Source organism: Emydura macquarii, unplaced genomic scaffold (assembly GCF_026122565.2).
Source record: "Emydura macquarii macquarii isolate MOO-44397 ecotype Brisbane River unplaced genomic scaffold, CSIRO-AGI_Emac_v2 contig_1045, whole genome shotgun sequence".
Taxonomy (NCBI): Eukaryota; Metazoa; Chordata; order Testudines; family Chelidae; genus Emydura; species Emydura macquarii.
This window is the reverse complement of record NW_027131182.1, coordinates 20331196-20403284: the sequence shown is the minus strand read 5'-3', so window position 1 is coordinate 20403284 and position 72089 is coordinate 20331196.

Here is a 72089-nt window from a genome sequence, read left to right as displayed (position 1 = left end):
CACATTTAGTTTTTCTGACAACGACATCCTCCAGGCTTTGAGCTCCGTGTCAGCAGCCGCGGAGGCATTCATTAGTTTGTTGAACATGTCATCCAGAGTTTGGTTTTTTCCCGCTTTCTAATCTGGGAAAGCCACTCTGCAGGAGTAGAAGTTGGGGGGGGGGGGGAAGCCAAGGTATCCACTGTAAGGCAAGCAAAGCACAAAGTTGCCATTGTTATCTGGCCCCATGGACTAAAAGAAATGTTACAATGTAAAAAGAACTGCCTTTCATATTCACATGGCAAGGCAGACCCACATACTAGTCAGTACTTATTGCATGGGTCAGATTGGCATTCCAGCCATGGTAAGTAAGGGGCCCTTGCATCCATTATAGGGAAGTCTCTGTAGCACTAAATTCCCCAATCCCCACTTAACCAAGGAGCAGAATCATTGGGCCCCACTTTACCATCCCAAAGACCAGTTTGGGAGGAGGTTGTCAAAAGGGATTGGAGGAGGGTGTTGGTGAAGTGTTGCTGGAGAAAACATAAGGGCATCCGTTCCCGGACCCTAACACCTATGCCAACAATATCATGGCTAGGAATTGTCTGTGTTGGGGCCCAGGATACCTTTCATGGCAGAGGAATAACACACAGTGACTATTGGTCAGGTGATCATCATCTTCCCTAGTGATGTGTGATATCAGTCAGATAGGGAACACAGGCAGAAAGGGAAGATGTGCTGCAAACATTGGGATACAGGCCTAGCCCTTATACCGCTATGCTGTATTCCGCAATGATGCCTGCTCATTTAATAGCAAAGTGGAGGGGAAAAGTGTCCTACTGAAGTAGAAGAAATATTTTGGAAATGCAACTCTGTCACTGTCCTCAAGAAATATTCTGTGTCCCATCTACTAATGATAAAAATCAGCTATTTTTGTCTTAAGAGGATAAAGCCATTCAAGTATAAAACTTTATTAATCTTCATCTAAATAGATAAGAAGTTGAATAGTAAAGCCTTGTTTCAACTAGTATGGGAACAAGATAAAAGGAGAAGAAATCAGATAATGAACTGTCAAAAGACAAGTAGAACAGGGCTTTAAAGCTACAAGGCTGCACTAAATGTTGTACAAATTAACCAGATCTGGAATTAGTCCAGTAAGACATACGCTGGAGATGTGAAAGGGGGAGAGGAAGATGCAAATGTATAATGAGGGACTGCCTAGTTATCAAATAGATTGAAATCACACTGCTTTAAAATCTATAATAAACTACAGTATTTACTTAGACCTATCTCTACTCCTGCTAAATGTCCTCACAAATCTTCAAAGTTGAACAAATTAATATTAAAAAATGGGTCTTATTAGTATTAATCAGAGCAGAGATTAACTATAATGCTATCACCTACAATGTACAATCAGAGAACTGAAAAACATGGTGCAAAGCACTTAATTCTAACATGCCACTGCTACATCATTTAATAAGTTATTGACAGCTATTATTCTAAAATTAAAGGGCTAGATCTTCAGCTGGTGTAAACTGTGAAGCGCCATTGACACCAGTGGAACTACTGTGATATATTCTAGGTGAAGCGCTGAGTCATTGCTAGCATCACCACATACCATATACCAGACCAAAAAAAGCAAATAAAGTTGAGTGTGACTTTCAAAAAGTCAGATCCATTTTTCCAATACACACTGCTAAAAACAAAACAGACAAAAACCAGCTAAAAATAAATGTTATTGAAATTTAGACATACACAGGTCACACATACATTCACAGTCTATTATGCAGCTAACCACATTTCAGTTTGATGGTTGAGCTTTGAATGATAGATCCAAAACGTTTACAAACAACAAAGTAGATAGGGCTGGGAGAAGTAAAAGTGAGGGGAAGAAGACAGTGAGGGAGGGCACTAGACTGTGCAGGAGACTTCAGTAATTGTTAATAAAAGATTTGCTTGGGGGTCAAGTGGCCTGAAGTGCCAAGGAGTAAGAAGCTTTCTGCTCCCATCTGTTGGTGAACAGGGGAAGAATGGCCACAGAGATGCTTCATCTGCATGAACTATGTACTCAGAACTCCAGATGGACAGATGCTCCAAAGGGAAAAGAGCTTTCTGTCCCCATCCCTTGGTGAATAGAGGGGGAAAGAATGGTTACAAACAGCGCTTCAGTTGTATGACCTTTCTTCCAAGAATTCCTCCAGTGACACTCTGGGAACCATCACAGTACACAAACTCAGAGACAGGGGGAAAAAGGGCTCCTATCTTGTCGTATGAAATGGCTCTCCAGAGGCAAGGACTGTGCTCAAGGGTCCTACATACCACTGGTTCCCCTCTCCTGAGGATCTTGTGCTGTTGAGAGGCCTTGGAGAAGAGAGATGACACAGACTGAGGACTTCAGGATAAGAGAGATGATGCAGAGGTGGTTTCTCAACAGGTGCGGTGCAGGGACAGTTCTTCACTGAAGCCACAGAAGACAGCAGCAGAGCTGTATGACCTTTGGTGAGGTGTCTCTTACAGCCACTAAATAAAACTGAAATCACTCTAGGTGTCAGAGCCATAGGACAGGACCAGGCAGCACTTTCTAGAGGTCTGGAGACAGGCCTGCCCAAGTGCACTTCAGGAATCTGGTATTATTCTACCTACTGATACCAAACAATAAGTGAGAGAGTGGGGAAGTGATATCGCAAAGGAAAATATTTGCCTATTGGGCATTCACACTGGTGTGTGGAGAACCAAGTTAATGGGTTAATGCTAAAGTTACCATGGGGATGTATTTTACTTTTCATTTATTTAGATATATTGTTGCTATATTCCCTTTGTCCTTTGTGTTCTCCTTATTTCATATACAGAGTGACTACTTGTGGATGGGGATATATAATCTATTAAGAGCACCCAGGGAAGGTAGTTAATAATCCCAGAAATTCTGGGTGGGGTTTGAGTCAGTGGGATTTGTTAGTTTTTAGAGGGGTCCCTAGCTATTTGAACCGGGCTCTTGTTGCGCCAACAACAGCGGGCACAGGGGTTACATACATTTGCCAACAGTCACTGCACAGTGGTATCTAAGATTATACAGATTATATTCCAATTTCAGTTCATTACAAAATGAGACTCAAATTGAAAAAAAAAAAAAAAAAGATTACTGGGGGATCAGGAAATCTGTCAGGCTAAGAGATCTTGCTGGTGTCCACAGAAGAATGTTGGTGGGAGGGGAGGGGAGTGGGGAAGGAGGAATGATCTATCCATGGCCTCTGAAGATTATTCCTTCTCTCTTTCCTCTTTCCTGCAAAAACACTTGGAAGAAGAGACACTGATGGTCACTGTGTGATAACCACTGGCAAACGTTGTTTTAATGGCTTTTAGTATGACTTGGTATCACAAACTGATATTCTGTTCTTGGCAATGTTCTGTAATATTAGAGGTGAATGATCTTCAGGATGGATTATTTTGAACATTGAAATATGCATCTACAGTTAGTCAAAGACAGCTGGAATCAGCTGGGTTCTTCGTACACTTGTCAGCTTGGAATTTGTCCTTGTAAGAAGGGTTCTTTATTTTTGTCTCTCGCCTTGAAATGAAGTCAAGAAATCTAAAAAATTACTTCTAGGATCAAAATTTATCACTACGTAATTACAGCATTTCTTTTTAATGGAGAAGTAGAAAGAAAAAACAAAAATGTGAGATACTTTGTGTTCTATTTACGTCGCCTCAGTGCTTCACCCACTCTTAAATACAATCTTCACCTAAAATTTCAGAGCAATGTGAAACTCTCATGGGGTTCATGCAGATAAAATTTTGCACAACACTTAAAGAACAAACAAAACAGACAACAAAACGTTTATGTGCAATATGCAGAAATACTCTCTATTCTATGTAAAACAATGCATATGTTTTCTTGAGCAGCAATGGTGGTTGGTTAATAGGACTCATTAGATAAATATAGAAGGGTGTTTATATATATATATATATTTCCCCCTTCTGAAAAATTGCTATGAGCGGAGTTGTCAGCTCACATACTTCTAGTTTTCTTTTTGGGACTACAGGCTCTGCTGTGCAAGAGCAACTCTTGTCTTTGTTGTGCCAGCAGCAGAGCTATTTATATTTTATGACAGTTTCCTGTGTTAGGAGAAAAATTTAGCCCCTTTTCTGTGTTTGCACAAAGCCAGGCCTGTAGCAGAACCAGTGTGGCACTGTTGTACTTAGTGGGTAGGAGTTGGGGATCTTGTGTGAAAGGGTTGGCTTCAATGAACTTTATTTTACAAGATTTTGTAAAAAGTTTTTAATGATTGAAATGTTTATTTTGACTTTTTTTAAATGAAAATCTTTAGTTGTTCAGGTTAAAATGACTTTTTGTTTAGCAATTTAAGGATAGTAAATTGAAATCTAAAGGAAACATCTAAAAATATTGAAATGAAATGTTTTAATTGACCCAAACAGATTTTTTTTTTTGATTTTCAATTCACAAATATTTTTGAGATTTTGACTTTTCTTCCTGATGTGGGATGGAAAGTTTTTTCAAAATCTCAAAAATGTATGTGGGAAAGGAAGACTGTTTCCCACCCTTATTATGGAGTTCAATTCCATGGAGGTTAGCTCTACATTCCCACACTGATGTATTTTGGAGAAGGCTGAGAGAGGAGCAGGGGTAGGCAGGCTGATCCACTGCTATATGGAGTTCAAACAGGGACTGCTGCACATTCAGATCTGCAAGAATAGTCACCTAGAATGTGGTAAGTGTTATCCTCTACAGTCCATTTGCCAACTTCTCTTTCAAATTTGCACAAAAGAGGTTCTGGAGAACTATTTTCCCCCCTACCAGCCATATTGCCTCCTATCTGGGATAAGACAGCTAAAAGCAATACAGCATCATTTGTGCAATTATGTAGGAAAGTGGGCCTAAATTATGTTTTTCTGCACTAATGGTGAACCCTCCAGGTTAAGGTGGTGGCACAATGGAAACAAAGTTTGGAGACATTTGCATGGAAGTTGTCTGTGCTGTACCTGTTGTTTTGGGGATAGAGGAATCAGGCCTAGATCTGTCACTTTTCACAAGCACTAAATTCATTGAAAAGTCCACACATCTTTCTTTTGGTATTGTCTTTGTACATTGCCCAAATGCCTTGGAACTGTTACTGTGCATCATTGCAATTAGCTATGTGATTTCACTGTACTTGAGTGCTTCTGTGACCGCTCAGAGTGCTAACGTGATTATTCTCTCACATATCCTTTGCTTCTGAACACAGTTCAGTTCTTGGAGCAGCCTCCAATAAAGAAGCCTAATGTGCCAATATTTCAGAGATGTAAGAGAAAGGCAGGGTTTGTACCTCTAGGTTCTGCTGGACTGTAGCCATGCTCGGAGGAGGAGCCATCAGTGAGGGTGCAATGATCCTGACCTTACCCTCTGCCCCTGGCTGCAGCAGCTAATTGAGGAAATCTGACCCCAGCAAAGGGCACCTATAAACAGCAACATTAGAAATAGTTTGAAAGCAGAGACACAAACATTTGAGATAATCTAAGAAAAGATGAATCTATCTATTATCAAACAACAACTCCCTTACTACCAACTAGGACCTGTATTGCATACGATTTCTTGGAGAAATCAGATAACTGTCTGGCATATGGAAATGTTTACCTAAGCCTTAATCTTGCTCAAATCTAATACCATAAGAATGGCACAGCTTTCCACATTCCACTTCTCTAGCATGATCATAATGGTCCCTTGGGAATATTTGTATTGCTTCTCTAAATCCGTAGCAGGAAGCTAGGCAGAAGGGAGGCTGAGGAAAGTTCTAGGCTGGAGTTCCAAGTGAAATAGACAGAGAGACACAGTAGAGAATCTAGCTTCTTTAATTCCAGTTAAGATACTTGATCAGTGTCAGAAAACATTGACTCATTCAGTGAGTCTCTACCACTGTCATGGGACACTTCCTAGTCACTATGACCTTACCACCAGTGTAACTCTTCAGAGCCATAGGTTGTCAGCATTTTCAGTTCCATCCAATTTTTTTCTGGGAGCTCTGGGCCATATTGTACATCAGGTTGTGTTCAAAGGATGAACAGTTAGTATTGTGGTCTCTGTTGACATGGTCCAAGACAACACACAATTCCCAGAGTTTGTCTGGATTGATCAATAATCTATTTTAGGCCATGCCCTGCTCAGCCTCCCATACCCTCAGCACCCACTCTAAATCTTATTAAAATAATCAAAGAGTATATTCACCATATTTTGATAAGCTTCTTCTGCTGTGACCATGTCATGCTAGCTGTCTAGCTGAGAAATGAGGGTTTTATTCATGGAAAAAATGCAAGGATTTGGGAAGGAGATATACTGTAAGTAGCCTGGCCCAGCCAGACCATTTATCTCTTGTATATGTCACAACTTGCAGCATTTGAACAGAATGCGACTAAAACTACTTTTACTATTCAACTGTTTTCTTCCACTTGTTCCTAGGTGGTGAGCTTCCCAGACCCCCATTCCTTTATGATGGCTGAAAAAGAGAAAATGAAGTGACTTTAAGTTGCAGTTGTCCTGTGAGAGTTATGAGGGAAACAAGTGGATAGTAAAACTATAATAGAGAGACAAGGTGGGTGAGGTAATATCTTTTATTGAACCAACTTCTGTGGGTGAGAGAGACAAGCTTTCTAACTTACACAGAGCTCAGCCATCACTCACAAAATTTCCTTATCCAAACTCTCAATTCTGTGCACATACACACAGCACCTAGACTTTGCTCACTCACTCTTCTGGCCTAATTTTTTTTAAAAAAACCTAGGCATCCACATATGTCTTTGAAAACAAATCCCATTCCCTGCATATAACTACAGGAGAGTGCTCAGATACAGCATAAGCTTTGCTGTATGTGTATATGCAAAGATTATTTGAAAATGTGGGTCTAAGACATGCACATTTAAAGTAAATTTTAATACAGTAAGAGAAAACTACCTATAAAGATAGTCAGACTGATTATCCTCTCCTTTACACTGGCTTTATACCAGTGTATTCTCGTTGACATCAAAAGGTTACTTCTGATTTACACCAGCAGACAGAAGGGGAGAATCAGATCCTGTATATCTCATTTTGTTTTTATCTTTCAAATTCTACTTATAAACCCCACATCTTTACGCATGTAGTTGTTAGTTTAGGTCATAGGTAGTGGCTGGCTATTCAAATCTGAAAGGCCTGGAGCCAGCTAGCAGTCTAGCTAGATTTTCAGGCAGCACTGCCATGTAAGAAAGTCTGATTTTAACTCCTTTTCATTCATATTCTGTTCACAGATATAATATATTCAGTAATCAAGGGCACCATTTCCTCTTGGAAATGTCAACCTAATAAATGACAGATTTGACTCAATTGTTTATTGGTCTTTCAACTTTGAATGGCTGTCTAACTGACTACCAGCTGGCAACTTGTACTGGAAAAGGGAACAAAATAAAGGACATCCTAACTCTAGCAGGGCTGTGGGCATTTGTGTTAACCACTCTCCATGTCAATATGTAGTATATATACACGACTTAGCGCAGTGGACTTACTGTTAACATTCTTAAAGCAGTCCTTACTCAAGCAAATGCCCCATTGACTTCAACTGACCTTTTGCTAGAGTAAAGAATGTAGAATCTAGTCCTAAAGGAATGAGCTGTGACTGTTATGGAACTTAGAAACCTTCAGTATTAAGAGTGGGGTTAGGTTTCTTATTTATTTGTGAATTTCAACCCAGGTTTCCTAATGGTTCACAAACCTCAACTGATGATGTTCCTCTGCCCTCTGTAAAGAAATCCTCTTAGGGAATAAATATTACACTGGTCCAACCTCAGGGATTTATGTTGTCTTCAGCCAGTGCAAAAAAATACCACTAGACAGAGACCAGTGACAGTTTTAAGGTTCAATGTCTGTACTAGAAACAAAACATACACCACGCATCAGTGGATTCTTAGTGTTCCAGGTGTGCATAGCATTCCTTTGTAGCCCTTGAAGAGTCCAAGACAGCGGACTTAGGAATTGTCACACGAGAACAAACCAGTGCTCCAGGTGGTCTGGTATGCTCCTTCCAACAGTAGCCAGTATCAGTTGTTTCAGACGAATGTACCAGGACTCTGCACTAGGCAGCTGCTAAATAATCTGCCCATACACCACCATCCTGACTACTATGCTGGCATCTTCCAGTTTAGTTCTGATAGTGTCTGCTATCTCATTAAGTGCTGGAACTAGTCATTTGTGCTTTATGTTTGAAAGCCAGAATTTCAAGCATTCACTATATATAAAGCACTAGTTTCTAGTTCTAGCTTTTCTTGAAGCAGTAGTGACTAAAATCATGTTAGAATTTCTGTGGTGTGGAAAACAGGATGGTAATCAGATTCTTGTGTTTTTAAAAGGTCCACTGTAATGGGATCTACCCTTAGGAATTCTTTAGTTAAAAAGCACAAGTATTTTCAGGACCAGAAAAACTTTCTAGATCCTGGTGTTGGACCAACAATCAGAAAAGAAAATAATAAATATTTTCAGAGAGTAGAGGATATTTCCGCCGCAGGTAAAATGCTGAGATCCAGCTGAAGTGGATCTGGGCTATATAGAGGCAGATACTGTAACTGGATTTAAATGCTTTTACTGGGTTAATGTAAGATACAGACTTCAAAGAAAATGTGTGAGGTTTGATTTGCTGCCAGTACATGAGTAGAAACTGCAGGATTCAGTTTGTGTGGCCCACACAAACTGCAGTGTTTGTACAGCCCTAACACTCATGTACAGGGCATGCCTTCATACATCAACACAAACACAATGCAAAATAATTTGTCCAGTAACATGGGAGGTAACATTTCTGGTTACCACAAGCTGGCACGCCAGTTCATGATAGCTCAGAAAATAATTGATATATCCACTGTAAAACCATCAGAAAACAAATGCAGATTGGATTTTTTCACAGATGTTAGGGTCAGTGTTATTTTTCTTCAAGAATAGAATGACAGTTCGGAAGAAAACTGCCATATCTCACCATCTCTGGGTTCTAGTTTCACTGTCCACCATTTTACACTGAACAAAAAAGTCTTAACTATATATATAAAATGTTAACTGTATATTTGCTTTTCTGTATAGAAAAGCAAATAATTAAAACATAACAAGAATAAAGGTGTTCCTTCAAAGACATTTTAGCCTCAGTGCCTCTCTGAAATATGTAATGTTTGATTATCATTTCTCTCTTTAAGAAAAAACAACCCACCAACCCTCAAGGTATTGATTGTTTCATTATATTGGCTATAGGCTTTTGTCACATTTAATTTTTAGATAAACTCTGTTATTAGTATCTGCAATGTTACCATGCTGGCCAATCAAATATCGTTTTGATCGTTCTTCTTACTTACATTATAGATTGCCAATGCTCCCTAGAAAGGACACAGTTTTGCATAGTTTGCCAAGGCTTTTTGAAACAGACTAATCTACAATTCCGTAAAGTCAAATAATCAAGCTGGAACGCTGCTTTCTAAAATGGTGAAATAATAATTGATGCAGTTTTTGACTGTATCGGTAGTGTTAAAAAAAAAAAAAGAGAGCGAAAGAAAAAAAGCTATTCCAAACATCAAACACTAATTACAGCAGAAGACAAGCACCTGAATTTCTGCCACAAAGGGAGAATAGTATTGCCAATAGTGTTGCAGATGGCCATTCAGAATTCCAGCTGTCGGCCTTGCAGCATATAATCACAGGGTATATTTAAGTTATACAGCAATTGCAACTCTACAAAAAATGTAGTATTCTGACATCCATCAAGATGAAGGAATGACAGGTAAAAAATACATATGAATATAAATTGCATTCTTCCTGAGGGTGCTTTTTGTATAAGAAATGACTGAATTCACTTTCAAATGAGCTTTTTATTTTTTCCTTGTACAATCCTAGAATTCACTTGGTAACAAAGGGTAATTGTTTTATAAGCTATTTTGAACATTTTGCCTCAGAACTACGTATATGGTAAGAAGAGGGGAACTTCTCATTCAGATTGTCATGTAAAAATAAGGCCTAATGAAAATATGAAGCCAGTTTATGGTGTTTAGCCACCAGCACATATTGGGTGTAGTGCAGAGCTGCTCCGCCTCAGCATAGTTCTGGGAGTGACTGTGCCTTTGGTTGGTACAGTCTGTCCCCCACAGCATACCCTATTAGTTGCAGGAACAGATATGAGGGATAGAGATGCCAGGACTCTGCTTCCATCCTTCCCCTTTTGGGGTGATTTGTGCCCTGAGAGTGCTAGGAGGGCACCATTGTATTAGGCTCTGTTCAAATGTAGCGAGAGTGTCCGAAAGAGCTTAGTGAAGAGGGATCAAGGCCAGTGAGAACTATCCCCAAATTGGCCAAGCTTATGGCTTAGTAAAAGTAGGGGGATCTCTGATTCTATGTATCACTTAGGCAGCCTCTAGCAGTATGTAGGGCTACTACAGAGTCCTTGGAGGAGACTGAAGCTGACCTTTCTGATAAATACCCCGAGGGAAGGCAGACAACAATACATTACAGATCAAGAGGCCATATACTATCCCTTGGGGCACAATGGGCCAGGTTCACACAGGAACCTGTGTAGTTTAACTATCCCTGCACCAGGAAAGGTGAAATTAATCCCTGGGCTCAAATTCTGTCACTCAATGATTTGAGCAAGTTCATTTCTCATCTTCAGTTGTTAGTTTCCAGATCTCAAATGGGCCTGTTTGGTATTTATACTTTCTCCTGGGAGAGAAGGGAAAAAACAATCTCCAACTTCCCACCCTTTGAAAGCCCAAAATATTAGCTGTAACAATGCATATTGGCTGACCTCAGCAGATGAGGACGTGCGTCTGACCAGCTCAGCTATATTCTCACTAGAGATGTCACTATGCAGTGCACATTCAACATTACTGGAGAAATCTTTAGGCACTTCTTGCTAATGATCCTAAACAAAGGCATATGCCGCATTACACCAAGTTTCCTTCCAGACTCCAGCTGGCAAATAAAGATTTCACATGAGTCTATACCATTCTGATTGTGTGACACTGCTGAACTTCACAAGTGCTTTTAGTTCATAAACTAAAACACATGTTTTATTGTAGTAATGGATCAAAGATGATCCCTCTGTGACAGCGATGTGGATAACCATTGCAGACACAATAAAATGATTACTTCAAAATATGAGCGCACAAGAAAAATTGCTCTTTGTAACTCATCCTGTATACTATATGACTAAGATGTTAGCTGCATGAAGTGCAGCCATTCTCCATGAACCATAGGCACTTGGGTGCCATGGCGATGAATGTGGTTTAAAAACTTAGATAGATTTTGTTGTGATATTAGAATAAATGGAACTCTGGCTGCCCTGAGAACACATCTCTCTTTGGTGACAAACGAGCTAATAATAAGGGCTGGGATTTAGCTGAATGAGACTGTACCATGAAAAGAGAAATAAAAGCATGACAATAAAACTGAAATTAATGTGGAAAGAAAAATGTGTCTGTCAGCCATAAATACTGTATGGGTTGGGCATTATAAAGCTATTTAGGAAAAGGAGGGGGAATGAAAAAAAAATCAAAGGGTTTCCCTTCCTTGTATTTTGCCAGAACAGAAGGACTTTATTTTACTTAGTAATTTAACAAGAAAAGAAAGCTCTAAAAGCCGAGTGGGGTAACTGAACTTATTATTTATTGGCTACACATGGAAAAACTGACTCATCTAGTACTAACTTAGGGCTAAGAATGGCTTGGATAGCATATGTGTGCAAGAAAGTAAGGGAGGAGTGATAAGAACTCCCTTTACACCTGTGTGTGGCATACCCAGACCTAGAATCCAGGTACACAGAAGAAAGGGGTAACATAGCGAGCAGCAGGTGGTCAAGGAATGAATGGGGATGGAAGCGAATGGAACTTTGGCTGTAACCCTCCTACTTGCTGGCCAGCAAGTGCCTGAGTGTTATGATTTGCAGCTAATATAGACCAGTAATAAGTTACCATTTGCTAGCTGCAAGGGGAAGTGGAAAAGGAATTGTGACTCTGAGATGTGAGTCTGAATCCCAGAACTTCTCTTGAGGAAGTTCGGCTTACACACTACCCTTTTATTACGGCTGTGCCTAATGTCACAATCTAGCCTTCAGACCCCAAATCTATGGGGTGTTGAGTGCCTCCCAAATGTACTGAGCACACTCAGCTGTAACTGAAAGCAACAAGAATTACGAGTGCTCAGCACCTTACAGGATCAATGGATCAAACCCTAAAAGGCACCAGTGGGGTCTGAACATCTTGTTGGAAAGCTGTTTTCTATAAATGGGCACACTGCACCTTGTACTATGCATACTGAAAAGATAAGTACTATTGGGCAGAAACTGATCTCACAGGCCAAAATAAACAAACAAGCAGCAAACAATCTCCACTCACAGAGCCATTTTATTAACTTTATGCTGTTTTTACAGATGGCTTGATTAAAAACAAGACATAGGCTTAGCACCCCACCTGTGGGATAACCTATGACCGGGGCTAGAGGGAAAGGAAAACGCTGCAAAAATGTATCTCTTCCTGGAGATTTCTGCCCAGTCATTCAACCCGGGGTGGGGTTTGCCCTCCCATGAACTGGCCACAGGATCGGTCCCAAGCCATGTGGATAGTGGCTTCAGGGCTGACTTCAAACCATGGGGATCCTGGGGAAACAGCTGGAGACCAGAGACATCTGCTCAAAGGACCTTTGATTCCAGGCCATGGAAGTGACTTGAGCAGCCTCTGCACATGAGAAGGGATAGAGGGTAGAGGAATGATCAGATGCAGAATCCCTAATACTATACATAAATGTATTGCTAGAGAGTCCCCTTGTTCATTAAAAGATTAAATTATATCAAAGCACATACACACACAAAAGAAAGGAAAAAATAGAAATTGTTTCTTACTGTTCGAAGATTTAGGGAAGCTGTAAGAATGTTGCAAGTTCAAACACTTCTTAAGGAGATTTGTCTGAGGAACTGTATAATTCAATTCAAACGAAACTGCTGTCAGAAACAGATCTAGCTGTCAACACTGAAAACCAGAGGGACCAGCACAATGCATAGGCATCAATTAAACCCGTGGGACTTCAGTAGGGCTTATGTTGCTGGCCTTCTGTACAGGGAAGAATTTTACACCCAAACTGAGTGTCAAGCATCCAGAATGTTTATATGGTGGCTAATAGCATTATTTGGTTGGGAAATACTATAGTATGTTGAGAGTGTCCCAGCACAGTGAGATTGGGCACCTTAAATTGCAAGGAAGAAAAAAATAGATTGTGACAGATCAAAAGAAAAGGATAAAAAATGTTCATAAAAATTCCTAAAAACAGATAGCCAGAGAACAACAAAAAAGATAGCTCACTAGTGAAAGGGAAGATAGTTCTACTAAAGGGAAGGGTTTATCTACTGGCTGCTGAATAGTCTATTCATAAAACGAAGACTACGTGAAGAGAGAACATCCAGCAATTATAACTGAGCTAGAGACTGGAAGCCTACAGTTTGTTCTGGTGAGCTGCACATTACAGTAATGACAAACCCAGTCATGCTTGCACTGGATGCTTCTGTCTTTTTGACGTGCACTGTAAACTCAGATTCTCCAAAGATGCTGCGTAGCCTTTGCTCCTGTTGATTTAAAATGATTGGAGTTCCACAAGCGCTCAGACCTTGCAGAAGGCACGTGGCACAGGAAGGACACGTGAAGGGACAATGGAATATCTAAATCATTACCTAAATACTGACTTAATTAACAAATGGTTGCCTCTGTGAGGAAAGGAAACAAGAGGCTTTGGAGTTTGATCAGAGGAGAATATGGGCTAGTCATCAGGCAAGCGGAGTTCTCATCTGCTGCTAGAATGGCAAAATAGGCAATACATAACTTGTTTATAGCATCTTAGTAGCAGTGAGTTGTGCTAAGTATAAGCCACTATGCATGTACAAGTATGACATCTGGCTAATAATGATGGGTATACATTTGGTAAGATATACAGTAAAAACAATTTGTGAACTTTTAAAAAGTTTCCATGAAATTCAGGAGCTTTCCAACATAGGCAGGGCAGGGGATGAGGAAGGATAGAATAGCTAAATTAATAATAAAATAATAATACCTAGATCTTATGTAATGCTTTTCATCAGTAGATCTCAAAGTACCTTACAAAATGTTTAATGTATTTATGCTCATGACACCCCTGTGAGGTAGAGAAATGCTATTATCCCCATATTATCCACATGGGAAACTGAGGCACAGAATGGCTAAATGACTTGTCTGGTTCACATAGGATGTCTGTGGTGAAGCAGGGAATTGAACCCATGTCACCTGTGTCCTGCAGAGTGGGGGCCCTAATCATCCTTCCTTCCTTGAAAGGATTTTGTATTATTTTCATGTAATTTTCATGAAATTCAGGAGGCCAACGGTTTAATTTAGGAGGTTAATTAAATTAAATGGGAGGCCATTGTAACAAATGAGAGACTGATGGGAGATGCACAGGTAGAGTTTATACTAGGGAATGGGAGAGGAAGGGAAAGACATATGGGGGTAAGCTATACAAAAATACCAACACAGGAAGGATAAAGTGGCTAAAGTAAGCAAATGGTTGACAGAAAGGAAACTATATTAAGTAGTCAAACTGACAGATAGACCTAGAAAGAAAAAAGGAATGTTGAGGGGGAAACAATCAGGAAATGGGAAGAGACCTTGGAATGCATTAAGAGAATCAATCATGGGCAATGTTTAAGGCGTCTGTCTTAAGAAATAGAATACCAAGTATATGGAACTGAAATTACATGAACTGAGCACAGAAGGTATTCCAGTGTCCAGGCCTTAGCAAAAAGTACACCATTGGTGCATGGTTAGGGAAACAGGTAGTTTTGAACAGAAAAGTGAGGAAGGAAGTTTGAAGTGAACGGAGACGAGCAACATTAAAGACGATACAAACAGGATCACATCAATATGGCGAGGAATAAAAATAACAATCATAAGGGGATTAAATTGACGTTGGTGTTCATCGTTGTAGTTTGAAGTAAAATGGAAGTGAGAAAAAAACAGAGCAAAGAGACATGTAGATGTGAACTACTAGCAGTGGTTGATATCTGTTGCCCAGATATCAACTATTACACACAAATGTGCTAAATCACATACCGTTTTGGGATGGGCATGTGTGAAAATGCAATTACTCTAAACAACTCATGCACTCTGTGCTGATCATACATTTCTGAATATTGACGTATCATATTGGGTGGCATGGAATGGTGGCAGAGCTTCTTGCCTTTCCTCAGATTCAATGGAGATCTCTCTGCAGGTTTGGGATGCTCGCAGGGAAGGGCTGGAGAATGAGTGGAGCTAGGGAGGATGCATGTTATCCCCCCCTACTACTCTCTAGAAAAATAATACAGACTCAGGCCCATCTGTTATCAGGAGCCACTGTTAAAAGTGAAGTCCTGGAGGCAGCTATCAAATCCAGGAAAGCAGTCAACCTAACTTCACTAGAGCTGTGTTGCCTGGGAGTTGTGTAGAGCTGGTGTGGAAGCACTGTGCTTCAGCATGGATGGCCATGGCCTCTCATTGATCCCCTCAGATCCATGCAAAACACAGGAAATCTGCAGAATTTGTTATGATAGCCTTATGACTTATTGTACAATGCCTACCCCTGCATCTCCAATGGAACAATTGTGGAGAATGCTTAACAAATAGAACCTCAGGAGTTTTGCTCCTCCTCTTTGGGTTTTCCCATGAGAAAGAACAAATGGGCCTTTCATTTTTACATAGTTTGTACTGTTTGCTTACAAACACACGAAAAAATGTGAGTTAGTTTTTAGCTGAAAATCCAATTTGCCCTCAGTTATATGACTGATACAACATCACTCAAGTCTACTCTGCATGGGAGCAACTGAGGGGAAAATTGACCTCAGTTCTGACTGGTACATACACTGAACTGCACTCCCTTCAGTAAGGGGTTCCCACTTACTGATGCATATCAGTTATGTATCCCTGGGGAGTCCCAATAGATTCCTATCCAACAGGCCCTCATCGATCTGGAAGCATCTGACAACTTCATAGATGCAGCGGCAGTCCAGTCTCTGCTGATTCCTTTGTGACACACAAGGCTACTCCAGACCTAATATAAACTATTAATAGTTCGTCTCTGCCTTCGGGTCTGGTAATCAAAGAGACAGTTCTCTTGGAAGTTATTATCCAGAGGCACCAAGAAATATTGCAATTTGGCATAATTCACTCTCTGTACTTTCCTCTGATTCTTGGCATCTCCTGGCTGATCCTTCATAATACCTTCATTCATTGGAAAGAGCAGGAGGTCAGTTTCTCTTCAGAATTCTGTTGTCAGGAGAAAATCAACATTTCCCCAGTGCCTGGGCCCCTGTGGGTTCAGGCAGAGATGATCATACAGGTAGGACACCTGCTAAACCTACACTGGAACGTCTTCTTTATTGTGATATTCCAACATGTTTGAAAAGAAGAATGTGGAAAACATCTCACCACACCAAGCCTATGACTACCCTTAAGATTGCATCAAGCAATGAAAATACTGTTTGGGTGGATTTATGCCATGTCAGAACCTGATCTGGCTCTGCTACATGAATATCTGCAGGAGAGCTCGACTAGAGCTCGACTAGAGCCTTCCAAACCCACTACAACCACTTTGAATATTTTGTGATGCCATTCAGGCTGACAAGTGCCCTGGTGACCTACCAACATTTTATGTGTTATAAGATATATTGGATCAGCATGTGGTGGTCTATCTGGATGATATATTGGTCTTTTTGGACAACGCTCAGTAGTACACTATTCATGTGCAAATGGTACTGGAAAGGCTACAGCAATATTGTCTCTATGCCAAGCTTGAGAAGTGTATGTTCAACTAGACCTCCACAGAGTTCATATGCTTTATCCAGTCCCCAGAGGGAATCAAGGTCCGCCAGCTCTCAGCAATATACATTACTTACAGTGCTTTTTGGATTTCCCAAATTTCTATCAACAGTTCATTCTAAATTTTTCAAAGCAAATAGTACCCCTCACTAGTCTACTTTGGAAAAATACTTAGTTCCACTGGTCTCCTGAGGCCCAGCATGCATTCAAATAGTTGAAGCTTACCTTCATCACTGCTCCCATCTTGGCCCATCCAGATGTCACAGGACCTTTTGTTATGGAGGCCAATGCATACAACACAATGATCGGGGCAATCCTCTCCCAAAAACATGGGCCTGAGCAATTATTGCACCCATGTTCTGCCTCTACCTCGGGGATTCTTGCCCAATGAAGTGGTCATCATAAACACAGAGCCACACAAAACTTGGGAAGGAATAATGTTTGTGAATGAACTTATTTACATTTCCCCAGGTCCCGCAAGAGTGGTAGTCCTACAGTTATGTCATGACTCTCCTCTTATGGGACACTGTGCACACAAAGACCCAATGGCTAGTGTCTTTTTTTTTCTGGGGGCCCGAGATGCACCCCACAACACAGGCTTTCATTGCTTGCTGTGAGGTATGTGCTTGTGTCAAAGCACTGCACTACAAACCTTGTGATCTTCTCCAGCCACTGGAAACTACGTCCTGATCCTGGGCAGCTCTCACATTGGATTCACAACAATTTTGACCATAGTAGATCACTTTACCAAAATGGCTTACTTCATTCCCTGCAATGGTTTAACTTCTGCTGAGGAAACTGCCCAGTTATGGATAAATCACATGGTCTCCATATCTTTCCAGATCACATTACCTCTAATTGAGGGCCACAATTCATTTCCTGGGTCTGGCATGAGACCCTATGCTTACTAGGGGTCCACACATTCCTTTCCTCTGCCTATCATCCCAAATCAAATGGTGAGATACAGAGGATGAATTAGATCCTTGAAAAGTACCAGTGATGCTATATCAATTATCACCAGGATTATTGGATCTCCGTTTGACCCTATATGGAGTTGCATATAATATAATGGAGTTGCATCCATGGGTCAAAACTCTTTTAGTTTTTGCCAACTATGGGTACCACTCCGAATTTCATCCAAAACTACCCATGACCTCCTCTCACCTGACTGCCTTGGATTAGGTACAACAGATCCATGAAATCTAGGAGAAAGTGAGGGGGCACCTTGAAAAAACAAAGACAGACTAGAAATGATATGCAGATCATCAGCAGTAGCATGGCCCCACCTATTCAATGGGATAAAAAGTATGGCTCTCAAAGGAGCACATTCACACAGACAGATCCTCTTGTAAGTTTGACTACCAATTTCTAGGCTTCTGTTGCATCTGGTGACAAATTAATCTAGTTACCTTTGAGCTCTGCATACCATGATACTGACTCAGCCTGATCTTGGTACCTGACTCAGGGTTCCTGATCACTGGCTCGTCTCCTGATCCTGACCTGATTTTTTTTTTTGACCCAATCTGTTACCTGGTATCTGACTCTTGGGTCCTGACCTTGGCTCCCGACCTTCCGGGTCTGAACCCTGACAGGCATGGGACTGCCCCCTTGCATATGCTAACCACTAGGCCTGGCCACCTACATCCTGACCCTGCCAATGGGCTTATAGTAATAAGAATATAGTTCAGAAGGTCCAAATTCCAGTCCTGGTTATGACACTAAATTGCTGTATGGCCACCTGCAAATCATTTCACCTTTAAATAGCCAACAGGATAACTGTTTTAGACTTGATTTTGACTAACAGGGACCAACTGGTTACAAATATGAATGGTTGAAGGCTATTTGGGTGAAAGTAATCATGAAATTAATTTATGCTTTTAAGGAAAGGAAGGAGTGAGAACAGCAGAATAAAGACAATAGACTTCAAAAAAGCAGATTTTAAAGAAATTCAGAGCACTGGTTAGTAAGGTCCTATGGGAAGAAAATCAAAGGGAAAAAAGAGTTCAGGAGAGTGGACAGTTTCTCAAAGAGATAATATTAAAGACACGATAGTAAACTATCTTCATGAGAAGAAAGATAGGAAGAATAGTAAGAGGTCAATAGGGCTCCATCATGAGCTCTTTAATTACTTGAAAATCAAAAAGGAATTCTACAAAAAGTGAAACATAGACAAATTGCTACAGATGGGCACAAAGAAGAGCATACACAACATCAGAAAGGCTAAGTCACAAAATAAGTTACACGTATCAAGGAACATAAAAGTCAATAAGAAGAGGTTCTATAAATATATTAGGATCAAGAGAAGGATGAAGGAAAGAGTAGATCCTCTGCTTAGTCTGGAAGGAGAACTGGTAATGGATGACATCAAGACAGATGTTTACTGCCAATTTCACTTCATTCTTAACACTTTTAGTGAAATATTTCCAGATGCTTAACACAATTAATATTAACAAGAAGGGGGAAAACACAAGCCAGAATAGGGAAATAACAGGTTAAAGAATATTTAGATAAGTAGTCAAATTGGTAGGGCCCGATAAAATTCATCTTAACATACTCAAGGAATTAGTGGAAGAAATCTCAGAACCATTAGCAATAACCTTTGAGAACTCATGGAGGACAGGTGAGGTCCCAGAAAACTAGGGAAGGGAAAACATAGTACCCATGTCTTAAAAGGGGAACAAAGAGGATCCAAAGAATTACAGACTTGTCAACTTAACTTCAATACTTCAGTATGTTTATACTGGAACAAATTATTAAACAATCAATTTGTAACCCCCCTGAAGATAACAAGGTTATCAATAATAGCCAACGTGGATTTGTCAAGAATAAATGATGCCAAACCCAACCTAATTTCCTTCTTTGACAGGATTACTGACCTAGTGGATCGGAAAGAAGTGGTAGGCATGATATATCTTGATTTTAATCAGGCTTTTGACACAACCCTACATGACATTTTCATCAACAAACTAGGAAAACATGGTCAATATAAAATTACTATAAGGTAGGGGCAAAACACCATACTCAAAGAATAGTTATCAATGGTTTCCTATCAAACGGGGGGGAAATGGGGTCCCACAGCACTACAGCAGTATAGTTCAGTACTAGTCAATATTTTAATTAATGACTTGGATAATGGAGTGGAGAGTATGCTTATATAATTTGCAGATGACACCAAGCTGGGAGGGGTTGCTAGCACTTTGGAGGACACAATCGGAATTCAAAATGACCCATGACAAATTGGAGAATTGGTCAGAAATCAACAAGATGAAATTCAATAAAAATAAGTGCGAAGTATTACATTTAAGAAGGAAAAATCTAATACATAATTACAAAATGGGGAATAACTAGCTAGAGGGTAGAACTGATGAAAAGGATCTGGGAGTTACAGTGGATCACAAATTGAATTTGAGTCAACAGTGTGATGCAGTTGCGAGAAAGACTAATATAATTCTGAAGTATATTAACAGGAGTATCATATGTAAGACATGGGTGGTATCTGTCCCACTCTACTTGGTGCTAGTGAGGCCTCAACTGATGTACTGTGTCCAACTCTGGGTACCACATTTTAACAAAGATTTGGACAAACTGGAGAGAATGCAGATAAGAGTTATAGAAATTATAAAAGATTTAGAAAACCTGACCTATGAGGATAAGTTAAAAAACTGGGCATAGAATCTTAGAATCATAGAAGCCATGTTTAGTCTTGAGAAACAAAGACTAAGGGGGGAGTCTGATAACGATTTTCAAATATGTTAAGGGCTGTTATAATGAAGGCAGTGATCAATTGTTCTTCATGTCCACTAAAGGCAGGACAAGAAGTAATGGGCTTAATTTGCAGCAAGGGAGATTTAGGTTAGATACTAGAAAAAAAATTTCTAACTGGAAACCACAGGAATAGGCTTCCAAGGGAGGTTGTGAAATCCGTGTCATTGGAGGTTTTTAAAAACTGGTTAGACAAACACAAGTCAGGAATGATTTAGGTATACTTGGACCTGCCTCTGCACAGGGGGATGGGATAGATGACCTCCTTCCAGCCCTATGTTTCTATGATTCTCTTTCTGACTTCCCCAGCTGTAAGCTGGAAATGATAATATTTAGTGCTGGAATTTTCAAGGGCTATGTCTATATTGTATTTTAAAATCCACAGCAGTGAGTCTCAGAGCCCAGGACTAGAGAGTTGGGCTCGAGGGGCTCACACTGTGGCACTGAAAATAGCAGTGTAGCTATTGTGGCTTGAGTTGGAGTTCAGGCTTCAGAGCCTGAGCCACAGTGTCTACACTGCAGTTTTTAGCACTATAGTTTGAGCCCCACAAGCTTGAGATGTTAAAATACAGTGAAGATGTACCTAAAGAGGCCTAAGGGAGTTAGGCATCCAGGTCCCACTGACTTTCTGTGCAAGTTGGGTCCCTTAATTCCCCCATAGGGGATTCCAGCCTAATTTACTAAAATGTTTATACTTCAGATGGAAGGGTCTTTAAAAGTGCACAACCAGTATTATTAATAATCAAAACATATTTCTTAAGAGGTTAAGGAAGACTCAAGTGCAACTGCTTTAAAACACACTTTAGTGTCTATTGTTATCTGTTCAGTGCAATGATTTTATCCAGCCCAGTTCTTTTCCACTGATTTGACAAGGACAAAGAGCTCTTTGCTCCCACTGTCTGTTGTTGTCTTATGTTATAACCAAGCAGGAAACACAGAATCATTAGGTCCTCTCTCTGAAGTGTATCCAGTTCTATTTTTGGATTGACTAGTGAAACGCATGGATTTAATTTCATCAGTCTCGAATTCCACTCTTAGAATCATGTGTGATTATAATAAGGCAGTTTTTTGAAGGCAGACTTGAATGTTTCTGAGGATCTGTGATGTCACACTTCTTACAGAATACTTACTAAGAATCAAGTTTAGTGCTGAGATTTTCTATCAGCATTTTTACTAATATGCTGAGGGTTTTCTTCAACATAGAAATGAAAAAGGTGCTTCTTAAGAATAAGATGGCTATCACTGGGACAGCTGAATTGGCTTTATATTAAATTATATAACAGGAACAGTTTTTAAAAATTACATAACTACAAATAACATACCTGTAGTATAAAACTAAAATACTATCATATAGTATTAAACATGATCCTGAAGAATTCAGGATAAAGTGATAGGCTGGAATGCAACAATATTATAACTCTGAAAACTTCTGAAATCTCTAGTTGGAACTCTGAAGACATTTAATCAACTCTAATAGGTTTGGGAGATGGCAGCCCTAAAATCTGATAGTGACAATAAATCTATACTAATAAACAAAAAACAAATACTACAAATATATGTTCAAAAGGAAAAATTATGAGAGAAATTATATCCTCAAATATAGGAACTTATCTTTTATAGAGGTATTGAGAATTCTGTGCATATATCCATTGGAAGAATTTTGGCTAGAACATCAGAAGCAGGATATTCTGCCCTGTCATGAAGTCCTTACTCAAGCAAAACTCCTAGTGAAGGGAATTTTGCCTGAGTAAAGATTAATGGTTCAATCCAACTCCAGCTGAAATCAATTGAAAGATTCCCACTGACTTCAATGGGAGTTAGATTAGACTGCGAATAAGGACTTTATCAGTTTTATAAGGACTTTATCAGTGTAAAACAATCATTGCTGCTATAATTTACCCTTTCCAGCACTGCCAGAAATGACTATTTCAATTGCTAAGATGATACACCAGCATGACAGAAGATTTCCAGGCTCAGCTAAAGAAACAAGACAAACTGAATTCACTACTCAAATCAGACAAAACAAACAAAACAATCTAAAAAAACCCCACTAAAACAAAGTGGAAGCAATCCAGGAAATGCTAAACAACCACAAAATTAAGCCTCAAATCATGGCTTAGCAGATGCCAAATTGCTATCTATCCATCTAGGTAACACATTTGTGGGTCTGATTGTGTAAGGTGCTAAATTCCACAGTAGTATCTGTTGAGATCTCCATTACCAATTCCCTGAGTTATACTTTACCTCTTGTTTTACTGCTTTATGTAAGCAAGTTTGTCCTGTACTTGAAAGTTTTCAAAACAATTGAGCCCATTTCTACATATCACACCAAATAAATGAGATACTAGATATATTTCATAGTTGAAACACAACATTAGAAACAATCATAAATCTTGCAAAAATATTTTACATAAAGTAACTTTGTCTGAATACACCTGGGCATCCCAAGCACTGCTTTTAAAATAAACCACAATTGACAAAGGATGGGAAACCATTCTAACCTAAGTGCAAAGCGCTTTATATCAATCCTTACTTTTACACAGCACAGTGTCACTATTCAAATCATTACAATTTTGCAGGTATTCCCTACATAAAGTGATGACCTTAAAAAAGTGGTGCCCAAACTTTTCCTGTTGGGCTCCCCCACCCCACCAATAATGAAATCTGTCCACATTCCCCCTCCATTAGTGCACAGTTAATTCAGCATTGGAGCTTGGGCTTATGGCAGAGTTGGGGATAAGGGAGGAGATGGCCTGGGGACAGAGAGAGAATAAGGGCAGAGCTGGGCTGGGGGCGGAGCAGGGGGCAGAGTGGAACTGTGGCTGGGGCCAGAGCGGAACTGGGTGGTGCTCCCTCTCTGCCCCCTGTGGGGGCTGGTGTGGGCCCTGCCATGTGTCTCCTCAGACGTTCCTCTGCGCCACCCTATAAGTGCACGCCCCACAGTTTGGGGACCACTGCTTCAGGCTGTGCAGCTTTAGTTCAGAGCCCTGACCACAGCAGCATGCCCACAGCATAAACGTCTCATCCAAAGCTTCCAGCAGACTAGTTAGTCCTGGCACAGTGACCCCAACAACACTTTGGCCCTGAGTCTCCCCAAAACTTCTCTCCTGAAGTGTCCGGTCCCTCTTACTGGACACTCACAGAGGTACCATCACGTTCCCTGCCTCCAAAGAGCTTGTACACACAACAGTTTATTAGCTCAGCTGGAATGATACACTCCACTTTAATGCACAGCCCTGAGACAATTTGTGGTAAAACCAAGAACAAGTTTATTAACAAATAAAGTCAATTTAGGTGATTTCAAGCAAGAGTGAAAGAGCCATGAAAGGGTTACAAACAAAACAAAAACAACATGCTTTCTAGTGTCTAAAAGTTAATTCTAGCAAGTTATAGCTTTGCCTAACACAGTTTCTTATTCACAAGAAGTTATCAGCATTATCCAACTAATTTAGCAGAAGGACCTACCTTTCATAGATACAAAGCTTCCTTGTTTTCCCTGACTGTGGATGACTCAGATGTATCTCTGCTCCCTTATATTACCCGAAAGTTCATTGTCTCTGTTTCAAGAGCCAAGAAGGCATCTTGGGGGGCAGACGCTATCTCCTGTCATGATCATTAAGCGGTCATCTCCCCCCACTTGCTAGCTTAGTGGCTTTGTTTATTTTCCATGTAAATATACTTTTCATTGTCCTCTGCGATCAAGCTGGTCAGACAAGTAGAATACACATTCCTTTGTCTAAGGCAGGCTGGACATTATGCAGTGTCTGCCAAACACCTTTTAAGAATGTATTTCCAGCATGCATTTATAACTCTTCATACACATCCTGTTCATACAGCACACAACAATTTTTGGGACCAGCTTGTTACGAGTTTGCATATGACACTTTACACAGTACCTTTTAGATACAGCTTATGATAACAGTAAACCTGTTTTGCCTCCTTTGTCTGTTTACAGACTCAAAAACATAATATCAGAGTATCCATAATTTCACATATAGCGTTGCTATATACATTTCACAGTGATATTAATTGCCAGTGTATTATTAGTTTTCAAATGATATATTACCAGATACCTTTTAAACAGGGTGTGAGGTGTATTGAGCTGGTCAGGCCAGCTGAGATTTACTGTTACATAGCAGGGAGCCCTTTGCCTTCTGGTATTGGGGTGCTTTTAGAGCAGTGGTCCCCAAACTGTAGGGCATGGCTGGCTAAGAGGGTGATAAGGAAAGTTTGGGGGGAGGGAGAGGAGTGTGCAGTGGGGTCCAGGCCAGCCCCCCATGGGGGGCAGAGAGGGAGTGTCACACTTCCAGCCCCACTCTGCCCCCAACCCTGTTCAGACCCCAGTACTGTTCCACCTCTACGCTCAGCTCCACCTTCAGGCCAGTTCTGCCCCCAGTCCTACTCCACCCCAACCCTGCTCTGCTCTGCTCCCTGCCCCAGTCTGCCCCCTCTTCCACTCTCAGTTCTGCTCTCATTCTCTCTCCACCCCCAGACCAGCTCCGCCTTCAGCCTATGCTCTTTTGCTGAGGAAGCCTTGGTTGTGTAGTAATGGTGTGGGGTCATGGACAGATTCCGTTAATGGTAAGGGGGGTGGGGTGCAACTGGGAAATTTGTGCACCACTGACATGTTTAACTTGAAGCATGTGCCTTAAAATGTTTAACTTTACATGCTGCTTAGAATCATAGAATCATAGAATGATAGAGTTGGAAGGGACCTCAGGAGGTCATCTAGTCCAACCCCCTGCTCAAAGCAGGACTAACCTCAGCTATATCATCCCAGCCAGGGCTTTGTCAAGCCTCAGCTTAAAAACCTCTAAAGATGGAGATTCCACCACCTCCTTAGGTAACCCATTCCAGTGCTTCACCACCCTCCTAGTGAAAAACTTTTTCCTAATGTCCAACCTATACCTCCCCAGCTGCAACTTGAGACCGTTGCTCCTTGTTCTGTCATCTGCCACCTCCAAGGACAGCCTAGCCCCATCCTCCCTGGAACCCCCTTTCAGGTAGTTAAAGGCTGCTATCAAATCCCCCCTCATTCTTCTCTTTTGCAGACTAAACAAGCCCAGTTTCCTTAGCCTCTCCTCATAAGTCCTGTGCTCCAGCCCCCTAATCATTTTTGTTGCCCTCTGCTGGACTCTCTCCAACTTGTCTACATCCTTTTTGTAGTGGGGGCCCAAAACTGGACACAATACTCTAAATGCGGCCTCACCAATGCTGAATAGAGGGGAATAATCACTTCCCGTGACCTGCTGGCAATGCTCCTCCTAGTGCAGCCCAATATGCCATTAGCCTTCTTGACAACCAGGGCACACTGTTGACTCATATCCAGCTTTTTATCCACTGTTACCCCCAGGTCCTTTTCTGCAGAACTTCTGCCTAGCTCGTCGGTCCCCAGTCTATAGCTGTGCATGGGATTCTTCCTTCCTAAGTGGAGGACTCTGCACTTTTCTTTGTTGTACCTCATTAGATTTCTTTTGGCCCAATCCTCCAGTTTGTTTAGGTCCTTCTGTATCCTATCCCTACCTTCCAGGGTATCTACCACTCCCCCCAGCCTAGTGTCATCCGCAAACTTGCTGAGGGTGCAATCTACCCCATCTTCCAGATCATTAATGAATGCTTCTTCACATGAACTGAATAAAAATATGATCCAATAGACTATACGCTTCCAAAACAACTAAAGGGGCTAAAGGAAGGTAAGAAGAAAAAGTTGACAGCATTAATGACTGATTTCTATAAAGGTTATTTTGATGAAGATATAAAATATTTAAAAATAGAGGTTAAAAAAAAACTGTAAAAAGATGGAGACAGATCCTCAGCTGGTGCAAATCAGTGTAGCTCCATTCAATAAAGCTATGCCCATTTACATCAGCTCAGGATCTAGTCCAAAGTTACTGGCAGGATCCAACTTCAACAGTGGCTGTCAAGCTCTGTGGTTTTTGGCATTAGGATTTCCCACTTCACCACAGGAAACAACACTGGCATTAATTCACTATGTCTCTCTCACGCCTCCATGTCATAAAGCATGTGACTGATTCACCAGGAATAGTAATGTAAAAAAAACCAACAACCCCAAAACCCCTTAGGGAGAACTGTTGTGGCATTGCTGAGTGATTCAAGAAATACTGTTTATGTTGGAATAGTTGGAGGGGAGGGACAAGGAGTGAGGAGAAAGAAGGTTTCTTGACTACCAAACATGGAGAACAAAATATGTAATTCATATACTATGGAGATTACAAAAGGGTTCAAGAATATGTGTTTATATATAATTAGGAAACCGTCATCTTTAGGGATAACTGCAGTAGATACATAGTTACAGAATATATAAATACATAGTCTAGACTGTAGTTATCCCTAAAGATGGCTGTTTTCAAACCTGAAACATGAAAGAAATCATACAGGAAAATGCTGCGGAGTTTACCATACGCATCATTACTTCAATTGTAGATGATAATTATAGAACACAGAGGCAAGAATTGATTTAAAAATCAATGTAAAGTTTAATAGTTTGTAGTTGTTCAATAACTTGTATTGTGTCCATTGTTGATATATATATGTATTCCTCTTTTCCTTTTAGTTATATACGGGAGATATCAGCTATCTGATGATCACAGTGTTGCAAGGAGAGAACAGTGATCTCAAAAACCTAAATTTGATGACCTCCTTTTTCCCTATGAACCATTGCGAGTACTACAGCAACAGAAATGCTTCTGTTGACAAAGCCAAGATTTTTGAAAGTGGCTAGTGAATTTGAGTGCCCAATTGAGACACTGTAAAGATGCAAGATTTGCCACAGGCACATTCTCAGAACTTTCTGAGTACCAGGTCCCTCTAAGGTATCTCAATTTGATCACCTAAAACTGAAGCACTATGGATATTTTTTTATGCAACACATACCATTTCTAAAAGAAAACTTTTTCCTAAGTCCCCTATTCTGAAATAAAATCCATATGGACTTATATGAACTACTGGTTTAGTTATAGTGGGAATCTGCACAAGCAAAAGGTCCACACACACAGATTTCATGGAAGGATGGGCATTTAAACATTAAAAACCCAAACTCAGATAAAAGATATACCATACTAAAATTATTTTGTATACGTTTTCCAGCATGTGGTTGGTGATACAGACATCTATAATGATGTCTGATAGCATCCCATAACCTGGTTAGCAATTCTTCTCCCTTGATATGATGAATAGTGCAAACATTATGGAGTGAGATCTCTTTGATTTATGAAAGTCTTAAAGAAGCAGTATGTACCTGCTCATGTGGTATATGCAACAACAGATGCTAGAAAGACTTGGGTTGCTTTTACTTCAGTTTGTTTTTTTATTGGTGCATTACAAAAACAGAAGAAAACTTTTATGATTTGAAACTCAGACTTAGGATAAATACACAGTATGAAATTCTCTTTTGGAGCTTAATCCGAAGCCATCTGAAGTCAATGGGAGTCTTCTTATTTGATTCGGTAGGCATTGGATCGGGTCTTTAGTATTTCAAAACACCGTGGATAGATTTTTTCAGGATCAAATCAGTTTGTTTGGGCGGTTTCACTTCGTGCATTAACACAGTGTTCCTCCCCTTCTCAACATAAACTATTTGCAATGCCTGTTCTGAGTTATGCATGTTTAAATTGATTCTTTCTATCCTCTTTTCAGTTATTCATATTCAAGGTCTAATAAAGCTCTGTTGCTTTATGATCCTAACTCCTCAGTCTGTAATTTATTCTTGACTTAATAACAATTTCTTTTTACTTATCCTAGTAATACCACATTCATGTGTATAAACATTTGTAGATGACTGCAGTAATTTTATTTTAATATTTTGCATGGAGAATTATGCAGCATTGTCATAAATGGTGAGAACAACAAGGTTACATCTTTACACTTTTCTTCTTTAAAGTAGAATACAATGTGTGTGTGATTAGCAGCAATTTTTTGCTCAGCATCTGAATTTAATCATAAGTTATTTCCTCAATTCCTAGACTGGTTAGTATAACATTTCATCACTTTTCCTCTCTTTCCCCACCCATGCAGTAAAATAAGTCTTCCGAACTTGACAGTGACCACACTTGAAAATGTTTAATTTTCTTTGAAGAAGAGATGAGCTTCATATGTACAATAAGTGGGAAGACAAATCTTTTCAAATGCTGAATGTGGAGTGTTTAAAAAAAATTGTAGGGTTTGCACAGCAGTCCAAACAGTATAAAAATCGCATTGTTACTAAATGGGATAAAAAACTTGGGTTTAACCAAGTTTAGCTCACGTAGTTCACTTCAAATGGCAGGTTTTAGTTTACTTTAGTATACTTATAGTTGCAAAGAAGCCATATTGTTCTGATATATATATTTGTGTGTATTTGTGACATTGTCATTTATCAAAAGGCTCTAATTTCCATTAGCAATCCCTAAATTCAATCTCCCCAAACCTTTTGGTCCCTCCAAATGCCTAACTTGTGTCTTTACATGTATCTGATCAGAAACAATTTATATCTACAAAATGAGCCACACGTTGGAAAATGATAATTTAACCATGTAAAAACGAAGGGGGAAATTTTCAGATGGTTAGCTTCTCTTTTCCTTTATGTGATTTGTAGCCAAAACATTTACATTCATATTTAAATATGCTTAAACATGGTTGAACTGTAATTTTCTATATGTAACTTTTTGATGAGATATGTAGGATTTCTTACACTGTAATCAAAATATAAGTTTTAAACAATATATTTTAAGCTCACTCTTTGTTAGTAAATTTTTATACAGTGAAAAATGTTTTAATTAGAATTACTGTGGCAAATAATGACTGGTCTAGTTTTAGCTAATCTGAGTTGGGGTTTTTAATTACACTCCCTTGATCTTGTTCTACTTCGCTGTCCTTTGTATCATATCCGGACACAATGTGAGGTTGCTCTGTTTTGTTTTTATTAAATGGAGGTTATCACCTCCACAAGGATCACACTGGACAGCTGGTTGAGCTCCAAAAGGACAGATAATATAGACCAGTCACTCTCATTTTCTATAGCTAAAAGATAAGTTACCCAACACAGATTGGTACCAGATGGTCCACTGACAACTCGGGAAGGTTCCAAATGTTGGAGCAATTATTAAAGCAATTTTGTGAGTTAAATTTCCCCCGCCCTGTATTTCTTATATAGAATCAAATGATATGTTTTGAACAGAGCTGCTAAAACACTGTGCTTTAGACACAAAGGGTGGGATTTCCAAAAGTGCTCTGCTTTGGCCTACTGCTGCTTCTCCTGAGGTCAGTGGGAGTTCTATCTTTGACTTCAAAGGGAACAAAGTTAGGCAAGGGCTAAGCCCCACGTCCGCAAAGGTATTTAGGATTCTAACTTACACTGATTTTAATGGAAGTTAGAAGCCTAAATAACTCTGGGGATCTGGGCCTAAGTGCTTTTGAAGAACCCAACCCCCAAAGGTAAAAGGAAGTTAGACATAAAGAGAAAAATAAAACATAAACAAATGATGACATTTAATGAAAAAAGAAAATTACACCCTTTTTATTGTTACATTAGGAATATCTACACATGTAACCACCAAAAGAACTAGTGCTTCACTCTCTGACAGAACAAAATTGAATTCACCTTGTAATCAGCTCCCAGACTTTGGATTGCTTTTTAAAAATGGGTTAATGAGAGAGAGAGAGAGAGACTGTATTTCATGGGTTATAAAATACAACTTCTAAGCATTTCCATTTATAATGTGACGACATTACATATTATGCAGTTTTTCCCATCACTGTACTTCCAAACACAGCTGAATGTTAGCATTTGTGTCATGAAGGAATGTCTGGAGTGTTTTTCTTTCTTCTTTTTTTTTAAATGAGCTTTTCTTATCTGACCAGACTTTTGTTACAGCACTAGATGCAGCTCAAGTTGAAGTTCTTCTGCTATCTTGTGGTTGTAACTTGAAATACCATATATTTTGCATTCCAATGTACAGAATGCTTGGATATGTATATTTATCTGTAGCCATTTCCAGTCAGTTAAACAAGGGTTCTACATCATCCTGCCCAATCCTACATCAGAAGATAAAACCAGTAGGATGCTTTGGTTCACATTAATTTTCATTCATCTCCCCACTAGTTTAAGTCCCAGTTTTCTTTTCTGTTAGGTGGTTTGGGGGCTCAGGAGATTCATTATGTGGTTTCAAAACTTTCATTTTTAAACTGGGGTTTAATTCCACTTCAGGCTGCAGTGATCAAAAGCTATTCCAAGTAGATGACTGTTGGGTTGTCCTGGTGTTTAGTGATTTTAGTCCCATTCCTACTGGATTATGCAGAATCACATCACAGAATCTACCACCACAAGTATCCTTGTTAGAGATTCCAGCAGAGAAGCTAGGGACTGAACAGATATGGTTACTGAACTATCCTCTCACCTTTAGAGGCAGTGCCCCGGCTCAGCTTTGAGGCACATTGACAGAGAACATATGAAAAGCTTGCATTGTAGCCCTCTATGTCGTACCTGTACTGGTGACAGATTCTGAACAGAACGTCAGAATTCTGAGACTGCCAGTCAGGGCATCTTTCACAAACATGACATTTACTTAACACTTTAAAAAAAAACAAAAGCAATGTCAAAACAACAAACAAAAGTCTCTCACATCACCATTGTTCTCTGGACATGAATCCATTTATAAAGCCATTACTTTGTCCTCTTTCAAATTCTTGTTCAAGAGATACTTCTGCCGTGAAGCCTCTGGGAAACCATCAACTTATAATGGCTATATACATGGTCAGTAGGGAAATTTGCTCTTTATGTTAGCTATTTGGCCTATCTGAATGCATGTTATATTTGGTTACCCTTGTTTTCATTCCCACTGTTCTGACTGTTAATTTCAACCACTTGATGCATGTTGTCTTAGGGTATAAATTCTTTGGTGTAGAGGCCAACTTTTACACTGTTTCCAGAGTACCTACCATGATGGGGTACTAAATAATATAATACAAGTATTAAATAATAACATCAAAGATGTGAGTGCTTCATGGACAGGTTCTGGTTATAGGATTCCTTTATCATAATTACATTTAGATCTATGTATCAAAGTTATTCTGTTCTCTAAGTTGTACATAGCAGTACGCTCATGGGTCTGCAGGATTCATAGGAGCAGCCACACTCTAACTCCCCAATTCTATTAAAGAGTTTTATTTGCTAGCTTACCTTTGACGTTAGTGGAGCTATGCCCATTTAAACCAGCTGAACATCTGCCCCAGTATTTGTATCTCTCCTTAGTGGGAGTGTCTGAATCAATTATAATCAGTTTTTAAATCCATTTTCAAATATCTTGGAATAAGACAATTAAAAACATACTAGTTTACTGTTCTAATGGCTAAAACTAACTTTCAGGTCAAAACTTGTGGAAAGATCAATTGGCAATAATTTATCAGCACTGATACTGACGATAATCATGTTAAATGTATACAATGCGTATTTCATCTTCTTAATTGTTTATCATATTCCAAATAGGACAGAGAAGCCATTCCTTTAAAACCTGCACCAAATCAGATTAGTAAAATGAACTATGCTCATCTTTTGTGTTTTATATAAAAACACTAGATGGAAGCGCATCTGTCAAACTTCCCAATGTGTTTATCTCTTACCATTTTCTATTGCCTCTGGCATATTCCCAACATCTGCAACATTTTATACTTATTAAAGAGGACAGTCCTGGAAGTTCTTGTTTAAAAGAAGTTAAGGAAATGCCCATTATGTATCACTTCCCCAGCCAGATATTATGTTTTGAGGAACTCAATTATTCGTATGTTCTATAGTCGTTCTGTGCTCTCTAAGACAGAAACAAATAGCTACTTTTTAAATTTAGGGCCAACCCCCACTTTTATTACTGGAAGTGCACACCGCACTGGGGTGGGAAACAGAGCAATTCCAGCTGCTGATGAGTTAACAGACTCATCCTGCCAGCACGAGATTATTCAGAGTGAGCAGCTGCACCCCCGGAAAGCTAAGGCCCCTTTGATAGAAATAGCATTTGGCTCTGGCTAGAGCACACTACAGGTAGCAGCAGACCTGCTTTCAATCAGGGGACTTAGTTAGGCTCCTTCATAGGCAGACCATGTCCTCTTGGGTGCGTTGCACTTGGTGTCCTCCCCAGTACTCAGGAGGGTGAGGTTGGAAGACATCCTGCTCCAAACTGGGGTAGAACTCCCCATCTTCTTTTCCTTCTGCTAGCGTGGCCTCTTCCCAAACCAGCTTCTATAATGATGCCAACAGATCAAAAAATGATAATGCATTACTGGGCCCCTGTCCTCTTTCCCCCAGCCCCTCCTTTATTATTGTGTTACGTAGTTTCTGAAGGCCTTGCCCAATACTGTGCTAGGCACTGCCTATAAAAATAGTAAGAGTCCCAGCTCCAAGTTGATAAAACTTTACACGGACAAGACACTCAAATGGTAGGAGAAAGGGACAGTAATAGTACTTCCTGTTTTACAGATGGGGGACTGAGGCCCAGAGGCATTAAGTGATTTGCCCAAGATCACACAGGAAGTCTGTGCCAGGGCCAGGAATTGCACTCAGATCTGAGTCCCATTTAAGTGTTTTGCCCACAAGGCACTCCTTCATTTGTTTACCCTCTTGTTGTGTCTCTTATTCTTAGTGTAAAATAGTGTGACAGGGATTGTTTCCTTTATATGGCCCTTACCCTGCAACCCATTCCTGCAGGTGGACCCTGTAGCATCTACTAATGAGCAGCCTGGTTTCAAGATAGGCCCTTTATTATAAACAGAAACTATACACAGAAATGAGGTAACAAAACTTCCTGCAATGCTGTGTAGCTGCAGTCTGTGACTACCCTGCCCTGGGTTTTGTTGTTTCTGCTCCCCAGCAGGAAATGTCTCAAAGGAAACCAAAGGCTGCCTGAAAAGCATACAGGACATGTGGCACCTCACCACGTCCTGGAGGACTTACTCTGTAGAACATCTTCCCTTTTTTAAATCCCTTTTTAAATTTTAAGATAAAACTAAAAAAATAACAAACTATAACAAATTCACAAACTGACTTAACAACCCTTCAGGTTGCTTTAGCACATTAACATCCCTTGATCAGTTTTTTAGGGTGCTCAGCACTCTTCCCAATCTGCTGTATTACAAAACCCTTTTTAGGCAAGTCCTCGTCTGTCAAAGACTATTCAGTCTTAGAGTCAATAACAGGACCAGTCTGCGAATTATTTTTGACATGTGACTTGTGTCAGTCACGTTTCTCAGGAATCTTGAGCAGATGCTTACAATTCCTTTGTAAAATGTTGCCTTCATCTGTGATCACTGTAGCTTTGCCAGGGTTGTTTGCCAAATTCTCACCTAGCCTTTGTTTTTTAACTCTGGGAGAGGTCTTGTTACTATATTGTAATATTTAGTCTGATTGTATGTTCCCAGTCTTTTTCCTCACTATCACAGACTTCTCAGTCATCCTTTTTTTGGGTCCCATATCTGGTAATTGAGTATTTATTCACCGAGTAGTTCAGCAGGTAAATTTTCACCCTGTAGCACGGCGGCTCGCTAATTGAGTAGTGCTAAATATGGATCTCCTTTTGCATCCATTGCCCTTTTGAGCAAATTTTTCACCATACATCCTTCACATTCAGCTAATCCATTGGTGAGGATATCTGGGACTAGAGGATATCTGGGACTTGATGTTTCATGATGAAAGTTGTACATTTTAGCAAAGTCCGAAAATTCCCTATTTTTGAACCATGGTCTGTTGTCAGTTAATACTTTTATTGGAATTCCATGATGTGCAAATACAGATTTAATGCGCCTGGCAACTGTCGAAGCTGTGATATCTTCAAGTGAGACAACTTTGGGGAAATTGGTAAAGTTGTCCATTATACCCAGTTGCTCATATCTTCCCAGGTTGAACATATCAATTCCAACTTTGTCCAGTGGAACTGAGTTTTATTTGTGCAATATCATGGGTTCTTTCCTTCAGGGAATCTCTGTACTTCTGACATGTTCTATCCCTGCTTGTCACTTGTCACTCATCATCTATGTCACTGTTAATCTGGGGCCAGAAGACAACATCTCTAGCTCTCCTTTTTGATTTGGTCATTCCCAGGTGCCCTTCACGTATTTGTCCAATATTTTCCTTCTCATCACTGTGGGAACCTCGATTTGTGCTCCCTTCAAGTGCCCTTCTGAGATCACCGAAAGCTCCTCTGTATAGAGGGAATAGGCATGTAGTAGGGTTGATTTTTCTCTTCCATTACTTATAGCTGATATTATTAATTGTAGTGTTTCTTCTTGAGCTGTTTCTGTCTGCAATTCATTCCATATGCCTGGAAATACAGCACAGTGCTTTTATCATGTTCACATGTATGTTCACTGCTTGTTCCAGATCATCAGGCTGTGCATTGTCAGATGGAGCATATGCTTTGGAAAGTGTGTCTGGCATTACTAAGTGACATCCAGGTTGGAACTCAGGGTCCCATCATACTTCGGTATTTTCAAAAGTAGTCACTGTATCCTTGGTGATGCTTCTCCAAGTCATTTTTTGAGTTTTGCAATCAGTGCTTTGTGGTCAGTTTCTGCTCTGAAGCTATGGTCATAGAGAAAGACATGAAATCCTGTACAGCCATATATTAGACCTAGTGACTTTTTCAATTTGTGCATACAACTTCTTTGTGGCAGTCACAGCCCTAGATGCAGAGAAGGCTGACAACCAATCAGTTCCATGACACGGTAATAGAACTGCTTCCAGCCCTCATTCTGAGGCTTCTATGGAGAGGACTCTGCTGGCTTTCAGTGGGTCAAAAATTGCAGTCTGAAGGCTGATGTCAGAATGTGCTTTAAATCATTGAACTCTTTCATGCTCTCCCACCATGCGCATTTAGTGATCTGGTAGAGATATCTTAGGTGAGTTGTGAGAGCTGTATAGTTAGGTATGAACTTGCTGACTTAATCCAACATGTGTGAGCCACCCCCAAGACCTGTGCAAACGAATCAGATGTAGACTTCTTGTTTTATTGTATAAGTGAGATAGAGGTAGATATGTTTCCTTTACTATTATGATAATGGTATAGTACTGTTTAGTATGGCATAAGTGGACTCCATCTGGTTAAAACAACAAGAGTCCTGTAGCACCTTAAAGACTAACAAATTTCTGCGGGCATAAGCTTTCGTGGGCTGCAGACGAAAGTGGGCGGTCAGATGAAGTGGGTTGCAGCCCACGAAAGCTTATGCCCGCAGAAATTTGTTAGTCTTGTTGTTTTTGCAGTATTCAGACTAACACAGCTACCCCTCTGGAACTTTTCTCCATCTTGTTAGTTTCTTGAAGTAAGCTCTTTCCTGAAACTTGTACTATTGAACCTAATAATATCTTGATGAATTCTCTTTGTGTGTGAAGTGAGGAATGTATGTGCAGGGCATAAAAAGACACCAACCTAAACTGCTCTAAAAACAGAAAAGGAAGTAAAGATACCAACTGTCATCCTAACCCTGAAGGCCGAAGAATACCTATCAACGACCCTAAAGTGTAAATAAACGACCCTAAAGTGCAGAAGGATCCACCCTGGGAACAAACAAAGTACAGAAATAAGAAAATAGTCATGCTTGCAATTAGCTGGTGATTAACTACCATACTGAACCTGGAGGCAGCATGACACAGCAAGGCCCATAGACTTACATGACAGCCAGCAAGTATAAAAGATGGGCTAAGAACATGGAAACTTTGGGTCTTGTTCTGCAATTGTCATCTGAAGCATCAGATTCGCAACTGACAGAGACCTGGCTCCCTCCGCCCAGTCTCGTTGGCCACTAGGCTGGCTCGAGCAACGCATAATAGGACTGGAATTATATTACACCAGCTTGCAGAACTTCTTGGGTATGAATGTGTGAATGTGACTGCTTTTTAATATTCTTACATTTACAATAAACATAGCATGTTGCTTTGTCCCCTTGAATAAGATCCTTCCAGTCTTTTCTTTTACAAGTATAACATTTTGGTGGAGAATTGCGGAAGGGGGAGCATAGCAGTATCCCATGATTATTGTAAAAACTGGTGTGCACACCATCGGCTTTTGGAAGCCTGGCAATATAGAGGAAGATCTAAAAATTTGTTTGTTTTTGTTTGTTTGTTTATTTTTCTTTTCGGTTAACCAGACAAACTCTGAAGGATATAGGAGTTTTGTCCACTTTAATTCTGAAGGTTTGCTGCAATTAACTCTGAAGGGAATAGGAGTTATTGTTTTAGCGCATAACAATTGTTTGGCAACTCTGAAGGGAACAGGAGTTTGCCCGCTTTAATCTCTGAAGGATATAGGAGTTTTGGCAATACTGCTTTTTTGTTTAGATCCTGAAGGACATAGGAGTTTGCAGTAAACTGATTCAAGAAACATGTTTAAAAGAAGGCAACTCAGAGACGCCCCCAGAGAGGGTCAGGAAACACAACAGACACTACCCTTTGTTCAAGAAATTACACCTTTTAAACAAATTTTGCACAGGTTAGGGCACAGCCCCTGGAGGACATCAGAGCCACTGTCATTTAACCCAGACTAGGGTTGCTCTGGCCCATGGAACCCCACTTCCAGATTTGTTGTTACTATCTATACTTTTCTTGGCTTAGGTTTTCCGTCTTCCTCTGCTACTGCTTCTCTTCTCTCTCTTCCTCCCCCCCCCCCCTCTCCCACACACACACTTGCACTTCTGTTTTTCTGAGATTTTGATGGGGGGAACTTTGGATATACTTTGAATGTGAAAAGTTTTTGACAAAGCACAGGCTAAGGCAGCTGTGTTGCGAAGATTGTACTTGGTGGCTCAGGTTTTACAAGCACAATACTCTACCTTAAGAAGTGAATAAAATACATTAGAATCAGATCAGTAAAAACAGTGGCTGATAAACACAGCACACTGAGTAAGAGAATGGAGAATTTAAGATTACAAAACCACTTTGCCAGTGAAATATTAAAAGCTATGGCAGCAAGGAATAACCTAATAATGCTAAGATATAGTAAATTGAAGGCAAAAGTAAGTGATTTAAAGGAAAAGAGTTAAGTGAATTGCAGTTGAAAGTTGTGGAAAGTGTTATAGGAAAAGAATTCTTGGTTTCTTTGCAGCCATTCTGAAGGAAAAATGGGCCCTTTTCCCCAAAGAAGGGTCTGTGAATCCTGACTGAAATAATTTGAATATGTATAATTTAGTTAAAATCCCTAAAGGAAAAAAGTGTTTCACTGAAACTTAACTGCCTTCAAATGTATAAAAGGGAATGTAATGCGTGAACAGCTGTGTAAAAATAATTAGATCGATGCAAGGGGAAAAAAAGAATTTGTGTGTGCAAATATATTGTGTAAATCTGTACAGTTTTAAGGACCTAAACTAGTATTTCTGGTTTGTAAAATCCTGTTTTGTAAGTTTAAGATGAATTGGTTTTTTGTTTTATATAAAATAATGCCACTAAAACTCCATGTTTCATTCAAAGTTGCAAAACTGACAAATACTTTTTTGCCAGACACAGGTAAATTAGTGCTGTTTGGCTTTTTATTCAGCATTTAACCCTTGAGAGATACTTTAATGCTTTATAGGTTTAATATCTTTTTAAATAAGGACCAAAGAATATGGCCATGGCTGTGGAGGAGCAGCCAAAAACAGGAGAACAAAAAATATTATGGATTCTTTTTATTTTTGGTAACAGATAGCAGATCAGAGCTTCAGTAAAATAATAAGAAATTAAAAGAAAAGTATCCTTTTGGAGCAACATGGGGGTAAGATGCACAGAAAAGCAACGTTAAAAAAAACAACAAAACCCACCGAGCCTTAAGGTGACTCTGAATAATCAGACTGTCACTTTGGTAAAGGTATATGGAAACGCTAAGCACAAAACAAACAGTTATACCTTATGTAAAAAGTGATATGGTTAATATAATATTATAGAGAAGTTAAAGTATGAAGGAAAAGAAATGTGCATTTTCCCATGACATATGCAGTGTATATTGTAGAAAGGTTAAAAGAAATGTAAATCAAACTTGCTACTTAATTAAAATCCTACAAGGGCTCAAAAAGGAGCAGGTTGTGTTTTCTTTTTCAGATCACTGTGTGCTTTAAGAACAAACAAAAACTGACAACCACTGGCGTCTGTTGATGCAAATTGATAAGGAAAGAGGAGAACTGCCTAGAGATGGTAGCACAAAGGGACTGCATGCAGATAATGGACACAAAAGAAAGGTAAGAAACAAGTCCATCCTAACAACAGTCCCTTACAAAGGTATCCCACCAGCACTCCAAGGATGTAATTAAATTAAAACCTATGCAAAGATTCCAAAAGAATATCAAACACACTGGCCTCAGAGACAAATTGTCTAAATAAAAAGGATAGTATAACAAGATACTTACAAATACCCACTTGTAATATTTGTAATAAATTTGATGCTAATGTTATTGCTCTTATTAAACCTTGAAAGAAATTTAAGATTAATGAGTAATTCTGTAGTAATGTATAATGTGTATAGCTATTGGAAAAAAAAAAAAAAGGTAACTGAAAACACACCTCATGTTAAAAAAGCCTTATGGTAATGATATGTCTCATCTATTACCTTTAGATAATCTTAAAACTTGGCACAGCAGAGAAAACATTACAAATGTGGCCTACTGTATAAAAAAGGGAAACTGAGGTACACCACCTCATGAATTTTATGAATTGAAAAAAAAAAAAAGGAAGATTCACCCTAAAACCTTAAAAGGTAGAAGCCATTACAAACCTGGCCTGCCTATAGAACAAAAAGACAGGAAATATCAGGGTAATTCCTCTGTTTTGCTTGCAATCAGAAAGGAGATTTGTAAAAGAAAGAACTGGTAAAAGAAAGGTGTATTTTAAGCAAATATCTCCCCCCCCCTCCCCCAAAAAAGGGGGGGGTAGAAAAATGTTCTTTTTATCTTTCAGAACTTCAGGAAAAGCTAGTGCCAGCAAAACAGCTAAAGAACAAAACAATGGATTTACTGTTGCAACAAAGATTGTGTTTTATGTTTTGTGTTATCTTGTTACTAACATTGTTGTGTATGGTATTGTGTTTTTTTTTTAAAAGGTGAGGTACTGCATTAAGCAGAAAAGAATCAGTGAGCATTGTAACTGTATTTACAAAAATATCCTCTAACAGGTAGGAAAGAGGAGAAATAAAGGGCAATCAAGTTCAATGAATTTGAAAGGAAAAGGGGTCCTGAGAATAGATGTCTTGGCAGAAGTAAAAGTGCGGGTTAACTTTGCTAACAGAGGCCCAGCTCCCTCCTCGTGCCCAGTCTAGTTGGCCACTAGGCTGGCTCAAGCAACGCATAAAGGACTGGTAATTATATCACATCAGCTTGCAGAACTTCTTGGGTATGAATGTGACTGCTTTTTAATATTCTTATATTTACAATAAACACAGCGTATTGCTTTGTCCCACTGAATAAGATCCTGCTAGTCTTTTCTTTTACAAATATAACACATGCTTGTCAGACTTTGAATTCCCTTTTTATTTTTGGGTTATTGCCTGAATCTTAGATTCATCAGGTAAGGTTCCCTTTGAGGTCAATGTCTCTCCCAAGTACCTTATTTCTATTGTTTGAAACTGACATTTGGCTTTATTCAGTATAAGGTTATTAGATCTTGCAATTTTCAGTACTCTCCCCAGTCATTCAACAGCATTGCTCCTCCAAATTGTTAAGGACACTGCCACACCTGCTAGACCCTCTAGCATCTGGCTCACTGTATGGTGAAATACTTCTGAAGCTGAACATATTCCACAGGGCAGCCTTAGGAAGCAGTATTTGCCAAATGGAGTGTTGAAAGTGCAGATCTTGGAGCTCTCAGTGTCCAAGGGGGTCTGCCAAAACCTTGCCGAAGCAACTAATTTGCTGAAGAATTTGGCTTCTGCCATCTCGGACAATATTTCACTTCTTATGGGCAAGTGGAAGCATTCTCTTTATGTTTTTGTTCAGCTCCTTAGAGTCCATACATAGCTGTTGTCCCCCTCCTCTTTTCTCTTCAATCACTAAGGAGTGAACTCAGTCTGTTGGTTGGTCTGTTCTCTGTTATATCATCTGCTGATGTATTTTGCAAGCTCTTCTTCTAGCCTCTTTCTTAAGAGAAACTGTTCATGTATCATGTGCCATACATTCTGCATCTTCTCTCAACTGTATATTGTATGTTACTGGGAGGCATCATTCCTGTCCAATATGTCTTCATCTGATGCATTCATACTTTCAAATCTTGTTCTACATTGTCTTTCTATTTCATATGGTATCCATGTTCTTAATGAAACCAAGTACCTCACACATGTGTGGGCCCAAGACTAGTTGCTTTCCTCTATGTACCACCACAAAGTCTTGGTTTATCATTTTATCTTTTTATTTAAGCGTCTTCCAACACTGGAATGGTTCCTCCATAATAATCTTTCACTGACGTTGCTGACTCTTCCACTTGTATGTGCTCCTTACCTCTCTCTCCATGTTTGTTATTACATTTACCTGTGCCCCAGCATCTATCTTGTTTTTCTCATAAGTGCCATTTGTGCACATTTTAATTAGCCCATCTTTTGAGTTATCTGGATCCTCCACTAATGTGCTTATGAATAGTTCTTTCTCTTTGCTTGACTAATTCCTATCTGTACTTAATACATGCACTGTCCTGCATTATGGTTGGGTTTATTGCAATTTCTGTATTTCCCTGAATCCTGGACATTTCCTATATTTATGTTGGTTGTCATATCGTTGGCATTATTTCCTGCTTTTGGTGTTTCTATCCTCGGCCACTTTAATTTCTGTTAACTTTTCCCTTGGTGTTTTAACTATGGTTGTCACATTTCATGGTCAGCACCTTTCTCTAGGCTTTTTGTTTCAGTTTGTTCTGCTGCTTGGCATATACATTTTGCTTTTTCTAACATCAGATCCATCTCCATTAGTAGCTCTTCAGACATTTTTATTGTTACGCCCCAGGACAATATGGATTTTTAATGTTCCATATTCATAGAACTGATTTTTTAGTTTTAAATCAATGGCAAACTCTTCTATGGTTTCCCTTCATTCTGTGTTTGCATCCTGAACATATCTTTTACAGGTAAGATGCTTTTTCTAGGGACACAGTAATCCACAAACATTTGTCATTATTTCTACAAAGCCCCCCCTCCAGGGAATGCATTGTATACGTCTAGGGCGTTCTGTGCCTGCTGCTGTTAAGAGAGGAGCAATCGTTTGGTCACCCTCCAGTTTATTTGTCACTGTGGTTTTCATATACAGCTCAAATTATAGTTTGAGCCTTTTCCAGGCATATTCAGCATTTCCCCTGATTTGCAGCACTTGCACAGGCTCTGTAGTAGACATTTCAATGTTACCTTTCAAAGGGTCTTCTAGCACATTGTGCTTTCCACTCCTGGTACCACGTAGCATCTTTGTGACAAGCAGACTAGTTTAAGTGTAAACCCTTTATTAGGAACAGGAACTAGGTACAGAAATGAGATAACAAAAATTCCTGTGTAGTTGCAGCCTGTGATGGCCCTTGTCTGTGCTTCCTTGTTTCTGCTCCAGTAGGAAGTGTCTCAGAGGAGACCAAAGTCTGCCTGAAGAGTGTACAGGAAGTGTGGCACTTCTATACTTTCTGTAGGACTTATTGTATAGCACAGACCCTTGTGCCCATGTGAAGTCCACTGAAATCAATGGGCTATGATTGTGGAATTGGCACAATTATATTTATACAGTACCTAGCACAATGGAACCCCAATCTATTTAAGGCACGACTGGCCTGGCAGGTGGACAACATGGGCGACCGCCCAGGGCACTGTGGTCAAGAGGCAAGGAGTGGGGCCATGGAAGGGAACTTGGGATGGGGGAGGGGAGGGAAAGGGAGACACTGAAATACAAGTTTGCCCAGGGTGCCATTTTCCCTAAGGGCAGCCCTGATTTAAGGTCTTAAAGTAATACAATTAATTGTGATTTTCTTAGGAAGGGAAGACTGGCTCAGAATTGGCCAGGTATTTGAAAATGCACTTTCCTCTACAGTAATCAAAACCATATTGCAATCTTCAAAAGCCAGCACCGTACATAGAGAGCAGCCTAAGATAGCCAATGGGAGATGCCGATGAGAGGGGTGTGTCCTAAGCCCCACCGCTCTTAGAGGAAGGTGCATCCCTGCAGCTTGGATTTAGGTACCTTTCTCTGCTTAGAGAGCCACAAACAGGAACCCCTCTCCTGGAGTCAGGCACCTAAGGCATTTCTTGCAGGAATCAGTTAGGCACCTACCTTGCTCCATACAAAATGGCTGTAGGAGAAGGAGCTGCTGTAAGATGCAGGGACTAAAACACAGATCTGCAGAGCCTGGGATGGCTGATGTTCCCACAGTAGCATGAGGAAGCTACAGCCAGGGAGCACTGAGGAGAATAGGCACTGTGGGAAGCCAAGAGAAGCGGAGTGACAGTACCCTACTGCCCTCTGCTTGTCGCTCGGGGGGGGGGGGTGACTTATTCACACTCATGAGTATGTTAGATCAACATAAGTGGTAGTGTAGACAGCCTTAGGTTTATAGCATTTCTCCATTTAAAAATTGTTCTTCAAGCTCTTTTGAAAGGCTTTTCTACAAAAAGCCCAACAATCCTCAAAAAAATCGATCCATTCAATGTGGATTTAAAATGCTGCTACGTCCGTCTCATGGAAAGTTTTTTTTTTTAAACCTTCCTATTTAGAAAGCATTTGTCTTATATCTTCATCATCTCTGTCCTCCTAGTCTGTCCCTTCATCATACATAATGAAAACAGCAGCTTTGTTTCTTAGGAATACACCTGCGCCTTGATTCATTGACCGAAGTCATTTTCATACTTATCTAATTGCATTAGGATTTTCACCACAAGACACTGTAGTGGCACAGACAAATGGCTTCAGGTTCTTTGTCGATCCAGTTATGTTCTCTCTTCAACCTCTTACGACTCTACAGGGGTGAATGATGAGGTAATGCTAGGGGTTGAGGATACAAACAGGCTCTCTGAGAAATTACAGAAAACTCCAGTGGTATGTGTCTATACTGCAGAGAGGAGATGTGATTGTCATACATGTAGGCATAACCATGCTAGCTATCTCAGGTCTAGATAGCAGTGAAACCACAGCAGCAGAGCACATCAGGAAGTCCTGGCATGCTCTGGGAAAATAGTCTGTGCTGACATGGCTTTACAGCTATTGGTACCCAAACTAGCTAGATTAAACCTAGCTTGGGTGTGTCTAATGTGCAGCAATCACAGATCTGATTGCAGTGTAGATCTAAGTGGCAATCAGACAATAAATGTCTTTGAGAATGCATAGGGAATCACAAGGCTGGCTTGTTCAACAAATTACATACCTATACTGATGCTGAATAGTACTCACTTAAGAAGCCCCAGGGAATTGTGTTACATGTGAGTAAGGGTGGCAGAATTCAGTCCTGGAGAGTTTTTCTGTTGGTATAATAATAATGTAAATGCATTTTGTTTTCTATGTGTAAACGCCATCCTCTAGAGTCAAACCTTTGGGACAAGACTTTGCTAACTGAGACTCTTACTTTCCCTACCACTGAAACAGATGATAGATAAATCTGGTTTGAAAAGTACTACACAAGATTTTTATTGAGTGATTTCACCATTGAAACCTAGAAGTAATAACTCCATATACAAAAGAGAACCTGTACAGTACATGGGGCAGCAGAGCCATGACTTGGGGAATATTTGCAATGCTGAAGCAGTGCAAACTGGTACAGATTTGAGTAGACCTTGGAAATAATATTTTATCCATAGAGTTTTTAAGATTTTTTTAATATTCAATGGATTTTCGTTATTTAGTAATATATATATATTTAAAAGCCTACTTACATATAGCCATCTAATAGCAGCATTTCTATTAGAGCAGTGGCTCAGTGGAGACTAAAGGGTTATTTTATAGATTGTATTGCCTGGAAAACCGTGTGTTTCAATTCCAGGCATCATGGTTTGGGTTAATGACAATCTTAGTAATTGGAACTGAACTGTCAATGTGTCACAGGACTGTGTCTGATTGTTAGTTATATTTCATGGAAGGATGCAGCAGAAAATAGACATGAGACCTTCCACCAGTGAGAAAATACACAGTGAACTAAATTCAGACTAAGACTTTATGAGAGTTCAGGAAAAGTAAAGAATAAGGAAGAGCAAGGATTGCAAATATAAAATGTTGCAAATGAGATTACAAAATGCTATTTTCCTGATGCTCTTGCGAATGAAAGGTCAGATGAACAACCTAGCTTTGATTAGTTATGTAAAGTAGAAAAACAGTTTGCACACAACAAAGCTTCAGAAGGATGCACATTGCCTAGGTGTTAAATAGATCTGGGCAAAATAATTAATGTTTAATTTTTGTGCTATTTTCAAATGTGCTGTGTTTTCATAAACATGCAAGACCAGTTTTAGTTTTAGGGTAAGTGGGTGCAGCTCCCACAAATCTCTGGGGTAAATTCAGAGAAGCTATGAATTGTGATAGAAGTTGTTAGTTGTAAGCTTCTTAGAAAACGGGAAAATTTGCTTGCAAAATTCATGTAAACCTCACACCAAAGTTAGAGGGTTGCAGGGGAATGGGGTAGCACATAAAGCAACTAACAGACATTTGTAGATTACAGTTGTTTTGTACAAACACTGACCACTTTATGTACAAATTACACCACTTTACACACATGTCCTGGCCAAGTTATACTTAAGGGAGCAGTTCCTCAGATGGAGTAAATTATGATACCTCCATTGCAGTCAATGGAGTGATGACAATTTACATCAGACGAAGATCTGCGCGAATATGTCACTTTGCGTTACTGAGTTTGGCTGGCAGTACTGTTTTGTACAAGGTGACCGCCTTGTGGCCATTAATCCAATTACTAGCCAAGTGATTCTTTTTACAGCTGGATCCTCAGTGGCCGAGTGTGTTACTATCAGTAGTATTGATATGGCCAAATTAGTGGAATCAGGTCTATTGTTTACTCTTCAGCACCTTTATAAAAACAAATTGTATGTGCCAGATTATTCACAGAGGCAGTAGCTTGCAGATAGCTTGGCCTAGAATGAGACAGTAAGAATACACATTTTAAATTACTGTATTACTGTGGTTGCATATGCTGAGTGAGAATCACATAAGGTTGCCATTGTTGAATTTATTTAATTTTGTTTATATGTTTTAGAGATGCTTTATTATACAAGTGGTTTTTGCTGGGTTAATGTTAAGGTCTGAATTTTTTTGTTTTTTCTTAAATATTATTCCTCTACATCTCATCTTAAAAGAGCAAGAATTAGCAAAGGAAGTTACTCTTTCAGTATAGGATTTTCAACTGAGCAGGGCAAAAGGTGGAAAATGTTAAGTACATTTACAGGCTATGAATCCAAAAACAAAACCCAGAGATGGGCAAGGTTTTGCCTTTTGCATGCAAACTCCAATCTCAGCGACTAAGTTTTGCCAAAACAAAACCCACCCTGACTTTCCCCTATTTATGTAGTTGAACAAGGGTTATATATTCAACTGTTCTTTATACAGAAGTCGTCTTTGTATGGCCAAGTGTGAGCTCTATTTTATTTTGGCTCCCATTACTTTAAATTACATATATGGTCTGTCACTAGAACTAATTAATGCTCTGAGACATCTATGGGGCCTTCTTGTGTGTAAAGTTAGCCTATCTGCTTCTAATGACTTGCTTGTACATGATGGGCTTTACCCACAAAGATCAAACCAAGATCTAAACTTTCCCGAGTGAGGAGGATTTTCATTCTAACTATACTGAACTTTTGTTTGCTAATCTTCAGTCCTGTGTGAGTGTACAGGAGAGAGTAATCCAACCTTGCAAATCCATCATGAAAGTGTAAAGGCCCAGATCAAAGCAAAAAACTTGCTCTCTCTTTACCATGATTTGAACAAAACCAAACCAAACCAAAAACCAAAAAATGGTCCTCATCCCAGGTGAATGATGGTGGGAAGTTTTCAGGGTTGCAATTCATTAGTGATTTGGCTATACACTACGAAAAGTGGATGGAGATCATGCTTGGAAATCAGGCATGGGGACCTAAGTTTAGTGTAGCATGGCTTTTACAGCAGCTGCCTGTAGTGACTATTACAGTTGAGATTGCAAAACAATTTCCACTATAGACCCTTATTTTCACTTGCTTGTTGTATTCCCAGACATTCACCTTGAGGGTTGAAGTTTTCTATACGTGGTCTCCATTCAACAATGAGTTTCCTCTGGAAAAATCTAAACACTTTAGGAGAGAATGAAAAAAAAAAAAAGCTGGCCACTTTTCCCATTGCCCAGATATTAGCAGGGACCAAGAGTGTATTTTCCCCTTGGTTCACTTGACTTTTCCTGCTGGATGTAGGCCTGGATTGCTCAAACCTCTATCACCTTGAGGTCAGGTTACTGTAATGCACTCTGAATAGAGCTACCCATTGAGGATGTTTGGAAACTAGAGCAACGAAGAGCCACCCAGGGACCCAACCCATCAGAGAAACTACAGAAGCAGCTTAAGCAGGGACTGCTGCATTGGGGAAGGGGTAAATGGGGCTGAGCTGGAGCCACCCCATCCTTCAGCATCATCCATTCCCAGAACTGTGCATAGGAGGAACCCTGCCTCTGGGGAAACTAAGATCATGCAGCACCTCCCCTCAGTTCAGCCACATGGGCTTTGGGAAAGAAACTGCAGGGAGGGGCCAGTCAAAGACTGAAGATGGCAGCAAAACTGAAGCTCCAGCTTGATCAGGGGCTGACAGACACTGATAATATTTTCTCCAGTTTTGACTGGACATTCTCTGCCCTGTACAGATTGGCTGTTTGTTCCCACTCCTTCCTGCCTCCTTCCTCAGTCTTCATCTGACTCTTATACCTTCCTTCTCAACTGCTCCTCCCCTCCTCTTTCCCTACAACTTGCCATTCCAGTTAGCTAACACCTCTTAACTAACTCTCCCCCAAAATTGTGAACTAACGTGCTATTTACCACCATCACCTTGTTCACTTTGCTTGTATGTTCTACACCTTTCAATTACTCGGTGTGTCCTGTCTATTTAATGGTAAGCTCTTTGGGACAGGGACCATCTACTATATTATTCTGCAGCGCATAGTGCAATGGGGTCCCAATTTTGTTTGATACTTAGGCACCACCATAATAAGCAAGATTAACACCATTGTTCAGTTGAACAATGTGACCGCCCACTTCTTCTGAGGAACCTCAGATAAAAAGCACATGACAACAGAATTCCAGGCACGACACTGGCTGTAATGTGTGTCGGGATGGAATGCAGGATGTTGGTTTTAACCTATAAACCCCTCCGTGGTTTGGGATCCAGTTACAGGAGAAATGGCTTCTTTTTCCATATCACAGATGTGCTTATTTGAAGTACTCAAGTGGGAGTCTTCTGTGTTTAAGTGGCAGAGGATGGCTGGCAAAGAATTCTTGGTAAAGGTCCCTCAGTTCTGAAACTTGTTCCCATCCATGGCACATCAGAGTTAGATTCATGAACTGTTTGAGAACACTTTTCCTTGTGGGCATTTGGGAAGGGACAGGGCTTTTATGAAGACTTTCAATTACTAGATGCTGGTTAGGGCAAAAATGAAGCAAATAAAACTTACCCTGCAAAACACCCTGTGAAGAAAAGGTAAGAGTATCTCTGCACTGTAACAACAACAAAAAGCATGTTCTGAATTTGGATTAGCTAACCCACATAGTGAACTCAGGTTAAAATAGCAGTAAAGGCACAGCAAATTAGCTTTCAATTTGGGTAAGCAGCACAATTTAAACCTATAGGGGAACATGGAATTGAACTCAAGTTAACCCAGGTTAAAAGCCAACTTGCCCTGTCTTCCCTGACATTTTAACCCAAGTTAGCTAATGCAGGTTAGCTAAGAACACACTCCTTCTCCCTTTCTCAGTGTAGACATACCCTTAGATCATTTGTAATTGCTTTGATACCTCTGGCTCCAAGGTGCAATACACTTTTTTGGCCCAGAGTCTCAGCTACACCCAATAGCTGCTTTGCAGACCAAAAATCAATGTGCATGAGATAATTTCTCTGAAGATGTGGCCACACCGCAAGAGTGCAAAAATCCCTATTCCCGGTGATAAGGAAGAAAAAATAGAACCATTGTCAAATTCATGTTCTGCCAAGAGCATTATTTCCTTCCAATGGAAAAACAGAAAAGAACTGAGGTACCAAGATAAAGCCACATAGCAACAACTGAGTTTCTCTTTGGCATCTTTTATCCGCATGATTCCACAACTGGTAAGCTATAGGCAGGTGATAGGATTTGTATCACAGAATGGATTTCTGACTTCTGCAGTGTTGCATAGGTGTGAATTGAATGCAAAATTTGGCCCAATGTCAAATTTAATCCATATTCAGTAGTTATTTGATCACTGCACATTAACATGAAAACTCCTAGTTTAGTGCTCTAGAATTCATGTAGCACTCAAAGGTTTGAAACCTCCTGATTTACTTAACAATTTAATTCAATTTCTACTCTTAGCATAAGGAGTTAATAATACAATTCAGCAGGCAGAAAGCCTTTTGGAATTCTGTAGTAGTAGGAACCAGTGGTGTGCTAATTTGGTGATTGTACATATCCCAGCTTGGTATCTGGATTTTAGCAGTAGCTCTATTAGTAAGTCATGCATATAGATTTTGAAGATACGACCTCAGGAGCTGCTTCAGACTGTGAAGACTATTATACCTACTGTATTCTGTTACAGAGATATCACACTTAGTACCTCTATAGTCAACAGTTTAATATCTTAATTAAAGTCTCAAAGATACACTGCACTTTGGAGCTGATCACATTTTCCAGTAGAACATTTTTTGGTTGGAAAATGCCTTTTTGAAGAACACGTGAGTTTTGACAATTTCATTGTGAAAGGAGCGTTTATTAGGTTTGGAACATTCCAACCTGATTGAAAGGTTGAAACTTTTCAACCTTATCAGAATGGAACATTTCAAATGACTATTTTGGAAGTTTAAAAAGTATATTATAAGTAAGATAAAAACATTTTAATTGACCTGTAACAATATTTTTTGCCCCAAATTTTTGTTTCGTGGGAAATTTCAAAGTTCTTTGGTTTTGTCCTGATTTGGAAAGAATACAATTTTTGAAATGTCTACATTTCATGCAGAACAGAAGTTCCAAGTTTTGACCAGCTTCCCTGCTCATCCACAGTTGCACAAAGTACCATTACTGATCAAATATATTTAAGTGTCAAGGGACTTCCTTTACTCTTTAATATGCAAGTAACCAGCAGTTAGCCTCAATGTATCTTTTACACTTAGAATTTCATCAGTTTGACATATTTCTCATAAGCTAATGTAGTTAGGTCATACTGGGAGATCAGTTTGGGGAAGATCAACCTACCTGTGCTGAACAAATCAAAGACCTGTGTTTGCAATGTCTTTAAGACAGAACTTTTTTTCAAATCACTAAATTGACTTAAAGATCTATTTGCCTTACAGCACCTTATAATACTTTATAAATTATAATACTAATATAAAATTTTTGAAGGTGATGAGCAATTCTGGGTACTTAAAGGGGGGCCCAGTTTTCAGAACTCACTGATAATTTCTGAAAATCTTGGCCTATATCCTTTTATTCTCTATATCCTGGTAATGTTATGTTACGTTACTACGTTTCTTTGTATACCAACAGGGAGTTACCCGGACTGGCTGCTGCCTCAATTTTTCCCTCTTGGGCTTCTTAGTAACTTTCCTGTGACAAACAAAACCCCTTCTTGTAGTCTGGTTTATTAGCAAAGTTCAAAACCAGACAAACTTCCACTGGCCCTTCCTAGCTAGTTCCCAGCTCTTGGTGATGAGTTCTTAGTCCTGCTCCTGCTGAGGGTCCCTGCAACAGGCTTGCTACCGCACACTCCAACCTTCCTAGCTGGCGCCTGCTCCCTGCAGGCTTTTAGTTTTCATGCAGAGGACTTGAAAAGTGTGAGTCCCTCTCTGAACGTTCTCCTCACTGAACATAGGCTGCCCTTTGTGTCTCAACAGGGCCAGTTCTAAAACACAGGCTTCCATCATATGAACCCTGGACTCATTTCCATCACATGGGGAAGTGGGCTAAACCTGGCATGGGTGAGGCTGAGCCCCAACCCTTTCAACAAGCTCATGCTGCGACAGTATAGCCACCTGTTCCTATGCTATTGAATTTACTGCTGAGACAATGTATTTAGGTGATGCGTAAGCATCTGCCAGAGCGCACTAGTTCCTTTAGCCCATTTTGCCTGTCACTACCAGGCAGCTTCTACCAGAAATTGCCATCTCCATTATATTTCCATTATCCTTATCCTATCTATCTTCAGAGTTAAAGAGAATCTCATTTTATTGCCACTGCTCCCAGGATGCTGGCCATTACGGAAGACACCACGTTCAATTGTACTGTTGGCATTTACCAAGGATTGGCTCTGCACAATAGATAAAACAAGTAATGCCATTATTTAAATATCCCATGTTACAATATCAAGTGACTTCCAATTAAGTTTCTTCTAGTAGGTCAAACACTCTCTCAGGGCACAGGCACAAATCACTCATAATTATTGCTACTTATTAATTTTATCAAGAACACCAATCAAGTATCAGGACCTCATTGTGCTAGGCCGCATTGTGCTAAGCCTAGAGAGAGAGAGAGAGAGAGAGAGGGAGGGGGAGAGAGAGAGGTGGAGAGAGAGAGAGACACACACAGTAAAAAGATAGTCCCTTCGCTAAAATATGAAACAGGTCGACCGGAAAAAATTCTTGGGCAAGCATCTCTCTGTATCATTTATGTACCGTTTACAGAACTTAACAATAACCATGGTGTCAAGGCATCTTATAAGTTAAGGCATTACAGATTTCAGTAAAAAATACCAACCATACTAGGAAAAATAAGATAAGATAAGATCAGCTAGGAAGACCTAGGCAAAGAGGAGTCTTGCAGCTTTGCTTTTTTCTTCAGACACCAATTCAATAACAACAGATCCAAATGTCAGAAACTGAGTATTTAAAATGGACTTTACCTTTCCCACCCCAAACGTCTACATTAGTATTACAGAAATTCCACACCTCAGGGGTAAGGCTATAATAAAAATGTGGGAATAAAACAGTTTGGCACCCCTCCTGCCTCCAAACCTTAGCAAAGTAACATTTAAAATTATGACATACGAAGGAGCAACTCCATTATGTTAGGTCTGGCCCTATGACTTTTATTAAAAGCGTGCCTTTTCTGCATCAGCCACAAGATGGGAGTGTTGACTTTTGAAGTTGTGCCACAATATTTATCCTTTACACTATGCCAGTGAAAGGACCCTGAGAAAGTGTTTTGTTCCCTCTGAAACAAGTTACCTGTGCAATAATTGAAATTGGAGTTATTTTTAAAAGAACCTAGCATATCCTGAATTTATGAAATAATGCAGAGTCAGTCCATTTCCTATTATCAGCCTAGGGTGCAAGTGTCAAATGATCCTTAAATGAAGGTCATCCTATTAACGGTCAGATTTCTCCTACAAAATTCTAGCCCAATTTTTATTCAGTTTTGATTTGACACCTTTTCAGATAATGGCTTCCCTTTAGCACTCTCATTTGGCTGTAAGGATAAGTGGAGTAACTGATCAAACCACTTTACAGTGTATTTGCAGGTCAGTAGATGCAATACGGGTGGAAAGCACCTTATTTTCTAAAATGGCTAGATCTGGGTCATTTGAGAAGTAATAAATTTGTAAGGTGACTAAATTTACAAGTTTCAAAATTTTTAGAAAAATGGCAAATGGGATATTACAAACAGCATATATAAAGAGTATTACTGAAAGGTCTCTGTGCTTGAGAATAAAGTGATAAAGTCCCACTTGACACAATGCATATTAAAACAACTTCCCACTTCAGAAAACTAAAGAACTGTAGCAGGAATGAGCCCAAATCAAAACCACAGATCCTAAAATCCCTGAACACGGAGGAAGTTTACCTCAGGATTTTGGATTTGAATGCTTCTGAACTCTGGGAAAAAGGGATTCAAACTCTGTGGCACAATCTCGTCTCTAGCATCCAAATATAGCACCCCATTTTATCATCAAAATATGGTAGGGGGGCTGTCCATTGCTTTCCTGATTTCCACTTTTTTCCATCTCTGAATAATCAGTTGTCACCTGTACAGAATCACCAGTGTACAGCTTTGAAACATTGCTCAGAATCAGCAGGCAAATATTTATCTCAAACCAGCAGGTGCTAGCAAAATAGGGAATGGATTATGCCTTAACAGATTATATCTGAATATAATATATATAATATATATATATAATATATATATATATAATATATATAATAATAGGGCAAAACATGAGCATTCAAACAACAGTGGATTGGGTCAATGGAATAATTTTCTAAATTAGGACTGGCTAGTGCCAGCCAGGGTTGGCTACAGCTTTGAAAAGTACTTGTTGTAAAAGCTACTATTGATTACACCTGGTTAGGTTTTCAAAAGAGTTCAGTTCCCATTTCAACACATAAATGAAGTGACCAAATTTTCATAAAGCACTCAGCATCCAACACTTCACGTTGAGAATGTCTTGCCCATTCCCTCAAGCTGTGTGTATGCTGCAATTAGAGGTGTGACTGCAGATTGGGTAGGCATACTATGTTATCTTTCATCTAGCTAGAGCAGCTAAAAACAGCAGTGAGGACTCAGCAGCAGCACAAGCTAGCAATGCAAATGTGGACCCAGAATTCTGGGCAAGCTTTTTGTGCTGAAGCCATGTCCTTGCTGCTATTTTTAGCCATGCTAGCTATGTTAAAGTTAATAAGAATAGCCATACTGGGTCAGACCGATGGTCTGTCTAGCCCAGTATCCTGTCTTCTGGCAGTAGCCGGTGCTAGATAACTAAAATAGGGCAATTATCGAGTGATCCATCCTCTGCCATCCAGCCCCAGATTCTAGCAGTCAGAGGTCTAGAGACATTCAGAGCATGGGGTTGCATCCCTGACCATCTTGCTAATACCATTTGATGGACTTATCCCCCAGAAACTTTTCTAATTGTTTTTTGAACCCAGTTATACTTTTGGGCTTCACAACTTCGCCTGCCAATGAGTTCCACAGGTTGACTGCACATTGTGTGAAGAAGTACTTTCTTATGTTTATGTTAAACCTGCTGCCTATTAATTTCATTGGGTGACCCTTGGTTCTTGTCTTATGTGAAGGGGTAAATAACACTTCCTTATTCACTTTCTCCACACCACACCACTCATGTTTTTGCAGGCTATCATAGCCTCCTTTAGTTGTCTTTTTACTAAACTGAACAGTTCCCATCTTTAAAATCTCTCCTCATATGGAGCTGTTCCCTACCCCTAATAATTTTTGTTGCCCTTCTTTGTACCTGTTTGAATTCTAATATATCTTTTTTTGAGATGGGGTGACCAGAACTACACACCATATTTGAGGTGTGAGTATATCATGGATTTATGTGGTGGCAGGGATTATATTTTCTATTTTATAATCTCTCCAATTCCTAATGGTTCTTAGTATTCTGTTAGCTTTTTTGACTGCTGCTCCACATTGGGCAGATGTTTTCAGAAAACTATCTGCAGTGATGCCAAAATCTGTTTCTTGAGTGGTAACAGCTAATTTAGACCCTATCATTTTGTATGTACAGTTGGGATTATGTTTTCCAATGTGCATTACTTTGTTTTTATCAACCTTGAATTTCATTTTGCAGTTAGTTTTGGTCTAAATTATTTTGAATAATTTGTACTGTCTGCAAATTTGCCACCTCACTGTTTACCCCTTTTTCTAGATAATTTATGAATATGTTGAACAGCATTGGTCCCAGTATAGATTCTTGGCGGAGCCCACTATTTACCTTTCTCTACTGTGAAAACTGACCATTTATTCCTACCTTTTGTTTCCAGCCTTTTAATCAGTTACTGATTCATGAGAGGACCTTGCCTCTCATCCTATGACTGCTTACTTTTCTTAAGAGCCTTTGGTAAGGTACCTTGTCAATGGTTTTCTGAAAGTTCAAGTACACTTTATCAAGTGGATCAGCCTTGTCCACATGCTTGGTGATCTCCTCAAAGAATTTTAATAGATTGATGAAACATGATTTCCCTTGACAAAAGCCATGTTGACTCTTCCAACATATCATGTTCATTTATATGTCTGATAATTCTGTTCTTTCCTATAGTTTCAATCAAAGTGCCTGGTTCACAAGTTAGTCTTACCAGCCTGTAATTGCCAGGATCACCTATAGAGCCTTTTTTAAAAATTGGCATCATGTTATCTCTCTTCCAGCCATCTAGTATAGAGGCTGATTTATGTGATAGGTTAAATACTATAGATAGTAGTTCTGCAATTTGATATTTGAGTTCCTTCAGAACTCTTGTGTGAATACCATTTATTTCTCGTGACATATTACTGTTTTATTTATTAATTTGTTACAAAACCTCCTCTATTGATACCTCAGTCTGGGACAGTTTCTCAGATTTGTCACCTAAAAAGAGTGGCTCAGGTGTGGGAAATTTCCCTTACATCCATTGCAGTGAAAGAATTCATTTTAGCTTCTCTGCAACAGCTTTGTATTCCTTGAGTGCTCCTTTAGCCCCTCAATCATCCAATGGTCCCACTGTTTGTTTAGCAGGTATCCTGCTTCTAATGTACTTACATTTTTTTGGTAGTTTGTGTCTTTTGCTAGTCACAGGGATGTTAGATTATGCTAGAAGGATGTTAAATTGAATTATATTATGGTCGCTATTACCAAGTGATTCAACTATATTCACCTCTTGGACCAGAATCTATGCTCCATTTAGGACTAAATCAAGAATTGGTTCTCCACTGGTGGTTTTTAGGACTAGTTGCTCCAAGAAGTTGTCATTAATGGAGTCTAGAAATGTCTATCTCTATGTCATGCCCTGATGTGACATGTTGCCACTCAATATGGGGATACTTGAAATCCCCATTATTGGGTTTTCTGTTTTTGTGGCCTCTCTAATCTCCTTGACCATTTTACAGTCACCATCATCATTCTGGTCAGCATTCTGGTTGATAGTATATTTGTATGCGATTCTTTTATTATTCAAGCAAGGAATATTTATCTAGAGAGATTTTATGGTAATATTTAAATCATTTAGGATTTTTACTATGTTTGACTTGGTTTTCTTTCATATATAGTGCCACTTCCCCATCAGTGTGACCTACTCTGTCATTCCTACATATTTTGTACTCTGGTATTAGCACGTACCATTGATTATCATCATTCCACCAAGTTTCTGTGATGCCTATTATAGCAATATCCTCATTTAATATCAGGCATTCAAGTTCACCTATCTTAGTAGTTAGACTTCTTGCATAGGTCTGCCAATTTAAGATAGAATTCCACCTCTTACTGCAGCTTCGACACATCCTCAATTGTAATTTTTTAAAACGAGGTTCTATTCCACTTTCGCCTTCTCTCCCACCCCCATCCCCATGAAAGGTTATTGAACTAATGATGCATTTAAATTAGTTTTGAATGTGGTCATGGTAAGGAAACAGAATCCCCTTTTAAACTAAAACCAATAGAATAATCTCCAATTAGATAGTCCAGATATAATCAATAAAGACCATCTTTTCAGTTAATAGTACCAGCTTGAGCTAACATGATGGGTATAAACAGCTGGAAATTACTGAAGTTAAAATAGGGCCGAGGGCTGGCTAATTGAAAACTTGATTTTTTTTTCCACCCAGGCTTTAAGGTGTGCTAAAATTAAGGTGACCATATGTCATATTTTAGCTGGGGCAGTCACTTTTTTAAGCCCTGTCCTGCTGGTTCCAACTTTTTTGGGAAGAGCAAACAGGACAAACGCCTACTTTTGTCAAAAAAGTGGGGTGCGGTATAACATGTGGTGGGCGGGGAGTGGGGATGAGTTGTGATGCCAGCCTTGCACAGGGGCAGGACAGAGCTCAGGCCAGGGGCAGGCAGGGCTAGTGCAGTGCGAGCAACAACTCCAGCCCTGCATGTGGGCAGGGGTGGTTCGGTCGAGTGGCTCGGGCTGGGGAGGATGGCAATGAGGGTGCTCAGATGAGTGGCTTGGGCTAGCAGCTCAGGCTAGCCTCATGTGGTGTCCAGTTTTCTCTTTGGGAAATATGGTCACCCTAGCTAAAATTAACCACCCTTGGGCTCCCATCTTTTCTGATGTATTTATAGACTTGTGAATACAATATTGTTGCAAAGACAGGAATGTTGGGCAGGACGCGGACGGGGTCCAGCAACCAAACTGGCGGTGGTCAAAGGGGCACAGGGCAAGGGCAAGGACAGGACTCCGGCACAGGGTATGTGATTGGAGCGTAAGCCCTTTATTCTCTACAGACCAGGATGGCACGTCCCTTAAGCATGCTGTTCCGAATTACAGTTTCAGATACCACTCGTACCCCTTCACCCCGGAGGGAGCCCCGAAGGTTGGCAGTTTCTTTATTTATATTAGTTTTCTGTCCCCCCATCCAGGCCCTGGCTCCTGCCTGGACTCAAACCAATCCGAATGACATTCTTCGATTTCTTCCTTATTTGGTGCTTATCTTGACTGCCGTTGCTGCTTCTGCATCTGTTTGCTCTGGTGTCACCACAGGGTTACCATGGTTATATTTCCGGGCTGGTCATGGCTGATCTCGGCTAGGAGGGCAAGGGGTAACCTGGGGCATCCAGGGCCCGATCCCTCTATCCCAACAAAAATCATCTTAAGTGGGCACTTCACAAATAAAGTGAGGAGGTAAGATCATGGCCAGCAGTGGGGTTTTTCCTTCTACTCTGTTCGGGTTCATACTGCAGCTAGCATACGCTATCTGGCGATATCCTGATGCCATCATGTATTTCCTATGTTTCAAAAGTTGCCCCTTTTTGTTTCTCCCATCTGGACAACCGTTAATTTCTCTTCAACTTGATGTAAGCAGTCACAGGACTGCACAGGTCCACAAGCAACAGAAAGACAATGGACTGTGGCAAGCCAGAGAGGGACTGAATGCAGCAGATACATTTGTGCTTTCCCTGCACTCCTGGACATCCAGTTAAACCTGAAACTAGGACAACTTGTTTTTGATCCTTATTATGATTATGATCCTATTGGAAACCTGGTATTGTAGATTCTCCAGTGATAACAAAGAAGAGGCATAGTCACTGCACATGAGTCTGAAGAAATATGGGCCTCAAAGACATACAATATTTCTTTTAAATAAATGAATATGTCACAATAAAATCAGTTCTACCTCAATGCTGAGAAAAAGGAAAAGGCAGCTTCCAGCATTTCTGTAGCAGTGGCACTCTCTGGTCCTCCAGCAATAGCAGTTTCAGAAGTTGATTTTCTGCAGCTATATGTGAGCTGTCAGGTTCTCCTTAAAATGCAGTTCTACTCTGAAAAGGGGGTATATAAACATGGCACCTTCTTACACGATCGATCTGCTCTGTGTATGTTTCCAGAGTTGAATCGGCTCATTTTAATGACCAAATAAAACTTTTCCAGCCTTTTATTTCCTCCAATATAGCTAAATTTGATTCTTTTTCTCTTTGGCCATCAATAGAGGTTTTCACTACGTAACAATCAGTTTCATGTACGCAAATCCAGTCACAACATCAAGGCAGCCCAGTTGTTACTGGAGGAATATTTTGAAGACAATGGGGTTTGCGAAAGGGCATACAGGCTGTTCAGGGCTCCTGGAGGAGACTGCAGCCCTGCCATAACCTGTTCCACTCATGCCCCTGAAAAAGGCTCTTTTGAACCATCCTGTTTGTTTTCAGAGGGGGAGAGGATTTCTACCTAGAACTCAGAGCCATTTCAGGAAGTAATGCCAGCTGATAGCTGACCAGGTGCTGGGTTACTCCCATGATCAGGGAACTATTGGGGAGTAAGAGGAGCTATTCTGTTTTCTTAGTTTGTTAATTTGCCTTGGTTTGGGGACTGTAAAGCTACATGAAAAGAATGTAGCCCGAGACATTTGCCAAGTTTGTAGCATTACCCCTTTTTGACCCAACCAGCTAATCAAAGTTTGAGGCCTTGTAGGTTGTTCCAGTTGGGAGTAGAAATTGATGATGCTGTCTGGTATTTTCTTTGATGCAGTCTCGTTTATTTACAAGGAATGTACAAAAGCCTGCTTCTCCGAATGCAGGGAGAAGCGAGAACAAAACAAACTGTTCCTTTGCTTACTGGTGAAAACTTCTTTCAGCCAGCAACAAACCCCTAAACTCTCTCTGTTTCTTCTAGGGCCACACCCTGATTATAGGAACCTGCTTGGCTTTCTTACTGCGTATCTATCCCTGGCTGCCCCCTGCCCCCCAATCTTGTCTCTTTCCACAGACTTACATCTGGTCACAACAATACCCTCTAGGTATGCTGCTTTCTGGGCAGAATCTGTTAGGCCTTGTTTTAGGTGCGGCCCCTTAGCTGCCAGTTAGATCTAAGTGAAGGATGCATTCATACATCAGTTCAGTGAGGCTTTAAAAACTCAAGCATTAATAAGGTTTAACCCAACTCATAACAGTATTATATTGATTAAACCAAAACGTCTTTGATTTGGAAAGGGAAAGAATAAGACACAGATAGCATAATTCAGTTAAATATGGAGGCCATCACTCTATTTAAAGACTATTACCTAACAGGGTGAACAACTGTAAACTACTTAGCAGGGTTGTTTCAGTGTGGGTCTCAGTGTGTAGTAATAGCCTCTGTTTACTATAAGCCTGATAGCGATTATGAAAATCATGCTCCCTCTGCACCCTCAGACCCAGATGTCAGAGTCCCAATCTGTTCCCCTCCTCCATGCTGGCAAAGGAAAGATGAGATGAGTCACAAGCTGTGCTAGACACAGAGGCATACCTAGTCACCAGGCAAGGCTATGCCCAGCACTAAAGCCCAAGCAACCTCAATTGGACCTCTTCTAACCCACCAAAGTCATGACAGTTATAACCTAAATCCCCAGACCAGACCTCCTGGATACTGAGTGGAAGTGAAAAAAGCCTACACAGCAGTTTGCCATATGGGTTAAATCCCTTCCAGATCTCAAAACTGGTGCTCAGTGTAACCCCCAGCACCAGAAGAGGTCCAGCAACATTGGAAAATGTAAGGCTGAGCTCTGTATTTGAATTTACCTGTTTAATTATCTAACCCTATATTTAACATTTTTTCAATGCAGTATTCATCAGTGGATTTTCTTTTTATAATATTGATAGAGTGTGTTAATGCAGCACTATGGCGGTTGGAGGGGTGACAATAGTTTGCAACAGCTCCTACATGCATTTGAGTTGGTCATGTACAATAGTTATTTACAAGTGGCAAAAAACATCTGAATATTTGGGGACCTATTATAAACTGTAAAAATTCAGAGACATTCTTGACTCACTAAAATCTGTGGGCGAACAAAGTGCTTTCATACACCTTGTGCAAGCTGACAAAATGCTGAGAACCGGAACTAAGACTAGCCAGCTAATGCTGTGCAAAAATTGTGTAGGACCACCACAGCACTACTGGAACAGCATTCCAACTCACTTCAAGAGGGAGTGCGTGGGTGGATGGATGGGGTGGGAGGGCTGGCTCTGCAGAGGACACAGTCAGTGGGCATGACATGGTTCCTCAGGTCTCCAGAATGACATACAGGATGTGGGGATGGAGGAGAGCATATAAGAGTCAATGTTGTGGGAACAACTGCTGTGACAGGGGTAGGAATTCACTTGAGTTTGCTGCAGAGCCACCCTCCACCTATCTGCCTAAAACCTGGCCTGGCTTTGATTTGAGCTTTCATCTGTCTACCTCTAATGCTAGAGAAGGTGAATACATATTACTCCCATTCCCCCCTGCACTTACCCTCAGTATTTCAGGCAAGCTTCACTATTTCATGTAAAAATTTGGTTCTTTCTGGAACTAGGAGCACACACTTTCTACAGCACGTATAAATGCACCGGATCGATCTGTTTGCTGTACAATCACTGAGCTGCGGCCCAAGGATAAAATTTCTTAGAAGAGACAAATTAAATCAATTCTCTTCTGTTGCTGGGGTAAAGTTGGTCAATAGCTGATACTCCAAAGCACTTCCATCAACAATTTATGAGATTTATTCAGTTTATGCGTAAAAGCACTCCACAATCATCAGTACACAGCGATGACCCAACAGGGTGTTGCTAACTGGATATCATTTAATAAAAGTTTTTCAAGTGCTCAGCATGCTTTCATCAGAGGGTGATTTTTGTTTTTATCCTTGTTTTGTATGAACATTAGGAGGTAATCAAGAAGTTGTAAAAGTTGATGATTTATGAAGCTTTTCAAGTGGTGGGTACAATTGCAGGCTAGAGATGTTGCTTATATTGATCAAATTGTTGCTAAAAGCATGATAAGACTATTGACTAAAAGTGCTATTAAAATGAGGTTTTATGGCACACTGCTAAAGAGATACAGTATTATATCTGGTACAGTTTAATAGTAGGCTTAGTCAACATGGAGAGCATTTACAAACAGCTGATAGTGACCCTGGCTTCATCAAAAGTTCTATAACCTTTTGTCAAAGCCTGGATGCCTTGACAAGGGGCTGTGCTGTGTGTTCAGAATCAAGAATGGAGTCAGACAATCTTCGTCTGCAGCAACGGAAACACCCCCATATCTACTTCCACATTTCTCAGACTACCAACAGTATTCTTTTCCCTTGTCTTCTTCCTTTTTCCTGCTGTCTTTGGATTTTTTTTTTTTTTACTGTCTCTCTAATATGCTTACTTTAATCTACTATTCTGATTTCTTGGCTCTCCTGTTACTTTGTTAACTGCTTTTCCAGCAACATCTCCTGCCCATCTCTTGGTGTCCCTGAGGCTTCTACACTTGGTCCTCTTTACCTCTGTTCTCTCTTTGAAACCAAGGGAGAAGATGAGGTGCAATTACCCCCTTTATGCTGATGCTTCCCCATATACACCTGTTTTCACCTCTCTGTTTTCACCTTCTCATTCACTAGCTACTGCCTCCCTGTATCACCAGTAGCTACACGATCCTTCCTGTGCCCCAGGCTCTCTCAGTTTTGAAAAAAGTTTCAACACTTCACTTTCCTTCCCCCTTCACACTCCCTCCTCCAAATATCTAGCATTTTGGTAAGTCCCCACTGCAAAGGAAGTTCTTGGGAACATTTGGTCTCTTACATTGATTACTGTTACTTTCTCCTCATGTTACTGATATACATCCAATTCAAAGTTCCACATCCTCATCACTGCTCTCTCAATCTGCTAGTTATTGGTTAAGAGAGATAAAATTCACATAGCACTCTTGGGGCTCTAGTCTACCTACCTTAGACTTTAGCCTCGTGCTTTGGGCAACTCCCTCTTTTATTGGCATGAAACTTCTCTTTGGAGGTTCACTTGCCCTTAACAAGATGACAGGATTTTTCATACAGAAGAATTCTGAGTCACAGTTTTGGGATGAGATTCGGTTTCCATGACTCATTTATATTATCCCAAAAACTGATGTGTAATATATCAGTGATATGAGAACACAAGTCCAGCGCTGTCATGAGAAAATTATGTGAATGAACTCCAGACCAGTACTCACTTTAAGCCAAGTTTTCAAAACAGGGCACAGTGGATGTGCTATCAACCCCCAAAAAACCTGTGCTTGCCAAACTCTTTATTTGAAGGCACACCTTACCTGATTTGCATACCCAAATAGTTTGTGCCCACAGGTTTCTACAGGCACACACATTACATTTCCATTGAAAAATTAAACCCATTGTATCTAATAACAAAGTGAGTCTATTTAAGGTATTTAAAAAAACATAAGCATCCTATCGATATTCCTCACCCTCCGTTTCAAAAGCTCATAAGTAAATACAAGATGGGTCACATCATAGGACCAGTTTGGAAAATGCTGTGCCCTACCTGGAGTTACCACCTATCTAAAGTTAGAGTGGGTATTTTGTAAGTCATGTATCAGCTTTCTACTCTCTGAGTGAATGATTAAGTAATACATTTATCTTTGTATTTGTTTACCTTTAGAGATATTTAAATAGCTGAGGCTCATTCCTGTTGACTGTACATTTGTTAATTACAATAATTAAATGGGTGGCTTCACAAGGGAATACTTTTAAAGAGAAATAGCTCAGAACTCAGCTCAGACCATGATACACAGCACAAGCTTTTTTAGGTTTATATTGTTTCAGATAGCATCAGTCTCTCTCTTTCACAGGCTAGGCTTCTTAGATTTTATAGTATATCACAAGAAGCATTACAAGGTCTCAGAGGTGTAGCAATGCCTTCTGGGCTGCTATTCTCTTCAGCTCTTGAGGGCATTAAGATGAGAGGTAGGCTATGCATTCTACGGTGCCTCTGAAGGAAGGAAGTCCCAGAACATACCAGATTTTATTAAAAGAACTGCCCAAACCCAACAAAGGCTGAGTGGAGCAGGATGAACTTCAAAAGGTTTGTTCAGAAAAGCCCTCAAAAGTACCACACCCAACTTGTGGACCACACCCAACTATCTAAACCTCTTGAATATACTAAACTGATCTGAAACTCTTGGGTGAATTTTATGAGTCAAGGCACTCAGTGATGACCCCGATATAAGAGCTCGTACAGAATTGAATTGTGACTGTTAATGATTATGTTAGTTTCTGCTGCTATTTAGGTTGTCAAAGATATTTCAAAACCTGTCTTGAAGTATTTCACCTTATCAGCTTCTAATCTTAGCCAGAGCTAGAGACTGCAGAGATACAGAGGAACTAAAGAAAGACGAATCAGATCTTCAGCTAAGTGCAAGTCAAACAAACATCTCCCTTGACATCAATGGAGCTTTTCTGATTTACAACAACTGAGGATCTGGTATCTTTAAAACTTAGAAATATTAGTAAAGAAAAAGGTTATTCGATAGGAACCTGGAATCAAAGAAAAAAGTGGAAAGTAAGATAAGTTTAGGAAGAAAGTAGTTGGAAGTCAGCAGAAAAGAAAGATGGCATCTATCAGCTGTAAGATTTTCTCTAGCACACATTATCACAGGTATATAGTCAAGGAGAAGTGAGAATATACTGCTGCCATTAGAAGGAAGTTAGGAACTAGAAGGAAAAAAAAAGCAAAATTAGAGGAGAACACTGACATCAAACATTTCTGACGTGTTTAAAATTTATTTATAGATTCCAAGGCTATAAAGGACTATTATCTTGTCTGACCTCGTATCTAACACATGGCATAGAAGTTCCCCAAAATAATTCCTAGAGTATCTTTCAGAAAAACATCCAATCTTGATTTAGAATTGTCAGTGATGGAAAATGATCCAGAGACCTAGATAAATTGATCCAACTGTTAAATTACCTTCACGGTTAAAAATTTACACTTTATATCCAGTCTGAATTTGTCTAGCTCCAACTTTCATCCATTGAACCATTTCATATCATTCTCTGCTAGACTGAAGAGCCCATTATTAAATATTTGTTCATGTTTACACTATGAGCTAGGGATAGGATTCCCCTGCTTGTGTATGCATATTTGTGCTAGCTCTCATTGAGCTGATGAGAACTAACACAACTATAAACAAATAATGACAGTGGAGGCACAGGTGAGCCATGCTGAGTACATACCCACCAGTTTCAGACATTAAAATATCATGTGGTCCAAGTCAAATCCCTTACAGAAATCTGTTACCTCAACACTATTACCTTTATCAACCAAACTTGTAATCTCATAAAAAATAACAAATTAGATAGGATCTATTCTCCATAAACCCATATTGATTATCATTAGTTACATTACCCTCCTTCAATTCTGTTTTATAGAGTCCTGTATCAGCCATTCTACTATCTTGTGCAACATCCATGTCAGACTGACAGACCTGTAGTTACCTTGGTCATACCATTTACCCTTTTAAAAATATTGGCATAACATTAGTCAATATTTTAACTTATGCTAGAACTTCCCCAGTGTTCCAAGACTTATTGAAAATTAACATTAATGGTCCAGCAAGCTCCTCAATCAATTCATTTAAAATACTTGCATAAAAGTTATTTGGACCTGCTGATTTAAAGATGTCTAACTTTAGTAGCTAATGTTTAACATCCTCCTTACATATCAATAGAATGGAAAGAGTTTTATCATGTGACAGAACTACATCAGCCATCTCCCGTTCCCCCAAAATACAGAAGTATTTATTCACTGAAGCATTAGATAAGCATATAATTATTTGGGAGTTTATCTGAACCATACTGAAGCTCCTATGCTTTCATCCATCACTAGTATCATCATTGTCAAGACTGATAAACCTAAATATTGAAAATGGACCTACATTTGAAGGTTGCCTCATATAGTAGGTTCTCTCATAGAAATTTGTTTTTGGCAAATTACAATTTATTGTGCTACCATTTGTAAGTCCACTGGTCATTGCAGTGAATGGGCTATGTCACATGAATCCTTACAGACAAATTATTCTAGGTAAAATACAGATGCATGGCTATGGTAGTGGCTCCTCCCTCTTTCTGGAATGGTGCAGCATTGGCTCTACCTCTTTTCCTCTCTTAGCCTCAACAACAGTCCTACCACTTGCCTATCTTCCATCTAGGAGGCCCTGTCAAGTACAGTAGCGGTCTCTAATCCAGAAAGCATAAAACCAAAAGGGCCTTCTGCCCCTCCTAGGCTACTATTCTGTCCTGCTCTGTGGTAGAATATTGACCCTCTAGACTTTTCCCTGGAGATATGGTTACTATTGGAGCTACTGACTCTGTAGGCTTATTCTCTGCAGTCCTTCCCTTTGTCTAGTTCCTTGCTCTCCATCTTCCGCACCGGGGGGAGGGCAGGGGCAGCAAGGTTGGTTATTTCCAAGGTCTGCCCCCAAGACTTTCTTTCTCCCTTTTTAACTTCAGGTCAAATCACAGGAGACAACCAACCTCCCTCCTGCAGCTGTGCTCTCCCAGCCCTTTACAGAAATCACCAAACTCTTCCCCAGCTGAGCGTGATAATTGACTTGAGCCACCTGATCCCCACCTAACCAGGATCAGCTGCTGGAAGAGCTGATCATTCACAGGCAAGGCTAAACCCAATTCCTCATAAAGGTCCAGCCAACATGTTACTCTTCCATAACAGTAAGAGTATGAGTAATAGCTTCCTTCTAAATGTCTTTTCTTTCACTCAGATGGGAATGAATAAATCCTCTACAGTATGTTAGGTAAGGAAAATCAGCACACATCTTCACTAAATGTGTGTGCAGAGCACTTTGATTTTTCTGTCAGCCAGATCCACAGCTGGTGTAAATCAGAACAGCTCCGGTAGAGTCAGTGAAGCTATGTTGATTTATGCTAGTTGAGGATTTGGCCCTTTATGTGTTGGGAGGACAGCTGTAAGGGGGTGAAAGTTTCACTATAATAGAAAATGTCAGTACAAGTGTTATGTTAGTGCAAGTGGCACACTACTCCACACAGTGCTGTTAGTGTTCCCAATTGGCATGCATTGTGTGTCAGTCTAAACACTGCTCTTTGGGAAAAATCACTGCCTCCTGGCTAAGCTAAAGAATTATGCAATTTTGACTGTAAACAATAGAGCCTTTGAACTACAGATGTTCAACCATGAAACTGTTTATGTATAGGGAAAAGCAACCCACTTCTCTTAGGAACATGACCCAGTTCAATCCACTGGAAACAAACCTGCCTGGCTATTTGACCTACATTTTTTGAAGTAAGAGGTGTGTGGCAAACAAAAAACTACCCATAGAGTTCAAGAAGCAGCAACATTTACAGGTCACTGGTTCCATAGATCGGTTTGGATTTTGCCTCTTAATAGGCAGAGATTAGAAATGTGCAGCAACTATCTGCCAAATACCTGCAGTACCTCTACAGTGCTTCAAACTGCCATGCTTGAATGTCTTTCCCCTAACTGCTGTCTCTGAGAGGCCATTACATCCCACCACAAACTCATATCTGATAGTTGGCAGTACCACTTACATAAAAAGGTCTTTATGCTTCTTGGACAATGCCTATGCTCCAGGCATGGCATTTGCTGATAAACTATCTGCCTTATCTAGCAATCATTGAATACTCCCAAGGTTCTGAAGTAGTTACTCTGGAGAACAAGAGGGTACTCTAATGGTACAATCTAGCTAAAATCTAAGGCCATAATACCATTCTCTACTAGAAGTGGGTCACAGGTATAATGTCCAGCTCTGGGTTAGTTTGAGTTAAAGCTTGGACAAGATGGTCCAATTCAACCATCTTGAATGGCGGATATCTCAAATGATCAGTTGTTTTGAAGAAATTCTTGCCATTCTGTGCTACGTATGAACCAGATCTTAAGGATCGCTCCAAAGCCAGAAGAGGCCTAACTTGGGTGTTCAGACTTGGCTCTATCTCTTGTGCTGTCTATCCCATATCTGGCTATGGGCCTGATCCTTTTATACATGATCAGGTAAAACTCCCACTTAAATGAATGGGAGCTTGCATCTGCAAGGACATAGATTTGGAATGTAACACTGTATCGGGAATGGCTTTTCTTTCTTCATTGTGAATGGCAAATGTTGCATTTTTAGAGGGATGTGTAAGACAAGGTAGTAACGTACAAATCTTTCATGAGATTTGTATCAGAAGCATTTGTGAACCACTTTGGAAATTTCCTAAGTGACACTTTTACTTTAAGTAAATTTAGAGCCGGAAAAAAAGATGCCAGTTTTACAGCCCTGGACAAGTTAAGGTTCTGTTTGCAGAACAGGTATTGTTATTGCCTATGCTTTACAAGGTCCCCCATGCTCTCTGGGCAGTGATATTCTGGAGACACCACCACTAGAAACAAGAGGGCAGTACAGTCTCCATGCCCATTCAGTTTGTGGAAAGCAATTCAAACAAGCATAGGCCCAGATTACAATTTCCTTACTCACACTGAGAAGTACCTTACTTCATGAGTAGATGGGAGAGGGAGGCTCTGTTCAACATCTGAGTAAAGATATCATAATCTGAGCCAGAGTCTTTTTTAACCCACGTGAATGATTTTTTAAAAATTTTTTTACAGACCGATTGCTATTTGCAGCTCTTCAACACACACTTAATGAAAACAGCTTTCAGTTCATGGGTTGCTCATGCATAGGCCAACCATCCTTCCAAAAGGCAAAAGTGGGACACAAGCAGGAGCCAGGGCACCCCTCTGTGGCTCCACCCCCTACTCCTCCCCTTACCAACCTCTGAGTTGGGCCATGGTAAAAGCTGCCCTGGATGCCCAAGTCGCTGTGGGGAGTCTCGGATCCTCCACCTGCCCTGGGTGGGGGACTGGGGTGCTTGAGATCAGCCTCAGCCCATGTCTCTATCCCCAGGGGCACACTGCTCAGAGCAGATGGAGAGACCAGGGCTCCCCACAGTGGCCTGGACTTCCTGGATGACTCTTACTACCACCGGCTCCAACTTCTGGCCTGGCTGGGTCAGGGCTTCAGGGGGAGAAGAGGAGCAGAGGGTGGGGCCTCATGGCAAATGGGGGGCAAAGGCCCATCTCAGCCCCCCCAACTGGAAAGAGGCTGGTGCCACCCCTGAGCCTCAGGCAGGCACAGAGTGGCACCACAGGGAATTTGAAGCAAACGCTGTTCTGGAGTCAGTCAGCCCGGGGCCAGGACTTGAACTCTGCATTTCAGGAATGTCCTACCCAATTCAGGATGAATGGTCTCACTACTTTCACACCTGTGAAGTATTTATTTGGTATTCATTATTTGGGGTTCAAGGCATGTGACCGGTCACCAAAGTCAAATGGAACTATTTCTGTTCCCTGATTTGATGGCCATTGTTGTCATGATATATATGGAATCAGTCTCTCTTTAAAAAGTCATTTAATAAAGAAAATAACGGCATAACTCAGACAAACACACAGGCTCCTATACAATGTGAGTCCCTGAATCATTTCTTTTGTTTAAGAAAGGCTACGCCCTGTCTGGAGCTTGCTTACACATCACATGCTGATAATGACTACAAGTAAATAACAGAGACATAAGGTGGCTGAGGTATCATCTGTCAGACCAATGTCTGCTGGTGAGAGAGACAAGCCCTGTGTAAGCTCAAAAGCCGTTGGTTCAATAAAAGATATTACCTCACCCAGCTTGTGTCTCTAATATCCTGTGGCCAAGAGCTACAACACCACTGCTAGTAAATATCTCATTACAGCCATAAGGTTCCAGAGCTGGCTTCTCCCAGAAGGCCCTTTATATTACTCCCACGTGGCCACATCGAAACTGGCTGCAAAGTCTCTCAAACAAACAAGAACTTGTTCCTTTCTTCTGACTGCCCACTCCCCAGCATTTCTGCAGGAGTGGAGGTTTTCAAAGCTCCTCCAGTCTCTCTCTTCATAATGAAGGAAGAGGAAGATTACATGCTACCTTCTGTTACAGAACGTGCCTTGGCTGGCTCAGAGAGAGGGGAGCCCTACTTCACTCATGCTACAAAGCTCTTGATCCCAGGCCCTAAAAAGTACTGTTCTCTGAAGCTTTTCAGATCCTGCAACTGTTACCCTAGGACCAGTTCCATTCTTTCTTAGCATCTGACTGTGTCATTCCCCGGATCTTGGTCAGCACCAGAACTCCTGGAACAAAGACTTTCTTCTGATACTTTTTTTTTTGGTACTACTAGCCCAACTCTAATTCCGGACTGCTCTGCTGAGACAAAGTTGTCTATTTGTGCCAGTTTTGGTGGTGGTTTGGAGATATGGATCCTTAGTCTCTAGGAGCCATGCTAGTGTCATCAACTCTTTTCACACAGGGCAAACACCCAACAGATAGTGGTGGCTTTATTCAGTTTTTACTGCACCTTGAATGAATTCAAGCAAGTGATCTGCAGATGAAGGGCTAACCCTCCAGAGCTAGCTAGTCCCATCTCACTGTAGAGACACCTTAAAAAAAGAAAAGTTCAGAACAATAAGCCCTCTACGCTTATGTGCTGCCCTTGTGGTGCTCAACATAACATGTTTGTCACAATCACAAATTTACAGCCCTGATTACACATAGTGTTCCTAGTCATCAAGAGTGTGCATTTGAATATGAAACCTTTCACAACAAAATCATCTTATTTACAGGAACAATGTCAGACAGCATGTGGCTCACCATGGCCTTTTAAATCTAATGCAGGGATTTAGCGTTAGAAATCAAAGCTAATTAAGTAAAGATAAGAACACTGCCCGTAGTTATATAACAGAAAATAACTGAGATTGGTAGTTGAAATTAGTGGAGTATTGGATTATTTGGGCTGAGCATTTTTCATTGTTAATGTAATACATTAAAAATGAATAATTTAGTCAAGCAGAGCTGGTAGAGTTCTGTATTTGGAATTTCCAGAGATCACTACTCCAAGAAAGAGACTTTTACCCATGGAAAGCTTCTTTGTTAACACAGGATCAACAGAAGCACTGCATAGGCAAAAGTGGGCCCTGAGGTATTTGAAGTATTTGAAATCCAAAACTTTATTCTACGTCTGACTTGGTCCTTACTGGAGTTTCCATCCACTGCAGCATTTACACTCCACCTGTAGAATGGCAATGCTTATCACTTGTGAGATCAGCATTAATTCTACTTCAGAATTTCTGTCCAAAGCTGCTAAATAGGTGTGTGCTGCTGGCACCCTCTCCCTGGAGAGAATGTACAGTCCTACTTGTGGCACATACGAACCATACAGTTCAAATGTTTAGTAACATTCATTTGCAGCAAAGACCTTGAAATATTTGAACATGCTCCTTACGGCTTTTCTGTCTCACTTAGCTCCACACCTCATGTGGCCCTTTCAGGCTCTTTCAATTCTAATGCATGGTTTAAATCTGAAGCCAGGTGTGTGGTGACATAGTTGCAGCTGTTTAGTTGCCCATGGGAAATGAACTTGGGGTCCAAGTCTAGTTTCTACTGAACAGATGCCCAGGGAACAAAAAGACACTATCAAAATTGGCAACCTTGTAGTTCTTAGTACTGAACAGGCCCAGGAGTGACCTATTCCCTTTCCCCTGGAAGTGTTCCCTTGAGTCTGTCTCTTGAGGGAATAGTGCCATTGCCTGTGCAGCAGTCTCTGGATAAACAGAAAGCTTCAATCCCCACATCTGTCAATTCAGCATTTTAAGAATGCTCTCTTCACAGTGGAAGGTTTTTATGAAACTCTGGAGGCGGGTCCTGAAAACAATTCCCATGAATCCTGACGCCACAGTTCCCTTTGGGCTATCAAATCCTGGCAGCATGGCTCCCAGCTCCACCCTTCCCCCGCCCCCTATAAATTGACAGTCCCATACATGTGGTTCTCATGCACAGGGATTATAATGTCAGTCTTTTCCCTCTTGAAGGCCACAGTTCAATAAACACTTAGGTACATGCTTAACACTATGCATACAAATCATCTCATGGAAGATCATGCAATTACTCACGTGCATAAAGTTAAGCACATGCATAAGTGTTTGTAGGATCAAGGTCTCAGTATTCCTGTCTCTAATTTTCTTGCTAACAGTCTATTTAAATTTGGGGGCTGCTGCTGCAATGTTCATTTCAGCTAATCCTCCCCCATCTCCCAATTTTAAGATTATTAAAATAAATAAATAAAAAAAATCAAGTGTCAGAAGTAAGATGTTATACCAAAAGTTAGCCCTTCGGGCTTTGGCCCTACCCCTCACTGCAGTTTACAGCATGCTTGGAATTTTTAGCATGAAAGTATAAAGACCTTCTATATATTCATGTAAAGGCATTTCTGCCCCATGCTGAAAATTTCACTGAAGTGTACTTGAAGCAGTGCTGACTGACTCTATTGCTAACATGTAAGGAAAGCTGGATGCTCCAACCTGTTACAGGCTCCACTCACTGCAGATGGCATCTCCTCCTGGGCACTCTGGGGAATAGCTCTTTGCCAAGTCTGATGCCTCTCCTTATGGTCTCTCCCTCCCTTTCTCGTTCTGTGGCCCCTCTCTCACGCTGGGCACGGTCATCTCCGCGTTGTGATTTGGTCCTCCAGCCAGGTCACTTTCAGTGTTTCCCCCTTCCGTCTCTCCTGACAAATAGGCTCAGGCAGTCTTCCCATTCACTGCCCAGCTGGTGGCACTTCTTCAGCAGCGGGTAGGGGAATCCAACTCCACTCTCTACTCTGGGTTCTAGCTCAGGGGTCTTCTAATCAGCAGCCAAGGTCTGTACTCCTATTCCTGGCTGCTTTTCCAGAGTCTTCCTGGCTTGCCCCTCCCCTCTGTATTTGCCAGCCTCCCAACGCCCTCCTTCCATGGACTAACTGCAAACCGCCCTCTATAATCCCAAATACCCCTCCCTTCACCCAGAGAGTGATTGCAAACTATTTCTCTGCAGCCTCCCTCAGCTATCAGCTCCCTGGCTTTAAACAAGCCCCATCTGCTTCCTCTAATTAGGACTTTCCACTCCTTAATTCTTCCAGCCTGCCATCTAATTGGCCCTTCAAGAACCCCACTAACCACTTCCAGGCAAGTATGGGATGGACACCCCATCACACAGCCATACACTTCAGTTTTTTAAAGAAGATGGTACATGAATCAATGACGTTTGGGAGCTGCTGCTCCAATTCAAATAGGAATTAATTCAGAGAATCCTGAGCTGTATACACAGTCAGACTAGATAATCACAGT